At 38.2% G+C, this 60,948-nt stretch overlaps 5 protein-coding genes across 9 annotated transcripts; 1 reads left to right on the forward strand and 4 right to left on the reverse strand.

Annotated features, from left to right (window-relative positions):
- Nucleotides 1–8,178: 8,178 nt before the first annotated feature.
- LOC126620259 (lysine-specific demethylase JMJ27) lies at nt 8,179–18,424 on the reverse strand. Of its 2 annotated transcripts, none has more exons than XR_007622312.1 (13): nt 18,091–18,424; nt 17,473–17,987; nt 16,923–17,019; nt 16,684–16,816; nt 16,515–16,578; nt 15,198–15,978; nt 14,760–15,098; nt 13,102–13,845; nt 12,941–13,013; nt 12,765–12,850; nt 12,536–12,655; nt 9,098–11,597; nt 8,179–8,422 (listed from the first exon to the last, which is right to left on the reverse strand). XR_007622312.1 is itself a non-coding variant. In XM_050288777.1 (13 exons), exons 1-13 carry the CDS (start codon nt 18,286–18,288, stop codon nt 8,392–8,394), a joined length of 3,252 nt encoding a protein of 1,083 aa, XP_050144734.1. In that variant the 5' UTR covers nt 18,289–18,424; the 3' UTR covers nt 8,179–8,391. The 2 variants fall into 2 exon arrangements, 1 of the variants encoding a protein (XP_050144734.1); XM_050288777.1 differs by having other exon boundaries at nt 11,527–11,597.
- An 831-nt stretch (nt 18,425–19,255) lies between these two features.
- Nucleotides 19,256–21,213, reverse strand: LOC126614013 (cytochrome P450 703A2). The gene is made up of 2 exons (XM_050281645.1): nt 20,293–21,213; nt 19,256–20,087 (listed from the first exon to the last, which is right to left on the reverse strand). Exons 1-2 carry the CDS (start codon nt 21,211–21,213, stop codon nt 19,449–19,451), a joined length of 1,560 nt encoding a protein of 519 aa, XP_050137602.1. The 3' UTR covers nt 19,256–19,448.
- Nucleotides 21,214–22,570: 1,357 nt separating this feature from the next.
- LOC126629740 (uncharacterized) lies at nt 22,571–25,562 on the forward strand. Its single transcript, XM_050299849.1, has 4 exons — nt 22,571–23,027; nt 23,552–23,657; nt 24,010–24,100; nt 24,263–25,562. Exons 1-4 carry the CDS (start codon nt 22,728–22,730, stop codon nt 25,203–25,205), a joined length of 1,440 nt encoding a protein of 479 aa, XP_050155806.1. The 5' UTR covers nt 22,571–22,727; the 3' UTR covers nt 25,206–25,562.
- A 194-nt stretch (nt 25,563–25,756) lies between these two features.
- LOC126629749 (protein DEFECTIVE IN MERISTEM SILENCING 3-like) lies at nt 25,757–29,393 on the reverse strand. Of its 4 annotated transcripts, XM_050299868.1 has the most exons (8): nt 29,181–29,393; nt 29,000–29,103; nt 27,814–27,904; nt 27,347–27,590; nt 26,836–27,027; nt 26,443–26,763; nt 26,151–26,355; nt 25,757–26,004 (listed from the first exon to the last, which is right to left on the reverse strand). In XM_050299868.1, exons 2-7 carry the CDS (start codon nt 29,018–29,020, stop codon nt 26,199–26,201), a joined length of 1,026 nt encoding a protein of 341 aa, XP_050155825.1. In that variant the 5' UTR covers nt 29,021–29,103; nt 29,181–29,393; the 3' UTR covers nt 25,757–26,004; nt 26,151–26,198. The 4 variants fall into 4 exon arrangements, with proteins under 4 accessions (XP_050155825.1, XP_050155831.1, XP_050155815.1 ...); XM_050299874.1 differs by lacking the exon at nt 29,181–29,393 and having other exon boundaries at nt 26,151–26,352; nt 29,000–29,172; XM_050299858.1 differs by lacking the exon at nt 29,181–29,393 and having other exon boundaries at nt 29,000–29,172.
- A 3,909-nt stretch (nt 29,394–33,302) lies between these two features.
- LOC126623298 (transcription factor MTB1-like) lies at nt 33,303–36,053 on the reverse strand. Its single transcript, XM_050292149.1, has 2 exons — nt 35,743–36,053; nt 33,303–35,551 (listed from the first exon to the last, which is right to left on the reverse strand). The coding sequence occupies exon 2, from the start codon at nt 35,463–35,465 to the stop codon at nt 33,624–33,626; it is 1,842 nt and encodes a 613-aa protein (XP_050148106.1). The 5' UTR covers nt 35,466–35,551; nt 35,743–36,053; the 3' UTR covers nt 33,303–33,623.
- Nucleotides 36,054–60,948: the final 24,895 nt, after the last annotated feature.

The raw sequence follows: 60,948 nt of genomic DNA on the forward strand, positions 1-60,948 counted from the left end.
CCACCCTCCCCGGCCACCCATCAATGACGGAGCCACTTTTCGTTTTCATCATCCTCATCTCACTCTCTCTATAAACACTCCAATCCCACTTCTCTGTTTGATTAACAGAAAACCAAATCTCCCTCCAAGAACATTCCAATTCCAATTCCCATTCCCATTCCTCCATTTGATTCCAAATCCCCCTTCCTAATTAAAGAGAGAATCAAACCCCATGGCATCGACTCTAATTTTGAATCTTATAGCCACCTCCGATCAAGCTCGAGATTCTTCTAGAATGAAAAAGATGAAGAAAATCCAACCCAAGCAGGACTAACTCCACCACCAAGAACCACCCACAGCCACGCCAAGTGGAAGTCCGAGGCCCAGCATCACCTTACTCCTCCAAGCCCTCGCCCAAGCCTCCATTAACTCGGCACTCGACTCTTCCACCACCGCCACCAACTCCTCTGCTTCTTCTTCCACTCCATGATGTTGTCGAGCAGTTCGCAAGGCCGCCGATAGAGTTCTCGTCGTCGCAGCTTAAGTTAAGTGTTAGGGTCCCAGTTACAGGTCAAGAAGGAAATGAGAAAGGATAAGGGAAAAGAAGAAATTAAAGACTATTTTCATTCATTGCTTCTCAACTTTATTACAAAAGGGGGATTTATATCCATTCAACACAATAGACAAAATATCTCATAAGCTGAGTCATCACCTAACACCCATTTACTACTGTACTAAGGATAATAACGTTATATCGAGGGCCTACATAGTAAGGACCTAACATGGCACCCTTCCCTAAAACAGCATGTCCTCAGGCTGTAAAGGATGGAAAACGGGTGAGGATGGAATCAACATCCTTCCAAGTGGCGTCATGCTCTGGAATTCCTTTCCACTGGATTAACCAACGAGTGACTCCACGGTTCCCTCGCTTGAATAGCCCGCGTTGAAGAATTTTCTCAGGGGTCCACAAGAAGGTACCTATAGTAGAGAGTGGTGGCAAAGTTGGAAAAGCTACCATATGGCTCCCAAGCTGTGGTTTCAACAAGGAAACATGAAAGGTAGGGTGAATGCAAGACTGAGGTGGAAGGTCTAGTGTGTAGGCAACCTGACCAACCCGTGCAATCACTTTGAAGGGGCCATAGTAACGGGGAGCCAATTTGGGGCAATGAGTCTTGGACACTGAAGTTTAGCGATAAGGTTGAAGTTTCAGGAAAACCCAATCACCCATAGCGAAGGTGCGCTCATAGCGTTGTTTGTCGGCGTATTGGCGCATGCGATGTTGTGCAAGTTGCAAATGCTCCCGCAACTGTTTGAGCAGTGCATCGCGATCACCGAGTGCTATGTCGACGTTGTGCACTAGAGAGGAACCAGGGAGGTAAGAGGACACGGTAGGTGGAGGATATCCATACACAACCTGGAATGGAGTCATGTTGATAGCAGATTGGAAGGTGGTATTATACCACCACTCTGCCCATTGAAGCCACTGAATCCAATCCCTTGGTTTATCGCTCACAAAGCTGTGCAAGAAGTGTTCAAGGGTGTGATTGAGCACCTCCGTTTGCCCGTCGGATTTAGGGTGATAGGCAGAGCTTTTGCAAAGGTTGGTATGCTGCTACTTAAAGAAGGCAGTCCAAAATTCGCTGATAAAGATCGGATCTCGATCGTTGATTATAGAAGCCGGCATTCCATGGAGACGGAAGATTTCCTTAATGAACACCTCTGTAATTTTAGGAGCGGAATAGGGATGTTTGATGGGGATAAAATGGCCGTATTTTGACAACCTATCCACTACCACCAAGATTGCATTCCTGCCATGGACCGAAGGAATGCCTTCGACAAAATCCATCGCAATGTCCGTCCAAATCTGTTTGGGAATAGCTAAAGGTTGCAGCAGCCCCGGAGGCTTGATGGTCTCATAATCGATACGCTGGTAAGTGTCACATGAAGCAACAAACTTTTTCACGTCCTTTTTAAGCCCTGGATAGTGGAAGTTGCGTGTCAGTCTTTTATATGTGCGGAGGAAGCCTGAATGACCCGCTAAAGGAGAAGAGTGAAATTCCGCCAGAAGGCGAAAACGCCAAGGGGATGAGGCTGCCACAAACACACCTTGTTTATAATAAAGAAGATCCCCTTGTAGTTTAAACAAGGCATGGCTTGTGGGATTGACTTGCAAATCCTTCAGAATGGAGGAAGCCTGCGGGTTCGAAGCATAGTCAACTTGTATGTCCGTGATACAGTCAAACAGGGGCCGAGACAGACCCATTAAGGCCAGGACCTCCGGCCGACGAGAAAGGGCATCCGCGGCTGCGTTCAAGGATCCAGGCCTATACTCCAGGGTATAATTGTAGCCAAGTAATTTCAACAACCATTTTTGCTAAGCGGGAGTTATAATGCGTTGATCCAGAAAATACTTCAGAGTTTGGTGGTCTGTAAGTATTTTGAAGTGCTGGCTAAGCAAATAAGGCCTCCATTTTTGTACTGCAAAGACCATTGCCAACATTTCTTTGTCATATACCGAAAGAGAATGATGTTTCGGAGCCAAGGGCTTACTAAGAAACTCAATATAGTGGTTCTCCTGCGATAAGACCGCTCCAATTCCGCTATCCGAAGCATCACACTCAATGGTAAAGGATTTGGTGAAATCTGGAAGGGCGAGAACCGGCGTCGACGTCATGGCTACTTTGAGAGCCCTAAAGGCCTGATCCGCCGCAAGAGACCACTGGAAACTATCTTTACGGAGCAAGTCAGTGAGTGGCTTTGCTAGCAACCCAAAGTTCTGAACGAATTTACGATAGTAACCGGCGAAACCCAAAAACCCTCGAAGGTTTCTAATGTTGGCAGGAGACGGCCACTCCATAATGGCAGAAATTTTGGAGGAATCCACTAATACACCCTCTGAAGAAATAACATGCCCTAAATAAGCAATAGAACGTTGCCCAAAAAGACATTTTGAAGGCTTCAATTTCAGTTGGTGGGTGCGGAGAAGCTCAAAGACAGTAGCCAAGTGAGCAACATGGTGTGCCAGCGTGTCACTGAAGACCAATATATCGTCAAAAAAGACGATGACCGATTTTCGCAACAAGGGCTTCAAAATTGAATTCATTAATGCCTGAAATGTGGCTGGGGCGTTGGTAAGGCCAAAAGGCATGATCGTGAACTCGTAGTGACCTTCATGGGTACGGAAAGCTATTTTAGGTATATCAGCCCGGTGCATCCGTATTTGGTGATATCCCGAACGCAAGTCCAGTTTGGAAAAGATGGCAGCGCCGTGAAGTTCGGCTAATAATTCATCAATAACCGGAACAGGGAAGCGATCTTTGATGGTGGCCGAATTCAAGACTCTGTAGTCGACACAAAAACGGCAATCGCCCTCAGCCTTAGCTACCAACAGTGCAGGTGAAGAGAAATGGCTAAAACTTGGTTGAATGATACCGGTGGATAACATGTCAGCCACCTGCCGTTCAAGTTCCGCTTTCTGGGCATAACTATAGCGGTAATGGCGCACATTCACAGGTCCGGTGCCTGGAAGGAAAGGGATCTGATGGTCAAATGCCCTATGAGGTGGCAAAGTGGTGGGTGGCTCAAATAGGTCTGAGTATCGCAAAAGCAGTGCTTGGAGTATTGCCGGTAGTAGAGAGGAAGGCAGGGAACCCGGAGGAACACTGGATAGTTGAGCCACAATCTGAGGGGGAATGCCAAAAGGGGCGTTTAATGCTGCCAAAGTGGCGCATGAACTTGGAGGAGGTGTGGAAGATCCCACGAGACGATAGTTTGTTCCATTTATCATGAATTCCATGACCTTGAGGAGGAAGTTCCAACCAATAAGGCCCAAGGTTTCTAACCAATCAATCCCCAAAAGCATGTTGCAGCCGGCGACGGTGAGGAGGTGAAAGTCCCCTCAGAATGCATACCCTTGAATCAGTACTGAGACTTGGGGAGCGACACCCTTCGTACGAAAGTAACGACCGGTTGCTACCATGACCAGCTCATAACGAGAAGAATCTGTGTGAAGGCCCAATCTGGCAGCTACTTGAGGGTTAAGAAAACTTTGATCCGTCCCGGAATCAATAAACACCTGAACTGGGATGTTGAGAATAGACCCTTGCAAACGCATCGCCCGCCCGTGAGAGCGCTTCGTGGCCGAAATGGCATGGAGTGCAATAGGGTAGTCAGGCTGCTTCACCAAAATCGGCTCTAGCGGTGGGATTGGTGCCACCTCTTGGAATGGGTCAGTAAAATCATCCTCCGCAAGGAGGAGTAGAATATGGGACTGTCAACAACGATGGCCTGGCCGAAACTGGTCATCACAATTAAAACAGAGCCCTTGTTCCTTGCGTGTCCGCATCTCCGCTTGGGTGAGTCGGAGAACTGGTTTAGAAGGTGGTTGGGTAGGGGCAGGTGGAGTGGGGCGTGGAGGATGAGGGAAAACTGTTGAAGGTGCTGGTGTCAGTAGGTGAGGTTTAGAGAGATTGGGAGATGGACAGGAAAACCCACTGCGAGTCGACGAACGGCGCCCATTTTTATGTTCATAAATACAAGCGAGTTCAATAGCCCGGGCAAGGGACGTAGGTCGTTGGGCTACCACGTCATCCTGCAAGTCCTCTTTGAGTCCGCCCAAAAATGCCCCTAAGAGCTGCTCATCAGACTAATCTGGAGTACAACATGAAAGCCGGATAAACTGGCCGACATAGGTCTCGACCGACTCCGTTTGAGTGATGTGGGAGAGAGCCATGTGGAAATTCAATCTTTAACTGTTTTGGTCCCGCCATTGAGGGGGAAGGGTTGGGTAAGGGTGGGGTGAAATGGGGGCCCTGGTGTGGTGTGGGATGGGGGTAGTGAAGGGGGGAAAGTGGGCAGAGTCCAACGGATGCAAGATTGAATCGCCGGAGTGTGGGGGTATGAGACGAGAGTTGGGGGAATGACTAAGGAGAGTTGAAGAAGTGTAAGGTAAGGAGGAAGGACCCGCGGCCAAGTGGGACCACGCGAGGTGGTTTGTAGGGAGGGTTTGGGAGTGTGGAGAACTCCAGGTTGGTTGGGGAAGAGGGGTGGGGATGGTCGCAAAAGGAGGGGAGCCCAGGGAAATGGGAATGGACCCGATGGGAATCTGAGACCTGTTTTGGGAAGGGGGTGGGGTTCTGAGAGTACGAAGTTCCTCAAGGATTGTCTATTGAAATTTCTCTTGCTGGGCTCGGTCGACCGTCATCTCGGCAAGCGTGTGCTGCAGATCAATAAGATGGTGCTGCAGATCATCTTGGCGGACATTCATCAGTGTGACTGTCTCATGGAACTCATGGAGTTGCGAGATGATTTGTTGTTGCTGAAACTCTCTGTCGAGTTCCGAGTCGGAAACGTCAGCCACCGTGACCGACGCCTTGCTCTTGCCCATGGAAGCCGCCTGGGCTCTGATACCAAATGTTAGGGTCCCAGTTACAGGTCAGGAAGGAAATGAGAAAGGATAAGGGAAAAGAAGAAATTAAAGACTATTTTCATTCATTGCTTCTCAACTTCATTACAAAAGAGGGATTTATATCCATTCAACACAATAGACAAAATATCTCATAAGCTGAGTCATCACCTAACACCCATTTACTACTGTACTAAGGATAATAACGTTATATCGAGGGCCTACATAGTAAGGACCTAACATTAAGACCCGCTGGAGTCGCGCCATTCTCACTAGCCGCCTTAAAATCAAGTTTCGTCTGCATAAATGGCAGAGATCTGCAGCGGCATCGAGTACCTGGTCGACCCGGCCCAAGAAACCGAAGTTCAGTGTCCACCGGCTGAAAAGGAAGGGCTTGCCGGAGTGAGATGAGGATGATGAAAACGAGAAGCGGGGGTGGGATCTGGGTTTGGGGTGTTTGGGTTTGGGGAAAACGGGAGTGGGATAAGGGGTGGGTCCCTTATGCAAAATAATAATAATAATAATAATAATTTTATTTTTAATTTTTTTAATATTTAATTAATTTTTAATAGAAAGTGGGCCCCGTCTCAAGCCACATCACTATTTAACAGAAGAATTGACAAACAAACCTACAGCAGGTATGAAATTGTAAAAAATTCGTAGATAAGGTATGACATTGAAATTTTTTTAAGATGGGGTATGCAACTGCGACCCAATAGTTGAGGTAGTTTTATATAATCTATAATCTACCCTTTATTTATTTATAAAAATCAATAATTAATAAAAAAAATTAATAATTTGGTTGTTAAATGATGATGTGGGAAGGAGTGGGCCCCGTTCCTGCCACATCATCATTTAACAACCAAATTGACAGAAAACTTAAAGAAGGCATGACATTGCAATGAATTCATAAGTTGAGATATGACATTGCAATGTTTAAAACATGAGGTATGAAATTGTGGTTCAACCCATAATTGAGGTAGTTTTATATAATTTACCCTAAAGTTTTTCTTTTACATTCTCTTACATCATTAATACAAGACACTATCATAACAGTGTAGGCGTATCATAAAGTTCCTCTCGTGAATATGGGAGCATTACCTTATTATTGAAGCCAACTTACTAAAACCGTGTGGGGGCCGGCAAAGCAAGCACTACAGCTAAAAAGAGCAGGAGAAAAAAAGAGGAATCATCACCTGGAAACTGGATAAAGAACTAAAGCGTGGCAAAAACTCGACAAAAGCATTCTAACACTTCAAATTTAGGTAACAAAAGACAGGTCTGCATACCCAACAAGAACTCTACTTCTTTCAGCTTTCTAAAACACCCAAGTTATTAGTTAGAATGTGTCGGACTATAATTTGTAGACGTGTCTTTTGTTGACTAAAGCCACATACTAGTTAGTATGCCGCATCATAGTCCAACACATATTAACACTTTGAGTTTAGGCAACAAAAGACACGTCTGAAAATTATAGTCTAATGCATACTAACTATTAACTACTAAGCTTTTTGATACACCCAAGTTCAATTTGATAAGAACACTTCTTTAAGCTGCAAATCATAATTTGACACAAATAATAGTCTAATTGTATTAATAGTTTATGTAATTTACTCGGATTTTCACTTTGTAGTTTATTGGATTACTCATTTTTCGTCTTTGTAGTTTCGTTTTGTTTTCACACTTTAGCTCAATCCTTCAACTAGGTTGATTATTCACTCAATTTGGTAGACATCTTCTCATATGAAAAGCCCAAGTTGGAAGGAATATTGTCTCATTTGACGGATGGACTTGCGGTGGTAACTGAATGAAACTAGAACGACGAAAGTGCAACAACAAAAAAGTTACACGAACGTACGTGAAAATCCGAGTAAACTAGATGGATTATTAATGCAATTCAGCAAAATAAAAATATCTCGTTAAAAACACCAGGCATAAAGTTTATGCACACACATCAAACTCTAACGCCTGGACCAGTCCCCACTCTTCCCACCGGTTTTACTCTCGAGTCGAATATCCGTGGTCCGTATAGATTTAACCGTTTTCAGGCTGAGACTGAGAGGAAGAACGCGGTCTTCGATGGCCTTTGCCAAATGGGCATCACGAAATGGCCCAAGAGAAGACAACTACTTATTCTTTCAGGCCGAAGTACAATTATTTTTATTTTTTACAATGTTATTGGCGTTTTAAAGATTTTATTGTACACTTCTCATGCAGTTAATGTATAAAGATGTTAAGATCTTTTACTTACAAATGGAGAAGAATACTATTAAACCATAGTATTAAGTAACAATCGAATGAAGCTTTTACAAAGGCAAAGTTGCGCCTCAAATTCATGTAATTTGTTTTGTTGCTTTGTCGTGCAACCTTCTCATTTGAAAAATTGAAATTGAAATGAATCTTACCTTATTTTATAAATTTAGACTACGAACAAAAAAAACCAAATCCTCAAAATTATAAGAAAACTTTAATTCAGCTGCAATGTGAGAAGAAACTAAGGAATGCAGACTTACATCCATGTCCAAAGCCCAAATGCACAGATTAATTTATAATATAATCTCCATGCAGATTTAGGAAATGAAAAACTAATGAAAATGACTTAAAAATTTTGAATTTTGACGATAAGAACAAAATAAAAGATAAAATGAATATTACCAAGATTAACTTTTTATTGTAAAAATATGATTTTTCGTTAAAGTGAACAATACTGAAAGCTTTTCGTTAAGGTGAACAGTACCGAAAGCTTTTCGTTAAAGTTCCTTTTAGGAAATGGAACACTGAACAGTACCGGAAGCTTTTCCTTAAAGTTTTCCTTTAGGAAATGGAACACTTACAAATCCAACAAGTTCTTTTCACGTATGAATCAGCAAACGTCTCATAAGACAGCATACATTAACTTCGGTGTTAGTTTTCATGAGATCATACAAAAACAGAGGACAAAAGGCCTTTGAATTTGCTGTAGTCTGCAGACTAAGAAGCTTTTGTGGTGCTAGCACAACCGGTTGCTCCTACTCTTCATTTTTCGAAGGGGCCGATGCACTACAAGAAGGCCATACCGTTCGTTAGTCGATTATAACAAAACTTAAAAGAATAGAACATAAATCTTTAAGGAAGAACTAGTTAATCAATTTAGAACAGGCAAATCAAATAGAGCACAATTCAAAGTCAGAGGTATGTTCATCACTAGAAAATTTTGATAAACTCTGGAACTTCCAAGGAGAAAAATGTGTCATAACATGGTAGAGAAACAGTCTAGTTAAAAGAGGAGACGTACAAGAAGTTCGCTAAAGATGAGGCGTATAAAAAGTTCGCTAAAGATGAGATGTATAAAAGCAGTCATGAAGTTTGAACACATGCGATCTTTTAACTAAACTGTTTATCAACTCAACATTGTCCATGGCGACCAAACACAAGTTTTTCTGCCAACACCTTAACATCATACGGTTGAAAGGCTATTACAAATCACAGCATCTGAATTTGAGACCAAAAAATAAAATTGGCTCTGAAACTGGGAGCTGATTTCTACACACCCTTTTTTTATTTCTGGCCATCGAATTGATTAAAACAAACAGAAAAATGGGACAAGAAGATTAAACAAAGCTGTGTAAGAGGAGAAAAAGGGTGTGTGTTCATCATTTCCCTTGAAAGTATGAGCATTGAAAACAATGGGACTGAAATTTAGGTGCAAAATATCATTAAAGTGAGTATACTTACAATGGCAAAGTTTCGGCGCATATGCAGCTCAATGTGTAAATTTCATGATGTGTTTGTGTTTGATTGCCACCATATGCTCCCATTCGTTGTCTAGTGTAGATACTTTCCATTTTGGCTTCTTAAATAATAACGTAGTTTGGTTTTGAGGATTGTATTGAATAACCCGCTAGATTCCAATTTATGTTAAAAATGAATGGATGCAACTCCCAAACTTCGTCCAATTTGAAGGTAGAAGATGGATTAGTTATGAAGGAAACTTATTCCTCTGAGTGCTACCACATCCATTACTTCCTTCAACATCCAGTGAATCTAGTGAGTTATCCAATCCAATCCAACCTTAGACAACGAGGCCAATCTTTCTTGCCTTCGGTGTAATTGTCAATATATTGTTGTGGGCTTCAAAACAAAGGTTGTTCGCGAAGCAACTCCAACATTGTCAATGAAGCCTCCACACCACAACTGCAACCCTTCGAACGTGCACTTCAATAGACACATGGCACAACCAAACAATCGTTTGGCTGCTAGGCCTGTTCTTAAATAGTTTGTTGTAAAACCGCTAAAAGCCAAAAGCTTAGACAATTAGGAATGAGTCAACAATGTATGTCAAGCCAACACCCACCTTCACGTGGTTCTTTGTGTGCAGCTCCACCCTACAACACATGCACATGCAAACAAGCGCAAACATAGAAAAGCATATAGTTGAAGAAGAGCACCTTGCAAATTGGCAAACAAGTGAGGAACATCGTTTAGAGATTTCGAACCCAAAACCTCTTGCAATCGAAGCTCTAGATGAAGAAACTCGAGTTGATACGATGAGTTTGGATGGAGAAAACAAATATGGAATTGGAACAAAAGTTTCCTTTTATTGAGGGATCCTTTGAAGGACTCCTTGAGGGAACCACTATGGATGATCAAAACTGTCTATTTTTTAGGTATTCCCTCAAAGATCATCTTGCAAAAAATCAGACAAATTAGAAACATGATACAACTCCAACCGCGCAAAAGTGCTTTTGGAACACACAAAAGGTTGCACCGAAGGAGCACTTGGGGCTCGTGTAGGACTACTACATGAAGCACTTTTGCCCATAAGCAGTTTCGTTAGAAGTGTTTTAGTATGAAGATATCAAAAATTTAGTAAAAACCCAAGAGCACATAACCCAAAACTGCTTTTAATATTTTCTCGAAATGTGGTTCAAAAGCATTTTTGGTTGTCAGAAAGAACTTTCAGCCCTTCTCGAAGCAATCCCACAGACACCTTAAATTTGGCAAATATGTGAAATACAAGCAACGATATATTTACATTACGAAGTGGGGATCTGAGCTATAAGCCACACAATAGGCAGCCATAATAATTCGGCATCGAAATTTCGTTTACGAAAGTCGAACCTAAGACCTCCCACTTAAAATTTGAAAGAAACACTAGTAGTGTCACCTACAACTACTAACTTGTACGTGCCCATCTAATAAAAAGTTTTCTACATTACCTATGATATGCTTGTACTCACCAGCTTCTTCCATCTTAATAGGACTAAATTCATGTGCTGTTTTAATTTCTATTTTACTCGAAATATTAACAATTCCTTACAGAAAAGTCTTTGAGAAAGATAATAAAATGATCACATATTCTCCTCTAGGAGATGCAAAAAATTCTTAATGCAAGAGAATTTCTTCACCAATTTACGCCCTTACTCAGTAGGATGGTGTTATGATCCCTTAATTTTGTTCTTTCATTTGTTGTAGATGGGCCGTTATCCAGCAGAATGTTATATCTCATGCACTCAAACACAAGCATGTGTCTTTAATTCTTAAGAGTGACCACTTCATACCAACCATTTGGTGGAGAGCATGAACACAATCTCTCACCAGAAAGATTAGGGGAGATGTTTCACGTTCCAACCTTAATTAAGCAAATCATGATATAATATTCCTTTGGCATACACCAAATAATATATATATACCATGAATAATGCAGCAAACTACTCACCAAGGACCAGCCAAGATCTAATTCAAAACTTAGAACAACTATTAGACTCGAGAAGTAATCAAGCCAAGGGTCTTATCTGAGGTGTTTGTAGAGGAGCGTAAAGGATAAGACATAGGTAGGTCTCTGGTCTAAATTTTCCTATTGGGGAAAAAGGGAACTTAAAGTTAAGAAGCTAGGTCAAATATTCATGTTTTCCAAAAAAGTTCATTAATAATTTTTTCCTCATCTCCACAGTGAGCGTAGGATAACTATTTATGTGTGTTTTCCTTCATGAGCCTAGCAAACATGTTAGAAAAGCAAGAATATTTGTGTGCGCCCACTCGCACAACACACAATGTGAAACCAACATGTCACACCTTAATAAAGGGAGGTAAGATGCTAACCACGACTGAAATCTCAGCAACACATATAAAGAGAAAACAAAAGAAAAGAAAAATAATCTTACTTGAGCCATGACATCAGTTTTTTGGTTTCTCTTACAGCTGAACTTACAGCATAGAGTGTCATCTTTTTCACCTGTTAAAACAAGGAAAGAAAAACCAACAGATCTTATGAGACAATTGCAGAGGTGTGAGCTGAAGCAAATCTTCAGAGAGAAGAATTGTGCGGCTGATCAGTTGGCAAATTGGAGCTATGACATGGATCTAGGTCTTCACGTTTGATGAGCCTCCTGCCTGGATTGGAATGACTCTTATGCATGATATTTTTAGGATTGTTAAGACTCGTCGTGTCTTTTACTGATTTGAGCTTATGTATTTGGGTTGGTACCCCGTTATTTATAAATTAAAAAGAAAATAAGACAAACCAATAGAACCTAAGAGGTAAAATGAGGTAGTCACGCAATCTGGCCTATGTGATAGACGCCCACCAACCTAAATTAAATACTTGACACGCTATATCTGATGGTGTAGTTCAGGTGAATTTGAGTAGTAAATATTGAATGCCTAATATCTCCTAATAATTTGAGTCTAATACGAGTTTTCTTTTAGAAGGAATTTTATATGAGTTAACCGGTGGATAATTTACAGTGTCAACTAAGTGGACTAAAACTAGATAGCTCTTCCACATGTGCCGAGTGTTTTCTTCTACTGTGCAAATGATGTGACAGTTAGCAGAAAAAATGTATTTATGTATTTAATTTCTTTTAGTATTTTACCCTTCTTAAGTCAGATTACTTTTAACAATTTTATTCTAGCAGGGCATATTTGAAATTTCAAAATTTACACAGAAACTGAAACTTCTCCCTTTATAGTAGTATAGGTAAAACAAATGCACGAAATTTGAAACTCTGGATTATGTCCCGCAATCCTCATGAAACCTCAGTAAGAAAAGACCAGCACAGTCTTGCATTTGGCAGCCTCCTTAACAGTATTCTACAGTTACTACTAAATAAACAATACTTAAAATTACAAAATCTATAATGCAATGAAAGACATGACAGTAAATTGAGATACCTCCAATTTGTCTTCCTTGGCTCTATGGTTTTTTGGGAGCAAACGAAACTCTTCAGTCAGTCGAAGACATTCTTCAAGACTTTCAGGAGATACAAAGTCAAGTGCTACCTTTATACAAGACTGACAGGAACATTGAAGGTTAGGACAAACCCATAACTTTTTCTGTACGTAGAACAGAAATGTGTAACTTCCTAAAATGAATAATTCATTCAGATGTATTAGTAATTACTTGTGTATTTCTAACTTGATGAGGACATCCTGTGGGAATAAAAACTGCCTCACCAAGGTATTGTTTAAATGTCCAAGGCTCCACATCTGCATATAAAATCACACGTTAACTATATTGTAGAAGAACACTGCAACTTATCAAGACCAATTGAAGGAAAAACAAGATAAGATTCTTACTGAATTCCTCCTTTAGTTGTTTCTTATGTCTCTCATTCAAGTAAAGGGTCTGATCATGAATAGGATGAACCACCTGAGACGACGTGCACAACACATGTAAAGGAACCCTAATGTAATTTGTTCGTATGGCATAGTGAACAAATACTCGCATCGAAACTTACTGAATCTACAGGATGATTATTAATGTGGCGAAATTCTTTCTTTTGTTTTTCCAAGTATTCCCTTAACTTGGGGACATCCTGGCGGCGAAAGATGTCCCAAACAGCACCACCTTGGGCAACATCCAAACTGTCATTACTTTCAAGAGAATCCTTTGTTTTTGTCAGGTTTGACTCTTTCACGTTCATATCATGAACCGCATCATTTCCTGGAAACAAAGCCACAGAAGTATCTTTCCCACCAGATCTCTCAATCATCATGTCCGTGGAACATTGAGCATGTTCTTGCTCTGCTTCAACTCCATTTGCATGAGGCAAGGTGGTTTGTATCAATTCATTCCTCTGATGGTCAAGAGTTGGAAACTTTAATTTATGTATTTCAGAAGTATCAGGAGGTTCTGGAACATGCTCAGTTTTATCATATTCAACAGTATCATCTAAATACTTGGAATCTGACAACTGAGAAATCCTAAATGATTGTTCGTCAACCATTTTTCTTTTCTTCCCATCTTTCTGCATTAGATGATCATTATCCACAATGTTCTCATTTTCAGTACATTCAGCACCCATGATCTGGATTTCGGAAGATTTGTTTGATGATTTTCCTCCAACTGTCCCCTTATCCTCATCTCTTTCATTGTACAGTTCACGCAAGTCTTCAGCTTCATGCTTCCTCTGCAAAGCCTTTATCTTTTTGTGCTGCCAAGGAGCGATCTTCACTCTTGTTGTGTGAGTCAGAACATTTACCTATGCAAATCAAATAACTGTTGTCAACCCTTTGTAACTAAAATATATAATTCAATAAAACTTAATAGATGGAGAAAGACTGTAGACCATAGTCAATGAAAATTGAGGTACAATTACAACTTCAACTAATTAATCCCACCCCCAAGTTTCAATTCAGGTAGCATGTATAATGTAGTGTGGCATAAGAGTACTGTTAAGGCATGATGGGACGAATATTACATACTGAAACTGAATAGTTTTCGGGTCCACAAGGACCACAACTTCTCCAAGACATTACTAAGGCAACATAAGAAAGTCCAATGCCATGGAAATAGCCATGATATCACATAGTTTCGTGGAATGATGCTAACATCAGAATTAAGGCTTAAGCCAATGCCACAAAAGCACATATACATTGAAACATTAACTTCCAAGAGTATCTTTCTTCTTTTACCAAAACTATTCTTCCCTTGTAAAAGAACCATGCCTTTTGAGATAATTACAGAAATGATAACCACGCATAATTTTCTTGACAAAAGGCTCAACTGATATTTGTGCACCTTTACCACGCAAATGAGAGTACATTATTTTAAAACATACAAGGCACTATACAACATGGGTGGACATAAAATTGTGTCCTTAAGATCCCAAAACAGAAAAATATTAAGCAAGAGATGACCTACAAATCATAGTAAAAAATGAATCACCAAGATGATTAGAAGGATGATTTATAAAGAATGAGTAAGTGTCAATTTTTAAATAAATTCTAAATGATAACAGTGGAAAATTTACAAAATTTTGGATAACGAGGTCAATTATGTTGGACACATCAAGCAGAGGACAACAAAGTTATAGAATGAGCAAATCAAACTCTCTAAAACTTAAGCAAAGCTTTCGCACAGATAATAACAGACATACTAGTAGGAAAACATTACCGCATCAGACATATCACAGTGTAGCTTTGTCACTGAATCACCTCTGCCAAGTTCTTCAGAGAATCCATAGGCAATGTATGTTTTGGGTCCCATATCAGGTTTCAATGAATCTTCAGGAAGTTTTGTAGCAAGATTTAGACAACCCACTTCTGGATATTTTGGATCAGTATAGTCACTGAAAGGGAGTGCTGCAATAAATTCAGCGCAATGCCTTGGCAAACGCTCTTCAAATAAAGTTGATGAAGGCCAATCCTTCAATTTCAACATCTCAGGCCACCCACTTCTATGTAGACGACCCTCCAAGTAGCCCATGAAAAACTGGTGAATATTGATTTCCACCTGCACAAAAGTGAGGGTCAGGAGTTTTAATTCTCATAGAGATGTTTTAAGATTATTCTCATTATCTACAAGTAATTCAATTAGTTTTCTATAACTGACCTCACACCAATCAAAGCAGTCAAGGGCCTTCACACTTCGTGTCTCCTCTTTAAACTTTACATTGGCCCCCGTTTCTCTAAAAGCCCTCCACATGACCATAGGTTCCCAACTAAGACCAGATGTCTTGTCAAGAACATTTCTGACTATTACAGGTTCCCCATTTATCCAGTGCCTCTGAAAATGTTCAATTTCATCATCTGCAATGTCAATAGCATTCGGACAGTATAAGAAGTTATCATCACTGTTTTCCCTGAAAGCCGCCTGCCTCACTTCAGACTGTATATTATTATGTTCCTTGGAATCATTTGGCTGGCACAAGGAGCATCCTTGAGAAACATCGGTGTCTTGCATCTTGAAGTCAATAGTAAAATCCTCTGCATTTTTTAACAGTTGCATTACCCAATTAGCTTTACATTTGCGCCTCAGTTCCAGATTTACCTGGCCACAACCTCCACACTCTTTTGGAGGACAAGGAATGCTGTCATCAGGATTCGCTTTCCAATTAGGAAGAGAAAAAGGCACATCAGCTTTAGGATTATCAGAAGCAGAGGTAATCTGGCCCTCCCACACATGTCTTTTCCTTTTCATGTTAGTATTGCCTCTATTTTTCACTTGTTTATGAGCTCTTTCTACAGATTGTTGGTGAGATGTTTCTGCTTCACAACCTCCAGGTTGACAACCTTCCCTTAGCTCTTTGCAACAAGTGAGACAGAGATCATAGGAACAATCGGGGTTGGTGCAGCTTCTGTGGAAATCAACAATAGATGTAGAGCAATTGTCGCTGTCATATAAGACAACACACATGGTCATGAAAAGTTGAATTTTTTTTAATAGTAATGATGGTTGTACAAATAAAAACACAATGAACATTTTCTGCCTAAATAATGTGCATGATCTATGGGCTGCATATAGAAAAGAAAATGAAAGATGACACTAATCAAGAAAAAGGAAATTACTATATGTATGTATTATATGGGAACCCAGTCATGACATCACAACTTAGCTTTCTGCTTACTGAGAACAGGCAGGGATTCCAGATACACCATATCAACAATATTATATAGCTGAGACCACTTTTTCCATTAATTTAAAATTGCTTATGGATCCTCAGAACCCATATATTGACACCCAAGCCCTCTCAATTCCTTAAAATCCTTTACTGTAGTATCATTGAAATGAAAGGAATTTAAACCAGGCAGTACAAATTCTTGTATCTAGAAGTTGCAAATTTACTATAGACAGACCGACAATAGGTATTCAACGCAGATGCTAAAAGAAATGTACTTCTCAGTTCAGTTGAAGGGAGCCTGGACATACCAGTAAATACGTTCTTTTGGGTCTATTTTAGTTCTTTGTATCCCCCCTTCAGTCAGTTGAACACCTACCAACGAAAAAGCCATATAATGAGATTACAAACAGTCCCCTTGCGGCCTTGCCAAGGAAGGAAAAAATAAACTGCATTTATTAGAATATCGTAATAGTTCACCTCGTATTTTGGACTCAATCTCTAGTTCAGAGCTCTGCTCCTTATGAATATACCTCAGAACAGGCAAAGTTTTATAGAGCAAGTACTTGAGCCGCTGTAATTTGACACTGGGTTCAACTTTTCTAGTGTGAGGCTGCCAAAACAATTATACCATATGGAGAAAAAGGAGAGAGACGTTAGACTAGAAACTTGCTAGTTTCAGATTAAAGTACAAAGAGACAAAGGAAAAAAGAACCAACTTTCACAATAAACGCACGCAAGCAAGCTTTGCAGTTGCAGTTGTGACAACAAAACGGGCATTTCTTCCCAATTTCCTCTCTCGTCTTCCCCGGGTACCTATCTCAACATTGTACAATGAAAAAACCAATGAACATCCTTATCATTTGAAACCAATACACCAAGATATAAAAACATTTTGCAATTACACAAAACGTGGAGAGAAATTTGAAAACTTGGTAAAGATGCAAAATTTAGAACTGGGTACTAACGAAAATCCAAACATTTGAAACCAATACATCAACAAATACAAAACTTACAATTATACAACACATGCAGAATTCAGTTTTAGAACTGGGTACAAATGCAAAATTTCGGAACCGGGTACTAATGAAAATCCTTATCATTTGAAAATTTGAAGCTAATACATCAACAAATCACAACAATCGCAATTATTCAACACATGCAGAGCTAAATTTTAGAAATGGGTACGAATCGAAATTAGACAAAATTACCAAAAAACAATGAACTCACTGAAATTAAAGTTTTCAACCATTCTAAATTTTTACTTACCATCTTTCAATGCACTCAAAGCAAAATCGCTTTGTACAATTAGAACAGAAGACAACGCCACTCTTGTCGTTCCGCTGACACTGGTGGCACATCAAGGACACGCGCTGCTCCGAATTTTTGCCAGGCTTTTCCTGCAACTTCAAGCTCTCCCGCTCCTCAGATTTTTTGCTAGACTTTTCCGGCACCTTCAAGCCCACGTGCTCCTCAGATTGTTTGCCAGGATTTTTTTGCAACTTCAAGCCCACGCGCCGATCCGATTTTCTGCTGGATTTTTCCTGCAACTTCAAGCATACGCGCTGCTCCGATTTCTTGCTAGACTGATCCTGCATCTTCGAGCTTGAACGCTCCTCCGATAGTTTGCTAGGTTTTTCCTGCAGCTTCAAGCTCGCACGCTGCTCCGATTTCTTGCATGACTTATCCTGCAGCTTCGAGCTCGCACGCTCCTCAGATTGTGTACTAGGTTTTTCCTGCAACTTCGAGCAAGCACGCTGCTCCGATTTTTTGCCAGATTTGTCCTGCAAAACGCAGAATCGAGAAGCCTCAATGCCGTTGATTCCAAGCAATTGAATTTTGAATATTTCAGAAGAAAAAAAAAAGTTTAAATTTTGGATGTTTCACCTCTTTGGATCGACGATTCTTCGTTAGATTATCGGAACCACTGTTTCCATCTGACTTTCCCGTCTTGGTTTTCTTATTCATAGCATTGTTTCTCTTCTGATCGTAGTGCTTTTGACAATACGACTTCCCCTCCGCCGCCGTCTCGCTGCACCGCCACTTCTGGCCGTCGTTGCGCTTGCAGCGGCTCGGCGGTTCCATGGACGAAGGAATGATCTCGATGGGAAATCGACGGCTGTGATTGGTCTGGGAGGTACGGAACGCAACTGTGCTGAGCGTCAGATTTTTCCCAGTTGGGTAGGAAATGCCCGAAATGTGAAGGGTTGGAGGATTTTTGCGATGCTTTGCCGCTACATATATCACCAAGTCATGTGCAAGCTGTAACACGTGTTCTAATCGCACAGCATGCCACGTGTTCCAAAACGGCCATAAAAGTTACCCTTTCATTTTGCATTTTTTTCCGTTTTCTTTGTAAGGAAAATGGATTTTTATCTTTTCATATCCTATTGAACAAAAGAAGACAAACAACCACCACGGATGGTCTAGTTGATGATGAATAACAGGTTAGTATTTCAGATGATACATTTCGGTTTTGATTATTGATGCTAGTAGATCGTACGATAGTGGTTATAAAAAAGCTAAACTATCTCTGTGAATCTTTCTCGTCACCAGAAAGGTGGCGACCTCTCGAAAAAGTAGACTGCATTAGCGAAGCCACTAGCTGGTCCCCATTTCAACTCATTCTCAATTCAATTCCTCTCATTCTAACTAGCATATGGGCACACACAAAGTGTGTGACAAAATTTTTTATTTTTGTTTTTGAAATAGAAGGATAGAGGAAGAGAGGGATAGAGAATGAAGGAGTGGGAAATCTTTTTTTTTTTTAATTAGAGATATGTTAAGATTATATGTATGTAAGACTTTGAAAAAAAAACAGTAAAATTTGGTTGTGTGAAATTACATTTCTGACCCATATTTTTTTATTCATGTTCTATTTTAAGTTAAACTAGTAATTTTATATGATTTTAGTTGACAATGAGTGTTTTATTAATTAGTAGAGATTACGAATTAGTAAACGAGTCACTAGTGAATTAGTAAACACTTATATAGAATCAGTACTTTTTTTACTCCGATTCCAAAAAATTTAAGTAAACAGCTTCAACAGGAATTCAGTTCGAACTCATTCCCATTCCAACTATTTCTCAATTCAATTTCTCTCATTTTGATCACAAATTAGTAAACAAGCGATTGGGTTCCTAAGTCCTTAACCATTCCCTTAATTATTATTTGTTTGGGCAACAAAGCCTTCCCTTAATTAAACTTATACTACACAAGTGAGACATGAAATATTGCATTACTATTTAATGGTACATACGGCTAGGCAAGCGAGGCGTAGCAATGGCCATCAAAGGGCAGGCCTTGGGCATCGTCATACCATAAACCTCCTGGGTATCAATATCTCCAGGCCTCAACCCTTCCGGCGGTGACCAATCAAAACAATGGAAAAGCCGAGCCAAAGCCATCAAAACCAGAGTCACTCCGAGCGGCGCGCCGGGGCACTTCCTCTTCCCGGCACTAAAAGGCAAGATCTTAAAATCGGCTCCGTGGCTAATCTCGACTCGGCTCCCGTCAACCAGACAATGCCTCTCGGGCCTAAACTCGTCCACGTTGTCCCATATCTTGGTGTTCCGGCCCAGCCCATGAGTGTTGATGAAGACACGTGTCTTGGCGGGTATGTAGTAACCGTTGATCCATGTGGCGCGAAGGGATTCGTGCGGGATGAGGAAGGGGCCCGCTGGGTGCATGCGAAAGGTTTCGCGTACAACGCAACGTAGGTAGTTAAGGTGGGGGAGGTCCGATTCGTTGACCATTCGATTTTGACCAACAACGGAATCGAGCTCTTCTTGAATCTTACGAAGTACACGTGGATGCTTGATCACCTCCGCCATTGCCCATTCGTTGGTCACGGCTGACGTGTCAGTGGCAGCGGCTATCATATCCTAACAAACCCAACAATACATTTTCATTTAAAAGTAAGGCAATAAAAAATATAAAAAAAATATCAATACGAAGTGTGCTATGATCAGTCACTCACTTGCACGAACAATTGCTAACTATGTGGGACCCATATTTGATCAGTAGGCATAAATTGCTCTGACACGATTGATATTAACAAAATTCTTTCGACAATTTGTGAAGTATTACCTGAATTAGAGCTTTGATTTCCACATCATCCATGTGTTGTTTCCCATCCTCACCAGGCAAAGACAATAAGACATCAACAAAGTCCAATTCTCCTCCATCTTGCTCTCCACTTCCCCTCCCATTCTCCTCATTTGCCCTCCTCCTATGTTCTTCAATAATCTTGGTGTGAAAATCGTCCACTCTTTTCTCCACCTCCCTCATTTTCTTCTCACACCCATATGGGTCCACCCACCTCCAAATTGGCAAATAATCACCCAAATATATCACCCCCAAAAGCCAAAACAACTCATGGGTTATGTGCATGAACTCCAAGGCCTCTTGTGGGCCTGCTGACCCAGCACCAAAATATTGCTTCCCAAGCAACATCCTAGTCACATTGTTCATAGAAAACCCACCCAACACCTCCCTTAAGTTCACAGCCTTACTTGTCCGGGATGCGACCAAGACATCCCGAACGAGATGTTGGGCCTCCTCCGCCCGGTGCTTCGCGAACGACTCGAGCCGCTTCGTCGTCAACAAGTGCTCCATGCATATCCGCCTCATTCGCTTCCATTGCGGGCCCAAAGGGGCGAGTGCCACATCACCGCATCCATAGGCTAGATGAACAGCAGCTAGGGTTCTTGGCCTTGATGCAAAGACCTCATCTTGTTTGAGAAGTATTTCTCGGATTATATCTGGATCGTTGGTTGTGATTGCATCAATGCTCCCAAGTTTAAGGTATACCAAAGGCCCATACTTGTTGCACAGAGACGCCAGGTCCCTGTGGGGCAGTGCGCCCAATTGAAGAAGATTGCCTAAGATGGGCCATCTTGGTGGGCCCGGAGGAAGAAGGTTTTTGGTCTTGGGTGCAAATCTGCATTTTAGCCATTGGTATATGATGCTGGTAAAAATAGATGCAAAAATAAAGGTTTTGAAATCCATCTAGGAAATTGAAATATGAACAAAACTTGAGATTATAGTTTGTATATATATAAGGTAGGAATCAATGGGAAGGGAAAATGTTGGAGAACAAAATTTTTAGGTCAAAGCATGCTCTTTACATGCATATATGTTGGTAGTAGATTAGAGGTAGAAAATAAGAGTGCCAAGAATATGAGCCTTTAAATTAGGTGAAAAATTAGGAGTTTAAGACTAATTAGGGAGTGTATCGGTAGCTTAAACTTTCTTGATGTGGAACACCTTTTTATATCTTTACAGGCATCATCACGCGTAATGAAATTTGAAGCGTAATATGTGAAAATTTTTAATTGGGCAATTTGGAGAATGTGTGGTCATTGATCTTCACACGTGAGGTAATATGTTCCGATACGATAAAACATAACTCATAAACCTTTGCATGTTTCTTAACTTTCCGATACCTGATTATTCTTTCATTTAGGTACGAGGTCGGCAAACTTATGTCTTAAGGTCGTCAAGCACGAGTATATTTTCATGTTTTGTTTTTGGTTTAACTCTGCAAGTGAGTTGGTTATCAAACAAAAGCACTCATCCTACCCTACCAATTGTTTGTGTATTGACGGTAATATAATGTGATATGCCGATGTGTTACGAATTCACTTACGAACTTACTACTTATACTCTAAAATTATAACCATAATGAATATACACCACATGACATGTTGAGTGAAGTATATTTAAACTAATTTGTGCATGTACAAGTTTTAAGTCAAGTGATCTTGTACATTTTGTAACTACGTGAACTTGTTTGGAAATACTTTAAAAATGATTAAAAGCGATTTTATATATTAAAAAATGTTATTGGGTTCGAAAAGAACTTGAAATAGTTTTTGCAAGAAACACAGGTGCCTCTTGCAAGAATCACTTCAAGTGCTTTTATAGGATTCATGTGCAGTTTTCTAAGGATTAGTTTCAAAAATATTTTCACTTAAAACGCTTATCAAAACACAGTTTATGTGAGATTGATTATGAATATATTAGGTGTTTATAATCACATAAAATTGTTTATCAAAACACAATTTATAGAGATTGCTTATGAAGATATTAGTGTAATATCATTATACCATGATCTAAAGTGACTTCAATGTGTAATAAAAAAAACATTTGTAACAAAATCGCTTATGACGAAAGCTTTCTATCCCAACCGAGCCCAAAAATTATACCAAAAAGAATAAAAATATTGATATTCACACATCTATTTTTATTTTTCATACATTTTTATTAATTTTTTTTTCTTAATATTTTTTAATTAATTATATCCGACGATCAAAAACTTAAAAAGGTTGTCAGAAGAAATGAGGGAGGAATAATACCCTACCCTTCTCATATTTTAAGGCCCAACGGAGTCGTTTGACGTCGCCTGGCCCGTCTATCGGAGTGAACTCTCCACCTCCACTCCCCAACTTAACCTCAAAAATAAAAACTCCTTCCCCTCATTTTCTCAGCAAAAATTTTCCCGAGAAAATTAGCAAGCAAAAATGGATTCCGACACTCTACGGAAAATCGAAGAAACGGTTTTGTGTATACTGAAGAAAACGAATTTGGAGGAGATGACTGAGTTCAAAGTCCGAGAGATGACCTCGGAGCAACTCGGAATTGAGCTATCGGATACTGAGCACAAGAGCTTCGTGAGAAGCGTGATCGAAAGTTTTCTGCTGTCGGGCACGGAGCCCGAGGGGAACGCTGGGCAGGAGCCCATGGAGACGAATGTGCGAGAAGAGCAGGGCGCGAGGTTGAAGAAGGAGGCGAGTGAGGACGGAGGCCGTCTAATTTGTAAGGTAAAACCCCAATTTTTGTGTTTGGTTACTGAGAAAGTGTGGGAAAAGTTTGAATCTTTATTAATCAGTTTTAGCATTTAGGTGAGTTTTTAGTAAAGTGAGGTGAATGTAACTATTTGGCTTAGTTGGTTTGAGGATTTACAGATTTTTACTCTCAAATGTGAATAAAGGATTGAAATTTAGTGTTTTCTTGCTAAGTATTTGATTCATTTCTCTTTTTACGAGGCGATATTCTAAACTACTCTAATTGGATAGGGTTTAGGGTTTCATACGCTACTGTGATCTACTGGCCTAACCGCCATCTACATTTGATTCATCTTTGAAAACATTTGTTTAGGTTTAGAACACTAGATTCTGGTAAGGTTTATGGAAATATGCAGGCCAACAGGCAAGAGAAATTGAGTTTTTGAAGTGGATACATTCATCGGATTAAGAAAATTCTGAGCTGCGTGTTTTCTTGTATTTTCATCATATCGTGTGTCTGTCTGTTTCGATTTCTGATCTGAAGTTTTTTGTTTGATTAGCTGTCCAGCAGGAGAAGTGTGGTGATTAACGATTTCAAAGAGAAAACTTACGTGTCAATTAGAGATTTTTATCAAAAAGATGGAAAGCAAATTTGTACTCCCAGAGGTGACCACCTTTCAGCCAAATGTTGCATCTAATTTATCTACGGTGAAACTGCTTTACATTTCTTCCCTGGTCTCATTGAAACAATTCATCATTTGCATCGGTCTCCTTGTTATTGATAAGAGATAAGTTTTTTAAATATTGAGTTGATTATTGTCCTAACAACATCCGCTGCTTTGCTAGATCGCACACACGTATGTTCTGTGTTGAAATCCATTCTCCATACTTCTCTCTGCACGTCACAAATGTGCACACATTGCAAAAGCTATTAGATTTGGGTTGGAATTAATGCCTTGTATTTTTTCTATTTCCAATGCTTTTGTTTCGGTAGTGAGTATTGATAATATCTTTTCAGGAATTAGTTTGCCGGTCGAACAATGGGCAACGTTCAAAAAGAGCGTCCCTGCAATAGAGGAAGCCATTAAAAAGTTGGAGTCAAAGTTAAGGTGAGAGTAAACTGTTGATAAATTGAATAAATGTTCAATCCATTTTAATAAACCTCTTCTCATATTCTGCTTTATCTTGAGCAAGTGGATTTGTAGGCTTCTCCTCGATAACTATTTTGTCGCTGTAAAATGGTTGACTGACTTCTAATAATACAAATGCAGATCTGAACTTGAGAGTAAACAAACTGAACATGGTAAGCAAGCTGAAGACACGTCTAATTCATTGAATGATATTGCTCCTCAAGAACTTGCTACCGTTGAGACTAGCCGTTATGATGGGAAAAACTACCCATTCTGGGCGCAACAGATGGAGCTTCTGTTGAAGCAATTAAAGGTTAAATATGTGCTGTTTCAGCAACGCCCAAGCAGTCTGCTTGGCCTGGAAGCAACTAGTGAAGAAATTGCTCATTCAAAGGCTGCTGAACAGAAATGGGTGAATGATGATTTAGTTTGTCGTCGCAGAATATTAAATGCTCTATCTGATGATCTGTTTTATCTTTACTCAAAGAAAACTATGACTGCTAGAGAACTGTGGGAAGATCTAAAACATATGTATCTATATGAGCAGTTTGGAACAGATAGAACTCTAGTTAAAAAGTACATCGAATTTGAGATGCTCGAAGGAAGACCAATTTTGGAGCAAGTTATGGAATTTAATAGAATTGCCGATTCCATTGTAAATTCTGGGATGACAATTGAGGAAAAATTTCATGTCAGTGTCATCATCTCCAAACTCCCCCCATCTTGGAAGGATGTGTACATTAAGTTGTTGCGCGAGGAGCATCTACAGTTTTCAATGCTAATGGATCGTTTGAAGGTTGAAGAGGAGTCCCGTATTGGGGATAACCATAGAGTACCGTTTAACCTGACGAGCGATCTGCCAGGGAAATCTGCACCAAGGCGAAGAGATATGAAGCCACGAAGCATGCAATGGAAGAGGCAAGAAGTGGAGACAAATGGCAGAGTTATTTGCCATGCTTGTGGCAAGAAAGGGCACATCGCTCTGCATTGTCGTTATCGTAGCAGGAAGGATGACTGGGAAGCTAATGATAAGAAGCACGAGGGAAATGGATCTTTGCCTGCAAGTGGAGGTCAACATGTCTGAGAAGGCAGATGACAGGAAGCTAATGAGAAGCAGCACGATGGAAAAGGATCTATGCCTACAAGCGGAGTTCAACGTGTCTGAGAGGGCAGCGGAATAGCTAGTTTCCGTAGAGCTCCCCTCCCATCTCATTTTTACTAACAGTATTATTACCCTTTATAGAGTTGGCAAGTACAAAGTGTGTTATAGTTCCAAAGACGGTCCTTGAGGGTCATGTTCTGTTGAATTTGATACAAGGTCCAAGTCTGCTTTAGAGTACATGTTCTTCTTGTGAGCAAGGCTTTGAAATCGATCATAATTTTGTACCGCACGTTCTTTCTGTTTCAAATTATTGTAAATTCATACCATTCTTTCCGAAAAGATTGTCGATTCAGGTGCTTGAGATTCATCTAGGTTTGACGTTGTAAATTCTTATATACGCATTGTTTACACAGTGCTTCTCTAACAAGAACTCGTCTTCTGTCATGCGAGTGATTTTTACGACACTGAAGGGAAAAGAAAGTAAAAGTTGGAGCTTCAACGATAAAAACGGAGTTACGAAAATGTACAGAGGGTTTGAGATGCATCCAATCAGGCGAAAAATACCGACCTTCCTGAATGTATTTATTCTTCATGCGAAAATTTCTAAGATTACAACACAAACAAAACATGGCTTGAGGATGAAAACAGCACAGGCTCAAGCCAACTGATATGCGACAGACGGAGAAAATCAACACAGAAAACAATCCAGCTGATCTGCTGACGCCGCCATCATGGCCTAAAAACCGACCAATCTGCCGATGCCTGCCATCTTGGCCAGCATCTGTTATAACCAATACAAGAAAAAGTAACATTCAGTCTATAATGGCAAGTTCAGGACACCAATCATGGTGGTATAAATGGATAAATTTGCAACGACAGAAGCCCATGGATTATTTTACGGTTCTCAAGAGATCCTTCGGGTGGTACCTGCGAAAAGGAAAATTCTCGGATCACACTTTTCGTGCCAAGTTTGACTTAAGCGAAGGCCAACAATTCTTGTTCTCTTTGCATATCCTCGGTAACATGCGTTCGCTTCAATTTCAGCTTCTTGATCATATCCTCAGTTTTGTCGTAGTTTACAGTCATACTAGGTTCTCCAGATTTTGCAAGAAACTTGATCTCTATATCTCTACTGAGAGTAGATAACGTTTTAATAAGAAAAATCAGTATTTACCATTAGACTAAATTTTCGAGAGCTCTATTTTAATTCCAAACTAACCTGCTTCCCAGGATGAACACGCCACTCTTTTTGATAATCCCGCCATCTAAAGACAGTGCTCCATGATTTATGCATGGGAGAGCGAGAAGCATCTCCGCTCTGGTTCTGTATATTTGGAGGCGAGAAAGGAGACTATAGAATAGTGTCTCTCTGAGACCATGCCCGCTGCTGGTGACATTAACTAAGTTATTGCTATCCAGATTGATCGCGTTCACTGCATAATCAAGAAAGCCATGCGGACACTCCCCATTTGGTAGCTGTGGTTTGGGAATATCAAGCTTCCTTTGTGGATCATCAGCTACAAACCCCCCAACATATAGACTAAAAACAAACAACCGTTACAATGTAATAAGTAATAGCAACTTGAAAGAAAACATTGAACAGGTTTCTTGCCTCAATTCATCTAGACATATGACCAGAAAGCGCCCTTTTATGCTCTTCCCAATAGAAGCTCCTAGACCATGTATGCCGGCGCTGGTGAGTATTGTCCCATCCCCATCATACTTCTCTAGAACCATAACAGCTTCATTTGTCCTGCATACAATCGCTAGCATAGTTTGCTGTCCCAAGTATTCCGAGAGAAGCCTAATTCAAAGTTACAGGGAAGTACATGTCAGACAACATTGTAAATAATGGCCTTTATGGGTCAAAGATTAATCATAAAAGCAGGCCATTGGTCTTCAAGAGGCCTCATATGCACCCCACATACTAGCTTGGCATATAATTTGTCTGTTCTAAACAAGACCAGTGGTTTTTTTAAATCAGGAATTATATGCAGGAATGAACTCAACAACACAACCTTCTAACCAAGAAATGTGATCTGAAGAAATTTTGACTTCATCCAGTGAAAACATTCTGTTTAATAATATTACTGAGAAAGGAATGGATAATAAGAAAATGTGACCTGCTAAGGTTGTCATCGTCAACTCTGCCAAGTGTGGCAACAATGCCAACAATACCCAGCACATCCTTTGTCAGAGCCAAATTCAAAGCCTGAGTTGCATGCTGTGATTCAAACAGTTTCAGCCTGCACAATAAACCAGCCGCAGATTTTTCGTGCCGCAATATTTGGTCATCCTCCTCAGCAGTAGGACCATTTTCATTTGTTATTACAATACCATTGGCAGATTGATGCTTAGCAAGACTACCTGGAAAGACATGCGAGGTTTGGTAGTGTCATATCTAGAACATACTAGACATAAAAGAACAGAAGAATTTTGTACAACACAGTAATGTCCTGCTAGTTTAACATACTCAACATGACAAAACTTTAACCTTTTGATAAAATAAGAAAGAGTAGCCCTACCCGAAAGCATCATACTTCAAAATGCGATTTGGTTGGATAAGTAGAAGGGGAGGGAGGGGGTTTACCTTGCAATTCCAGTATAGATTCACCTAAGCGGTTTATCTCATTCTGAAGGAACTTAATATTATCCTCGTGCCGCTTGATTTCTAGATTATTCTGAAGAATTTGTTAAAATGAACTAATGAGAAATTGGTTGTTATCGATTCAGCATATAGCAGAAGTTTGCAGCAATCATTTGTGCTTTTCCAACAACGACTCAAACTCGAGGATCAGTAAATAAGTACACAACTTTGCATATCACAAATTGACATTACAATGCCACATTCTTACACCATGCTACCTTCCAAACTTGGCATTTGTTTTATACATTTACCATCTAACGGTCATACATGCAACCAAAACGAGAGAATATCATATCTGACCATATTTGACCGTTAGATGGTGAATGTATATATTTACCTTCCATTTGCTGACCATATAGCAGACGATTGCAGCAATCACTTGTGCATATCCAACGACGACTCAAACTCAAGGATCAGTAACACATATATATATACACACAACTTTACATATCACAAATTCACATTACATTCCCACATTCTTACACCATGCTACCTTTCGGATTTGGCATTTATTTAATACATTTACCATTTAACGGTCATATATGCAACCAAAAGGAGAGAATATCATATCTGGCCATATCTGACCGTTAGACGGTGAATGTATATATTCACCTTCCATTTGCTCACCAATATTCCATTTTTTTTTTATATATTTAAACCAAAACCCATGCAATGAGGCTTACATTCCAAATTTTATCGGGGCTTACATACCATGTAAATAAATCACCTTACATTGTCCAAAAGATAACAAAATCAGTCAAATAAACGAATCCCAAACAAAAATGCTACTTTTACTATCTAGTGTAACAGGTCTCTGATAAAGATGGGACCCACATATGCGTTGTCGGACCCTCTCTCTATCAGAATTAAGCATGACTCAATCCCAAATTTTGGAACTCTATGCACATTTATGTTTCAAACTGGCAAATACCCAGAAATTTTTTCTACCACGAGACCAATTTACAGCTTAAAATTATAGTGAAACATTCTGGGCAGTTAAAAATCCAAAAACTACAGCTTTTACTCCAGTTCACAGTAAAAATTGAGAGTTTGTGCTGCAGCAAGCTTCAGGAGTGAAAGCAGTGGAGAAATGGGAAATAAGAGAAACAAAATGTGGCAGAGATATAACCTGGTGGTTCGGTTTATACATGCCGGCGGCGATGAAGCTGACTGAGAGCGGCTCTCTGATTTTTGCTCTCTGGAGGTCTCGGGCAGATCAAAGCAGAATGGCAGCTTTGTGGGTTTTCCGAAACTTGGTTGGCATTTTTCTTAAAACACCCTGCCATATAAGTACGTTGTGAATTTTGTACTTCCTCCCACAATTTATACATTTTCAAATTTCCTTCAACATTTGGCTTTTTTTATTTTTTTATTTTATGTTTTTTTAGGAGAACAGTTTAGGGTTTGGAGCTTTCAAAAAATAGTTTAGGGTTTAGTATTCATGAAAAGCTACGGATACAATATTCGTACAGACGAAGAGCATTATTTTAAAGAAAAAATACTTGCAGACAAAGGTCTGTAAGCAATGCTAACAGGGACAGACTGATCCAGAAAAATCAATGCATCCATTGCTGCAAGATCATGTCAGAGATTAAAACGCTCAAATCAATGAAATTAGTGACACAGGATCGTCGCACGATGTACGATGAATGAATAATATTGGAGGATCTTAGGATCCTCACAAAAAGGATCCTCCTGAGAATTTAGTGATCATTAGAGCTTATTAATGTGAGAATAAGTATGGTTAGGAGGGTTTGCTTCGAACAAGTATCATTTATTAACTTTCGAGTTTTGATGGAGTTTAAATAATATCGTTTGTTAAAAAATAAAAAATAAAAAAAATCTCCAAATATAAGTTTATTTTCTCCTTTAATCATTTCATAACTAATTGCAACATATGTCTCCGAATGTCTAGGGGCCCTACCCTATGATTGGGCTAGGCTTTTATTCAATCATTTTTAAAATGGGTATGGCCTGGACTCTGCATATTGAGCCATGGGTCGTTCGAACATTCTCTTCATGGTTCTAAACTTTTGTCGCTTTCTACTTGACCAACTCTTTGAAATTTGAAAGCTCGGCCTAGTCTAATCCTAATAAGGTCGTAACTCTTACCAAAGAGAGTAATTTCTATGGTTCGTGTTTACTATCATCGTGATGTTTGTTATAATGATGTTTCGACCTATCAATAATACAATATTATAGTATCGCACGAGATTATAGCATCGCACGAGATGCTAATGTGTCCTCCTTATGAGAGAACTCAAAATGCGTATTTTTTTGGGGTCAATTTTATCCTTGTTTAGTTTGAAAGAAAATTGGTATTTTCATGTTGTATTTAAGTGTTTAGTATTTTAAGTGTAATTAGCATCAAGATAATGATATTTTTTTTTTCAGACTGTGGAAACAGTTCAAACACGCTAACGGGGCAGATAAGTTAAAGAATGAAACTTGATTGTCAAGTATCAACTTGGTTGCCAAGTAAAAGTCTGGATGAAATCAGTCAAAATCTTCAATATCTCTGAAATACTTGGTAGCCCTTTCTTTATTCCTCTCAACCAATTGCCTTGTGGACCAGTGGTAGGCATGCATGCATTTGACTATTGAATTCAAGCTACAAGTTCTCATGTGAATATAATCTACGACTATCCAGGACACATATGATGGAATTGAGAAGGTTCCATTTGTTTTTATCAAGTGGAACCACATAATTAGGAGGAAAACTTGCCATTTACGGGTTTCTAAAACTCCTAATCGTTCTTTCTACTCACGTGATGATAGCGATAGAGAGTGATAGTGAGAAGATCAGTGCAACTTCGACATTATGAGATCGATAGACAGATGAGTTGTATGAATCGTTTCACGTAAGTTTTCACAAGTTCATGCAACTCCCCTCCCTTGGTCCTCATCGCGTGATGTGAGTGATGCATAAGGGAGTTGCATACATAAGCATGTCCCTACACAAACTACTTCAAACAAATGTACTTAACGGACAAGGATCCTCTCCTGAGCAATTCCCTAGGGATCCTATGGATCCCGCAATCTTGTCTGTTCATCGTATATTGTGTGGTCAGAAATCATTTAAAATTTAAATTTTAAAATTCAAATATGAATAGTACCTAACGAAAACTGACCGCACGATATAAAATAAACGGACAAGATTGCGGGATTCCTAAGATCCCTAGGGAATTGCTCAGGAGAGGATCCTGGTCCGTACTTAACCAGCATTCATGCACCACGATCTTCACATGACATGCACTGCCTTTTAAATGCTCTAAAAATGCTACAAGCACACCACAAACGACATGCTTTTGTTATTTTGGAACTTTCAATATATTTGAGGAAGCCAGAGAAGCAAGTTCCAAAATTGGGGCAAACACTGCAAAGGCCGAAGAGAAGTGGGCACAGAAGGAAATGCCTAAACAACACATGTGCAGTTGGACTTCTTGTCAATCCTCCACTTTTGGCCACATGTTTTTAGTATTTTTGCATTTTGCAACCATACATATTACATATCTATATACTATTATATATAAAGCAGAAGAAGTTAGGCACATAAAAGCACAAAAGTGGGCAGGGGTGTGTGTGTTTTAGGGTTCATATTTATCCAAATTCCTAACCCTAACCATGGAAGATGGCATTTGATATTATAGTGAAAAGGAAACACACTTTAATATCTATTTTGAAAAAAAATTCTCGTGAACTTTGCTATTATCATTGCACCTACCTGTTAGATTATTGTTTGAGTGTTTCTCATTAAAATTATTTATTCTCGACGTGATTAGTCACAATGTTTGAAAATTCTATTGTGCTCCTGCGTATGACATTGCACCAAAGCAATGCATGATTGAATGTGCAATTTAGAAGCGAAACAACAAGAATGCAACGACTAAACATTCAAAATAGATATTACAAACCAGTAGCACCCTAAAAATTCCCCTTGATGTCATTGTCATTGCTTTTTCTCTAAGTTTTCTTTTAACTCTTCATAGTCCTTGGCCTTTTTTTCAGCACACATGGAGCACCTGCCTTCGGTCAAAATCTGCTTCACTGGTCACCGGTCAAGCCAATTGTAGAACTCAGGTACCATTTGGACCACATTCATCTATTACTCTTGAGACCCAAGTGACTTTTATTCTTTTACTCTTATAAGTTTTTTTGCTAATTATGTATGCTGATTTATTGGATCCTTGGCCTCAATTTTCTTGCTTTTTTTCTCCTCAAATTCTTTTATGGTAAAGGTTTAGACACCTCAATTTCTTTATAGAAAGTAGAAGTGTGAAAAGGGATGGCCTAAATTTGGAGGACAGGATCTATTCCTTTGCTCCTTTTCATGTGCATTTATGCAAATCTCACTTCGACTTGCCGATATCAGAATTCTATTATGTTTCGATGTATTTAGCAGTTAAAATCTTTGATATTGGATTCTAAATCAAAGATTTAACAATAAAAAATCTTAGTGTATAATAAACTCGGAAGCATACTAAAAAATCTCCACCGAGGAAAGTGAGAAAAAGATTGAGAAACTAAATCTAAGAATGTTCCTACATTTGGTTAATGCAGCTGCATCCAGTAGTTTCAATGCTGAAAATATGTACAAAAACAGTTGTGAGTAGCTGCCCCTTGTGAAAAGCATGTTGAGGTCACCTACCCGTGACAGCAGTTACAATTGCAGGAACAAACAAGGAAAATGTGGACAAGGGGATGTGAAGGCACCACACCAATGCATGTTACCTCAATTATGCGACAAGCACGAAACATCTGCATACCAAAAGTCGACCTCTGCTCCTGTCCCTGAACCACAAGACTTCACACGTATTGTCACATCCCCACCAATTGACATTTATAATTTTACGACTTTTTTCTCCATATTGAAAAATTGGCAATTACATGGCACAAGGGAACACGCGTCTATTTTTTTCCTGTTGAAAAATCTCCAAAAATCAACTCCGCCCTCGAGGAAATGGCAAAAATCTGAGGTGTAACCGGATGTTATCTCCCTTTCTGTATCTCTCAAATCAGGTCATTTGTCAACTCATCACGGGATGTGAGAGATACTGGGAGGGGTAGATAATGGGTTACAATCCCCACAGAGATAACAAGGGAACCCAAAATTTGGAAGAAGAGCAAGAAGAAAATAAACTAGTTCTCTAAGTTTCAGATGCATTCAACCAAGAGTTTTATGGAGAAGCCCTCAAAACTTTCTATCACAGTTATTCATCGTATCGATTCACAATTCAAAAAGGAAAGGAAAATGAAGGAGAGGGCCAAAAGCCTTAACAAGATAACTGAATTCAAATGTCGAATCTGGGTAAGAATTCATCTAATCCTCCTCCGACAGCAGAAGAATATACTACATATACATATATATATATATATCGACGATATCATCCAGTAAAAAAAACAGTAGTGATGATGGATGGTAAGAATGCAAATGGAGAGAAAACAATGAAACTAAGATTTAAGAAACAAAATAAATCTATCAGTTTCTTCATAACCAACAATTTGAGGGTCGGTTATACTTACAAATGTAATCGACCTTGCAAGAATACTTATCACAAACTATGTATGCTATAAAATAATCAGAGAGATTTTGCCCCCCTACTTGGTCATTAAGTAGTTATTTGTCTCTAATTCTAGCTAGCAATGCTATTCCTTTTTGGATTCCCTGCTGTATATCAAAAACATCTGAAGAAACTTTTAAATGGGTTCTTTCAGTACTATACCTATGGACTATGTTAACTGCATTGCTCGCACTACCCGACTGATGACAATGAATGTAACGAGTTGGATTCCCGGGACAATGCTGCAATCAACTTCTCCTTCGTCAACCGCTCCGATCCTTGAGACTTGACAACAAATGTATGGAGCACAGTGTCGTCTGCTGATGCAAGTTTTGACTCAACCACCGTGATCTGTGCCTCTTTGAATGCTTCGATGACTCTTGATGCAGGGTGTGAATCCAAAGGGCAGCTCACCCTTACAATAACCTCGTCATTAACAGCTTGAATATCCACATCAGGTGCCTGGTTCTGAATTTCCATACCTGAGCTAGCCCCCAAGGCCGAAGCATCTCTTGAAGTGCCCCCGAGATTCTCCCTCTCTGCTTCCATGACTTTAAGCTTCGCCTGGAGCTCGTTGATGTAAGCAATGGCATCTCCCAACAAGGATGCTTTGTCCATCTTGGATATATTGGGCACAACAGCTCTTAAAGCATAAAACCGCTGGTTTAGCTTCTCCCGCCGCTGCCTCTCTGCCTCCACATGATTGAGCGGTTCTTCTCTTCCATTTGCAGGCTTCCTACCCCTTTTCCGTGGCCTCCTTTCATCAGCTGTGCCTGGCTGGTCTTCCTTGCATGGAGCTTCAGCATCTGAATTTTCAGAATCCACACCAATGGGCCGGGGAGCCACAGAAGGCCTTGAAGTGGCCCCTGAAAAGTCGATTTGAATCGGCACCTGCTTCTGTGGTTGATATTGGTTATGACGAAAATCATCCCTGACCCCATTGACAAGTTCCTGTAAATTATTCACCGGACTTTGAGAAGCATACATCTCAGTTGGGCTCCCCTGTTTCACATCGTGAATGTGCGGCCAACTTGAACCATGAATACCATTTGGAGGACTTGAAAATGCAATCCTATTCCCATTTGAGTACACATCCCAGGGCCTCTCCTCCAACTTTCTAACAGCAAGTTTTTCTCTATAACGAGGCCGAACTAAGTTTCCTGAGTTCAAATCTTGCCCGAAAATCTTGGGAACTACTTCCCCTCTCTCCACAGGGCTCAGATTCGTTAGTTGGACATTTTCATCTCTCCTCCTTCCAATCATCGGCACACCTGCCACTGGCTTAGCCCTCATGTGCGAGGACTGTGTAGAGAACAGTGACCTTATGGACTGCAACAACTCTAAACGCTCCCCTATGCATCTCACTGAACCCAATTCAACTACACCAACATCTGTTGGGACTAAAACAATGGTCTGAATTCCAGCAGACTTAGCAAGAAACGATCGAACGCAATACTCCGACCCTGATTTCAACAAGTCCAAGAGCCAGACATGCTCCCCAGATGCAAAGCACTTGCCAGGACCCTCCTCTCCTCTTGGAAACGAAAAATACATGGAGGCAAGCAAGAACATCTCCATATCGGTGACCCGGTCTAATCCAAGAGCACCATTATACTCATCTGAGCTCCCAAACAAATTGTGTAACTTTTGCAGCACTATCTTCCTCATCCTCTGCTGGGTCCCATCCTCAAGGCTAAGACCGAGAATCCTCCTGGTTTCGGACTCTTCACCTTCCTTAGGCTCTCTACAAGAACCATCACCCCAACACAAAACCCAATCCCCAGACTTGGACCTAGAAATCTGCCAGAAAATGGCATAATTCCAGCTAAAATTCGATGCATTCGGACGCTCCACGAGATCCGAGAGCTTGTTGTGCAAATTCTCATCAGTCCCGATACCCATACATGAATTCTCATTCGAGGAAACCGCGCTCGAAATCAAGTAATCGAAAGCTCTGGTTCCTAAAACTGCAGCAACCATGGCTTTATCTTCATCATCCCAAACCCCTCCTCCTAAACCCATCTCATTCTTCATCTCCAAAATCCAGAAAAATCAACCACCGTACAAAAATGGAGCTAAAAATTTCAAACACCAGATCAAATCTCAGCCCCAAATACAACCTAAAAATGAAAAATCCCAACTTTTTTTACTAAAACAAAATCTTTATACATTCAACAAAATCAAACACTCCCACCAGGACTACAATTTCAGATCTCAAAAGCCGATAATTCTAAGTAAAAACCAAAACCCAGCAAAAATACAACAAAATAAATCCAGAAAACACAAAGGGTTAGGAAAAAACTACACACACCAGCTTCGGCAAAACAAATGAGATCATGAGGAGATGATTGCGCAAGGCAGCGAAGAAAGAAGAGTGTTGGGCACAGCAACCATTCCCGGAAAGTGAGAAAAAACAAAAAATTTCTCGGAAACCAAACAGGCAGCGATGTCACGAACAATAACGACAGCCCAGAAAAAATACCAAAAAAAAAGGTGCGGCCTTTGGTTCGTGAACTTCGTGTAAAAGCAAAAGTGTGGTGGGTGGAGAGAGAGAGAGAGAATTAGAAACTGGGTTTTGTAACGTTTGTCTTCTGTCTTCTTTGTTGTTGGACTCTCTTCCTCCTAAATCCTGACAGCACGAGTGAACCGTGGTTAAAAGCTCCGATTTGGGGTTAATTTTGAACCGTGGTTGAAGCTTTCGGTTTCGGGGTTTGAGAAGTAGTCGGCAGAGATTCTTGTGTGTGTACGTTTGACAAATGAGAAGCACATGTCAAAGAATGGGAAATTTGAAAATAATTAAAAATTAAGGGTTTGTTTGGTATCTTATTTGAAGATTTTATCATTTCTCAAAACATTTTTTAAGAATATTTCTTGAAAACAATTTTCTTTAAGATTCAAAAAGGTGATTGGTTTGAGATTTAAAAATGTTAAATCTTACGACTTAAACTAGACAAAGAGATCTAAAAAGAGAGGGTCACAAGAGAGGGAGAAAGAGGAGAGAGGAAGAAAGAAAGTAAGAGATGATTGAAGGAAAGAGAAAGAAGGGAAAGGATCAGACGAGATAAAGAGGAAGAGGAGTGAGAGAAAGAACCAAGAGAATGAAGATAACTGATTGGATGAAAGACGAAAAAGGTAAAAAAAAAGAGGAAAGAGAAAGAAGAAAAGAGAGAGATAGATTTGGAGTGGGAGGGGAGAAGGGAGATAAAAGAAATGAGTGAGTTTAAGTTTAAAAACTCTAAAAACTCACTTTTTATGTTTTTAGAGAATATACCATATTTTTTAGTTAGTTTTGAATTCAGTTTTCAAAAATAGTCCTACCAAACAAGTTTTTAAGGCCTAAAACTTGAAAATTGTTTTTGAGTTTAAAAAGTTGGATTCAAGTAGAGTACCAAACAAGCTCTAAGATTCCATGTAGAATTAAAGTCACACTTTTAAGTTGTATTAATTATAAGGCTAAATTGGATTAATGGTCTCTATCGGAAGATAGCCCCGTGATGAAAAAATTCGGATTTAGACTCTCATGATGAACTCTGTTAGGATTTAAGTCCAAAATTAACATTTATGTGAACTCTCTATTAACCCAAAATTAACAATCCCACCCTTCCCCCAAAGATTTCGGAGGGTGTATTCAATTAGGATTTTGAAAGAGTTTCAGGGAATTTAAATCTATGGAATTTGAGAGAGTTTGAGAGAAAAAAAAAATGAATTCCCAAAGATTTTGAGTGAATTAATTATAATTTTCAGAGAATTCACATGATTTGTAAGATAATTCTTTACATAGGGTTAGAGAATTTCAAAGAATTTGATCAACAATTTCCTTCGTTTTACAAGCCAAAATCAATTTTATTCTATTAATCTCAACAATTGGCCTTAGGACCCAAATCATAGTGTTTTCAAGTAGCTATCAAAGTGAAATTAACATTGGCATCCAAAATCTTGAAAGTTAAGGCTTACAAAATAAACTAGCTATCAAAGTTTTTTCAAACACAAATTGCATACTCCAATTCGTAAAAATAATTAATTATCTATTTCTCATCTTTGAATGCTATCACTCACAGTATCTATCCACATATTTGTAGCTACGTCAGCTCTCCATGCATTAGCAATTTGTCATTGTTGCTCTTGAGTTTGATTACCTAGTTCATCATCATTTTCTTCATCTTCAGATTCATCGTCTTCTAGTTCGATTGGAAATTCATCAGAACGGCACTCATTGCAAAGAAAGTTGTGCAACCCTGCACAAGCTAACATTGATTGGCCTACTTTCTTCAACTCTATATGTTGTGGCATCAGTATCATCGCCCAATCCAATTGAGTTATTTCCTTTAGCTGTTCCATCACAAAAAACAATCATCAAATCTTCATAGTCTGCAAATGTCTCTTTGCGAACACCTTGACTCTTTGGGTGAGACTAGCCAAAAAAAAAACCATAATAAAATTGTTAAATACAAAATGTATAAACATGAAAGATCATCATTGGCTTTTAAATTTTCTGGTCCAAAGCAGTGTCACTTTTTGTGTTCTCTGGGTTAATTCAATTAGAGCGAGTTTTTAAATTTCAGCTCGTTCTCTGAGTAAGATACCCAGAAGAAAAAAAGGAGTTTTCTTTACGGTAAAACTAGAAAAAGGAGCTTGCTTTCACTCTTAGGTGGCATATGCGGTTGAGATTTGATTTGGATTGTGAAGTTTCAAGCTTTTGGCTCCAATCCCTTGTAATTTATTAACCTTTAGATTTTGTACAGTTTGAGTAAGTTTATATTTACCCCCCAAATTGTGGTTCTTTCTTATTTTTATAAATCATGAAGCTTCTTTTACTGCAGAGAGGCTTCAACCACACCATCCTTAATCTGTAAGTCAGTTTTCACAACCCAATATTTCGTTTTTCAATATTTGAATGGAATCGAAGCATGGATCAACGAATTCATAGCCTTGGATGAATGAGTTTTTTCTTTTGGTTATGAAGGTTGAATGGGTTAATAGACAGATGAGGAGAATGTTAATTTTGGGCTTAAATCCTAACGGAGTTCACCACAAGGGTTTAAATCCGAATTTTTTCACCACGAGGCTATCTTCCGATTACCCTCTCATCACGGGGACCATTAATCCAATTTAGCCTAATTATAATTAAAAATTGATATGAAATTACTGATTTAATTTTAAAAGTACTAATACACGAAATTGTCACTTGCAATTATTAAGTATGATAGCAATAAGGAAGAATTATGAATTCAAAGTGGATAGATCGACTAAGGATCGTTTGGAAATTAGAGGTGTAAATGATAATTGCAAGTGGACTTCATATCAACTTTCGATTTATCCATTTTGAACTTTGAGGGTATATTAAAACTTTTTTTTTTAAGGAAAACTAATGAAAAATCCAAAAAAACTTCAATTTTAATGAAAAACCCTTTTTAAAGGTATAGTGAATAGTACAAGGGAAATGTATAAATGTGATTTTTCGTTAAAAGTGAACAGTATCGGGACTGTTTTGTTAAAACTCCCCTTTTTTTAATCAACTTTTAGTTATTAATATCAAAAACTTAAAAAGTGTGGTTGTATTTTTATATGATGTTCAAATTTTGATTATATTCCCAATTTACAAAAACAAGCTTATTATACTTATTTGCGTTTTGGTCTAATAATATATCGCTTTTAACAAAAAATTATTCATTTTGTTTATAATTAAAGGACTTAAAGCTAATCTATTTATATTTACAATTATCTCATGTAATTAATTAAGGTAAGTTTAGTTAGTAACAGCTTTTAATTTCTTGGTCCAAAGGTAAAACCACGATAGAAATGATTGAGCTTTCGAAAGGAAAATGTTTGAGCTTTCTAAATAATCTACATATATTGTTTTACTATTATTATATGAGATAAGACGTGAGGGGAAAACGTTTGAACTTACTGGTTATTTTATATTTGTTGTTTTACCATTGATATTTATATCTCATGATTTATTTTCGTGATAGTGTTTGCACATGTGATTACTGACAATATATACATACGAGACAGATTCGAGCGCAAAAGAAAGACGTTTGAACTTACTACTTATATTATATTAGTTATTGGGGTGTGATATCCACACACCTCATTTTACTTCTCACATACCCTTTTAATTTTCGACCGTCTAATCTGATGAATTGAAAAAGATCAACGGACAGAAATTATCAAGGAGTGTGTGGATAGCACACCCCTTAGTTATTTACTAGTGATATTCTTATTTCATTATATATGAAATAAATTCATGTAGAAAACAAAGAGGTTTGAGCTTACTACTTATCCTATATTTGTTGTTTTACGATTTATATTCTTGCCTCGTAATCCACTGCAATAGGACTAACAAAAAACAAGTAATCAACGACATATTGGGCAAACCAATATGTATGTTGAATTAAGACGTTTGAGCTTATAATTTATTATATATTTGTTGATTTATTACTTGATATTCTTACCTTGTAGTGCACCGTTATGAAATTTTATAGACGTGACTTCGTGATCCAACGGTTAAGATAAACCTGAATCGAAACTTATTTTCCATATTAATTTGGTTGTTTTACCATTGTCAATCTTGTAATTCAGGATATACTGACTTCTAGGTACTTACCAATATGCCAATAGGTGTAATTTATATCATATATTAAACATTAGTTTTCAAGAATTATTATTATTATTATTATTATTATTATTATTTGAAAGAAGAAAGTGTAGCAATGATCAATCAATTTTAATCAAATTGGAGTAATGGTCCCTCGATTAAAAATTTATTACTATTGGTTCCTCAACTCATCAAAATGTGTAACTATGGTCATTTTCGTCAACTTTGTCAAAATTTTGTCAAAATAAGTTATGTTGGAAGGATCATTGCTACAATTGGAATCTCTCAACAGTCAACTCATCAAAACATGTAACTATGGTCTTTTTTGTCAACTTTGTCAAAATGAGTTATGTTGGAATAACCATTGCTACAAGTTGAGGGACCATTTCTCCAGTTGGATTAAAGTTGAAGGACCAATGGTAACATATTTTTAGTTAAGGAACCATAGCTGCATATTTTGATGAGTTGAGGGATCAATGGTAATGGATTTTTAGTTGAGTGATCATTGCTCCAATTGAGTTAAAGTTAAGAGACCACTACTACAATTTACTTTATTTGAAAAAAAAGAAAAAAGAAAAAAAAAAGACAATTGGTGAACCACGATTATCTATCTCTTTTAAGTTTGAATGAGACTAGTTGAGAATTGCACCGTACATGTGATTACAATCAAGCAGATTCACGGCTTACAAAATATCAAACCCACACCTCATGTTTTTTCCTTTTAAAAAGCTGTTGTTCACACTTTTCTACTGAGTCAATTGTTAAACCAATGATCGAAAAAACATTTTTGGAGGTTGGGAAAGGTGATTGTGGTATAAAAATTTGTTCACCTTCCATTATTAATTTAAAATTGGGAACTAAAAAATTTATGGTTTAAAAGATTTCTGCAGATATGAAACGAATAGGGTGGAAAGTTTCAATCGCATTAGGAGTCTTTGTCTAAAAGTAACATCATGCTTTTCTTTTCTTTTTTCATAAAACATAAATGAATAAATTCATCATGTTGAAAGTCCTTACGTCCTTAGCTTAACATAGACGTGTCTACATTATCAAAACAAATAAATTATTGGAGCCACTCATTAAAATTTGTAGACATATAAGTTACAAAACTAAATTTAACCTAGATAATAGTTAAAGATTTCGGACTTGAGATCGAATAGACAGTTTAATTATCGTGTAATATTTTAAGATGTAATGAAGAGCGACAAAATAGAACGAAAAGGTATTATCATTTTTTACTTTGAAATTAATTGATGTAAGTACATGTTGAGAATATAAATGGCACAAATTGAAAAGAGAGTGATATTGTATGTGCTTATAAGTAATTGAGTTATTCTTCATAGTATCAGAGCAGGTTATCTCGTATATGAAGCTCAATGACCACACATGCTCCAAAACACTTAATTTGTGTTGTCTACATACTAGGCTTGAAAGTTCGCACACATAAGAGATTTGTTAAGAAAATCAATTCCATATCGAAGAAATAAAAAACATTATATGAGTTTATAAGTAGTTAGGCATGAAACCGCAACTTTCTTTAATATCATAGGTACACTATTTTTAAGGAAAAAAGTGTGGTGTGTGAAGACTATGTTGTCTCCTCCAATGCGATTAAATTATCTTCACTTATGTGCTTAACAGTTCTTAGTGGGGTCCATCAAGAAGGGAAAACGCGGTTGACGCGTGTAGGTCCCCCAAGACACGAACAACACAAGAAAATTACCGACGAAGGAGATTTTTTAAAGTAAAACTCTTAATGGATTCTCTGCCACTTTATTATTTATGTCAATTCTTGTGTGACATTATATAATATTGTGTAAAAAACATGAAGTGACAGAGATGTTATGAAGAGTCCCACTATTAAGAGAGTCTCATTAGCATTTCTCATTACCAAAAGAAAACACAATCCAACAGTGGAAAAACCATTAGCTTTTTAACCAAAATGATCTCTGAGATTGAAAAAAAAAATATTTACTTTAGTGAAGTGGTTATTGAGTTTGTCCATTATCAATCATTTTGTTTATAAAAATCTTCATTAAATGGAAATGCAAGTGGAGGATTTGATTAGACAGAGATACAATCAATTAACGAAGATTTTAAACATAGGGACCAAAATAGTTCTCGATGAACACTCAATAACGATTTGTATCGACTTTCAATCTCAAAAATCAAAGTGAGAAGTTATGTCAAGATCAAAGACTATTTTTACTAAAAACAAAATCATTGGATTGTGTTTCATGATTGGGCATCAGATATTCATAATGAATTTTTGTATATGTTTGAGGTGAATGAGGATCATCTCCGAATCCTCTTTGTGGGGATTCCGCAGATACTCCAATCACATCCGTTTATTGTACATCGTGCGATCAGTTTTCGTCAGGTACTGTTTTTGTTTAATTTTAAATAAAAAAAATTTACAATGATTTCTAAGCACATGATATACAATGAACGAATATGATTGAAAAATCCTTGAAATCCTCACAAAAAGAATCCAAAGAGGATCCTCATTCGTTTGAGGTTAGAAGATTTATTACGATTAGGAGGCACAATAATCACGATGGTGGGCCTTAATTGAGTAGAATCAAAGGAAGATGAAAATTGATAGCGATTCTTAGCTAAATATCCTTAATGGTGGGTTTATTGTCACTGTTTCTCATTTTCTTTTTACACACTGTATCAATTATAATAATTTGATATCAAACATGTAATTTATAAAAGTCGATTCTACGGTTCTTACTCCAAAGTCGCACTTAAAATCAATTCCACATTCTTTATGGTTCTAATACAAATGCATCTTAATGTAGAGTAGAGGAATTTATTTGGGTGTACCAAACAATTAAAGCAGAGAGCATGAGTATTACTGTACTATGAATTTTTGGCTACCGAACCATGGTGGCTAGGGTTTGCCTTGTAGGCTTAGAGCCAAAACTCAACCATACAACCAATCACTTAGTTACAATCTTTACTTGATTCGGCATAATATCATGTGTTTAATATACTTATCATCTTGACGGTCAAATAATTAACTAAATATATATATTCACAAAAATTATATACGATCATCAGATAATAATTGTATCTAATATATGCAAATGTTGTAGGTAATTAAATACTGAGTATTTTAGCTGTTAAGTTTTGAGTTTCATAATTGCTTAAATCTTTTTTTTTTTTGTCAAAAGATAAATTTTGTTATATTAAGTCTTGAGTATCATAATTGTTTAAAAATCTTTTGTTTTTGTTTTTTTTTTTTCTATCAAAAAATAGATTTTGTTATATTAGATGTTAGATTAGTCATCGACGGAATTTGAACATACACCATCATGTAAGGACTTGCTTTAAATCTTTTGTTTTAAATCCTACTTATTCATTTCCGCATTATTCTCAAGTAGTATCGAATAAACTTTTGGATAAAACATAATTAAATAAAAAAGAAACTAAATGTTATAAACTTTTTATTGAAGTGTGAATGTGTAAATTCTATATTATATTTGATTTTAGTTATTCAACCTTATTAAGACATGTATTCCTTGGAGGAGAATGATTTCTCTTTTATTACTATGAATAAAGGCACTGGGTACAGGGAATAACACATTCTCTACACAACCCTACAAAGACATCTCTCTCTATATTTTCTCTATGTCACCGACCCCCTCTCCCCTGTCAATTAAATATAGGCCACAATATGTTATCAGCACGTTCATACCGCTGCGCTTAGGATCTGACGTGGAAGTTTTCTGCCGCAAACCAGTTCACCAATATCATCATGCAATTAGGTTCTTTCAAAACAACGGTTTTTATCTCGATATTTCTGTAGCCCTGATAGCATGAACATTCACCATAATGCATGACCCAACTTTACGTTTTTCAAATTTTAGATTCTACATAAACTGTGTATGCATTTTATCCATAATTCTTGAATTATATTGCCATGAATTGCATCCTATATATGTTCATTCATTAAATTATTTAATTAAATATGCATTGAATTAATTGAAAAAAAAATCAAAATTTTTTTTTAGGGTTATTCGAACCCATGACCGGAGCTAAAAGCTTCACGCCTTTAGAACCCAAATCCACAATGTCGTTTCGACGTCGTCCACCTGCCAACTCTTACGCCCTTCATGGCATCCTACGTATGGCCTGCAGCCATGCCCTGCCATCCCCGACGACCTGTAATCGTCGCCGACTTTGATTTTGGTTGAGATTCGTATAAATCTCCATGGATTTGAAAACCCCAAATTTGAATATGAGGGTTTTTTGGTTTATGGACGTCGAGATTTCCCTTTTCTCTTTGTCACACCATCGAATTCCATGTCAAACCCTTAACTCGCATCGAGTTCTTTTGACCAAAACATGGCCGCTTAAAACGGCGACGACGGCCTTCGTCCTTGGTGACCACACCCAGTGAAGTTAGGGTGTTCTTTTGGCTGAAACCCAAGCCCAATTGGGTTGGCCTTCTCAACCTGCAATGGAAATTTGTTCAAACTAGACTCACCTGATACGGCCTAAGTCCACGACTCGACCCAAAGCGCGACACCAGCCATAGGGCTATGGTGACTCTGCGCCCGCAATGCACCTCCGTATACACATAATCCTAGCTTGCAGTTGGTGTATCGGGGCACTTACACCGCGCTGCATCTGATCAGAGCCCATTTGGGCCTCTGTTTTTTGGACCCGGTTCTTACAACCCGTTTACTGCTACTGGGCTCGCAACCCAAATTCTGTTTGGGGCCTGATCAGCCAGCGTCTATCTAAACCCAGTTTTGGCCATAGACCATAGTACAAATTTGATTAGCCCACTCATGGGCTTTGACCCCTTATTTTGGGCCCCGAATTTAATTGCCTAATTATTATTTAGGCCCTATGGGTTTTAGAAATTTTCCCCCACACCTTAAATTTGGCTCGAAGTCCAAATAATTATTCAATTATAATTCTAGACCTGAAGTTTTATTTGCATATTTTCTTGTTGCATTTTTCTGTATATATATTTGTGTTTGTCTGCAGGAACATATGAACCTGAAGTTCATAATTATTTTGAAACCTGAAGTTTCTAGAAACATGCCTTGTTTGAAAACCTGAAGTTTTCCTTAAAAGCATCACCCATGAAAACCTGAAGCTTTTTCATGTAAATTTAAACCAATACATGTCTATTTGAACCTAAATGTTCTACTCATATGTGAATGGACTGATTTTTTCTTCTTCATCACACTAACCACATCTTGTCCATTTATTTTGTGATAGGAACATGTTGAATTTGAACAAACTCTACTTCACCGCTTTAGAGGTCTCTATAAGAAACTAACTCATGTGGGTCCCAGATGTGAAGCTCCACCTCACTGCAAAGAATTTATGTCCTGCCATTGAAGATGAGACGAACAACCCAGTTGGTGAAGCTGAGAAAGCCACTGCTATGATCTTCATCCAAAGACACATTCATGATGCACTGCAAACCGAGTACCTTGCTGAGGAGGATCCACAAGCATTATGGGTCGCTTTGGCTGATCATTTTGATCACTAAAAGGACATCTTCTTGCATGAAGCAAGACATGACTGACAACATTTATGCTTCCAAGACTTTAAAATTCTATGAATGAATATAATTATGAAGTTTGTCAAATCCGATCACTTCTCAAGTTCTGTAACGAGACCTTGATCGAAGATGATCTCTTGGAGAATACCTATTCAACCTTTATGCTACTAATATTGTCCTGCAACAACATTATAGGGCTCAGAAGTTCACTAAGTTTTCGGATTTGATCTCTGTTTTACTTTTCATTGGAAAACAGAATCAGTTGTTGATGAAAAATCATCAAGCTCGACTTACTAGGGCGACTGATGTGCTTGAAGCACATTATAGCACAAATCAGCGCCCAAAATGCCAACATAGGCGTGGTAGGGGCGGCCAGAAGCCACCCCGTCAAGATCAACAGAGCCAATGCCCATCTTAGGGAGGAAATCGAGCCTATAAGCGGCCTAAGTTTGCTCTCAAAACCCCAAACTTCAAGAATAAAGGCAAAGTACCTGAAACCATGGATGCAGACATGTGTTACTGATGTGGTTCAAAGGACCATTGGTCCCGTGTTTGCCATGCTCCCCAGAAGGTTGTCGCTGAATATCATTATCGTCGTAAGAAGTTTGAATCAAACATTGTGCAAGTGGATGAACCGAAAAGTACTAAGATGGAGGTTTCTGACTTTTAGGAAGATACCACCCCTATGGAATATTAGAATATTAGACATGAACTATTTCTAGTTAAATTTTAGATAATGGGGCCGAATTCCATATAGTGGCTGAACCCCCCTTGTTTTCAATTTTGAACAATTTTCCTTTATGTTTGGATTATTTGTTGGTGATTTGTTTTTTGGATAATAAGTTTTTTTTTTTAATTACCATCCTTGAATATATAAACTATTTTAAATGGATATTTGTTTTAAGATTTCTTTTCATGTGACCGATTCAAATTAATTTTTATTTCTAGGTATGACTAGTGGGAAAGTTAGTTGTCCGGCAGATAGTGCAACCACACATACCGTTTTATGTGAACGCATCTATTTCACTAACTTCATACATAAGAATGCACCTCTGACAACCTTCTCAGGACCATCCAACCTAATTGAATGATGTGGTAAGACACGTATAATGTTGTCCAATGGTATAATCTTGACCATTGATGAGGCATCTATTCTCGGCGTTCCAAAAGAATGTTGTTGAGTTTCAAGGATATTAGAGATAATAATTATCACACTGAAACCTATGTAGAAAATAGAGTTGAACTTCTATGCATCACTTTCTATGAATATAGCCAGAAGCGTATTCTATAGAAGATAGAGTGTATCCTAAATGGTTTGTATAATACAACCATACATCGTACAGAAAGCCACTATGTGGCTGGCCTTACCTCTGGGACCGCGCACAAAATTACACTTTGGCATGTTTGTTTGAGACACCTTGGACGAACATCAATGCAACGTATCCTCAAATCATCACACATACATCCACTAACCCGAAATTTAGGTTCGATTCAAGGAATCGCATGTCAACCTGCTCTATGGGAAAACTTATTATTAAGCCTTCTTATGACAAGATTCGTTCGAATCCTCTTATTTTTCTACAAAGGATTCAGGGGAACATTTGTGGACCGATTCACCCTCCATGCAAACCATTTAGATATTCTATGGTTTTGGTTGACGTTTCCACACGTTGGTCACACATGTGCTTGTTGTCCACAATGAACTCTGCACTCCTAACATTTGTCTCAGGTTATCAAGCTTAGGGATCACCACCCTAATTATTCAATCAAATCTATTCGATTAGATAATGTTGTAGAATTCACATCTAAAACTTTTTGTGACTATTGCATGTCGGTTGGGTTTTGAAGTTTAACATCCAGTACCCCATGTTCACACCCAGAACGACTTGGCAAATGCATTCATTAACTGCTTACAAATGATTGCTTGATCGTTGGTCATACGTATCAATATCTCGATCGCTGCTTAGAGCAATGCAATATTGCACGCAGCTATGTTGGTTCGCCTGAGGCCCGTTGCTACTCAACCATATAATGCCAATCAGTTGGTTACCGGATACGAACTCGACATATCACATTTGCACATTTTTTGTTGTGCTATATATGTGCGGATTTCGCCATCCTTATGTACAAAAATGAAGCCTCAACAAATGATGAGAATTTATGTCAGATATAATTCTCCTTTGATCATTTGTTACTTAGAACCCTTGATAAGAAATCTGTTTACCGCTCGTTTCGCGGATTGTCACTTCTATAAGACAGTCTTTCCATCATTAGGAAGAGATAAGAACGTTAACGTTCCTGAAGAACAACGCGAATTATCGTGGACAACTCAGTCTAAAACTGAAGTGCAACACAAATTAGATATTTAGAGCGTAGCTCAGAGTATGCTAGATGCTTTCACCAATCTAGCGCAAGTGATAAGATCACATATTCCAGCTACGAATGTGCTTACAAAGATAGATGTACCAAATGTACGACGAACATCCCTCATGGATGCCCAAGACGTCACTTTGGCCGATCCACATACATTAGTGGCTAGCCAATCATCTGCCCCTACACATAAGCATAGAAGACCACTTGGTTCAAAGGATTCACACCCCTGAAAGAAGAAACCCATGACACAGGCCCCTGAAGAACCTACCGTGAATCTGACTGTCGCCTACTTATTCTATCCAACTCAAGAGGAAATTCTAGATTATAGAAGCGTCCTTGAAGAGACAAATCCACCTCTATAAAATTGTGAGATTTCGGTCCATTATGCTAGCTTGGATAATGTTTGGTGTAGAAATGAAATGATTGTCAATGATGCATTAACATATGCAGTAGCTACTGAGATCATGTTGAGCGATGACATTGAACCCCGTTCTATTAATGAATGTCGATGTATAACTGATTGGTCAAACTGGAAACAAGCAATCCAAGTCGAACTCGATTCGTTTGCAAAACGTAAGCTGTTTGGACCTGTAGCTCATACTTCTCCACATGTGAAGCCCGTTGGCTACAAGTGAGTTTTCATTCAGAAACGTAATAAAAAGAACGAAATTGTGCGTTACAAAACTCGTCTTGTTATGCAAGGTTTCTCATAACTCCCTAAAATTAACTATGACGAAACTTATTCACCCGTTATGGATACGATTACTTTTCGCTATCTTATCAATTTGGTAGTTTCTAAAAAATTGAGTATGCAGCTGATGGATGTAGTAACTGTATATCTCTTTGGGGATCTTGATATGAATATTTATATGAAAGTTTCGGAATGACCTACATTGACTGGATCAAATATTTCCAAACACCAGAATACGCTCTCAATTCGGCTGGGCGTTCACTTTACGGTTTGAAGTGGTCCGGAAGAATGTAGTATAACTGTCTGAGTGAGTATTTGACTAGTCAGGGATATGTGAACAATGAACTATGCCCTTGTGTGTTCATTAAGAAGTCACATTCTAGTTTTGCAATTGTTGCAGTATATGTCGATGACATGAATCTCATCGGAACTCCTGAAGAGCTCGTGAGAACTGCCGGTCACGTGAAGTCATAATTTGATATAAAAGATCTAGGAAATACTAGATAGTGTCTCAGTCTTAAGATAGAGCACCATTCAGATATAATCTTAATACATCAATTGAACTACACCCAGAAAGTGTTGCGCCGCTTTAACGAGGATAAAACAAAGCCTTCGAGCACTCATATGGTCTTTCGATTGCTAGATGCAAAACAATATCCCTTATGTCCGAACGAGGATGATGAAGAGATTTTGGAGCTGAAGTTCCTTATCTAAGTCAGATAGGCACTTTACTATACTTAGCTCAATGCACTAGACTTGACATCTCTTTTGATGTTAATCTTTTGGCAAGATACAGTAATGCACCAACAAACAGATATTGGACTGGTGTTAAAGACATATTTCGTTACCTTAAGGGTACTACATACGGATCCTTATCTAAGTGCGATAACCGTTTGTTCTATCCATACGGATCCTCGAGCGATGTCGCACCCCCTTATCTCGAGTCAATTATCACCTTGTTGGTTATGCCGACGCATAATACTTATCTGATCCGTACAAATGCGCATTGTCAAATGGGTTATGTCTTTACCGTTGAATGCACCATAATCTCTTGAATGTCAACTAAACAGACCTTAATTGTCACTTCGTCTAACCATGCTGAAATTCTCCCCTTACACAAAGGAACTCGGGAATGCTTTTGGTTGAGAGCAGTTGTGGACCATATTCGAAGCTCTTGCAATCTTTACTCCGTCATTAACGTCTCGACGATGATCTATAAAGACAACGTGGCATGCATTGAACAACTCAAGAAGGGTTACATCAAAGTAGACAACACCAAGCACATTGCGCCGAAATTCTTCTTCTCACATCAGCAAGAAGAGTATCAGAAGATTGAAATCACGCAAATCTGTTCACAAGACAATCTGGCCGATCTCTTCACCAAATCACTCCCAAAGGTGATGTTTCAGAAGCTTGTTCATGGAATTAGTATGCGCAAATTTTCTGAGTTGTAACATTGCTAGTTCTCTTTGGAATTATGTCAAACTCAAGAGGAGTATCCTGAATAGGGGTGGTTCGGTATGGGATCCCAAATCGAAAATGGGATTTGAATCCCAAACCAAAAATTTTCGAGACAAGAATTTGAATACCAATCCTGAACTGAAATTTCAATATTTCAGGATGGATCAAATCGGAACCGGTGTAGATCGAATCGTACGGCTCTAGTAATAAATTTAAGCGGAACCGCACCGAACCAAATCGTTGTTATTTAAGGTTCTGGTTTAGAGGTGGAACCGCACCATGCCCACCCCTACTTATTACTATAAATAAGGGTATAAAATAACACATTCTCTACATAATCTTACAAAAGCATCTCTTTCTATATTTTTTCTGTGCCATCGATCCGTTTTCCCCTATCTGTTAAATATAGGCCAGAACACTAAATGAGTTTTCTACCAAACATAAAATAAATAAATTGAGATGGTCCTGCTATTTGGCACAAGAGAAAAAACGGAGGTAGGTTGTATGCCCTCCTGTTTGGATGCCCTTCCAATCCCCTCTTATTTTGTGCGGTCACTGTTAAGCCAACTCAACATTTTATATTAATTTTTTTTAGAGATAATAAGACAAAAAATGATAAAAATATAAAAATTTAACGTAGCTTAACCGTGACTGTATAAATAAGAGGGAATGGGAATGACATCTAAACAGGATTGCAGACAATCTGTCTCTAGAATAAACAACGGGACCAAGAGAAAACAAAACACTCAGTGCCGCATCCGAAGGGCATGGTGCACACGCAGCCACATCATTCCCGGACTCACACCTTTCACGCACTCTCACACGCGTGAGTTATTATCTCTCATGGGAATCTCAATTCACTCATTAAACACGCAGACCGCCAGCCAGTTCGTCCTTTCACGCGTTTTGCCTGCAACGGCAACCAACGCATACCTGGCACGTGTCAACATATATGTCGGCACAACACGTGGCCTGATCCGATCGATCATCGGTCTTATCGAACAACAAATAAAAAGCCTTGGTGATTAAGTAGGCGGGAGAACAGCGACGGAGCTTGTGAAGGGCACGTGACATTATCTTGAACCGAGGAGAGGAAAAGGTAGTGGTGGTGGTGGCGGTGTCCGTGTCATGCATGTAAGACGCACGTGACCGCGTTTATTATAATTTTGGTTTTTATGAAACTGTTTGGTATAACGTGTTTGGCGTGCTTGTTATAACGTGTTTGGCGTGTGGCGTGTGGCGTGTTTGGCGTATTTAATTATTAATACAATTCTATCCTTTGATAAAAAAAAAATAAATAGTAATAACTCTTGTGACAAAAAAAGTCAAGAATTTTTTTTTGGGTTTTAGTGACTTTAAGTAAAGTTAGTTGGAATATTGTCTCTGTCGTTCTATTTAAGTTTAAAAGTCTGGTAATTTAAATTTTTTTTTGTCAAACGATAAATTTTGTTATATTAAATGTTAGATTAATCATTAAAAGGATTCGAATCTACGTCATCATGTAAGAACTTAACACATTTCTACCACTATAGTAAATGATCACTTGCATGATACAAAAAATTACTATTGATCATATATTATATATATTACAATCTAAAGAAACATTTCTATCTAGTTTGAATTCTTATTTAGCGAGAATCAAACTTAAGACTACAATGAATGTTTTTTTTTTTTTTGAACAAATGATATTATCTACATTAAGGGGTGAACTTAGTTAGAAGGACAAAATTTACAAACTAACTAATGTTCATAATATAAATGAATACGTTTGTCAACGTTTAAATAATAATATAAGAATTAGTGTATTAAGTTACTTATCTAATCAATAGTAATTTTTTTTTCATCAATAGTAATTGAAGAAGAAATTATTTCTTCTCAAATCATTGTGACCTAAATCGAACCAATCCGAATAAAGAAACTCTCTCAAAAATAAAACTTTTCATGAACTCTTTGTAACCTCATATTTTAAGCGTAATTTGTTATAATATTGATACGAAAATATAGATTAAACTATCAGAGAATTCATAGAAAGTCTCACTTTAAAAACTTCTACGAACCATCTACTAAGTACCTAGTGGCTTGCATGTGCAAGGAAATGGTCAAACTCCTTGCTTGGTCAATGGGACTCATGCACACCAAATAGAATGCAGTGGAAGGTGGACGGTGGGCACAATGTAATTGAAAAGTCTGCATGTTTACAACATGCATCGTGTGAATCGGAAAAGGATTCTCTCCTGAGCATATGGTCAGGATCCTGCTGAGCAGGACACAAGGATCGTTGGATGAAAATCCAACGGCTATAAAAAGGTGGATCCCTTTAAAGTTATAATAATTGTAATCGTTGGATTTTCATCCAACGGTCCTCGTGTTCTGCTCAGCAAGATCCTGAGCATATGCTCAGGAGAGAATCCTTTTCCGTGCGAATCCCCCACATTCTGCTTCTCTCTCTCTCTCTCTCTGCCCTAACTATATTTAGATTTTATTCATAAAAAAAAAAAAATTAGTCAATAGATTTACACTTCTAATTAGAGATCTAGTATATGAATTAAAAATTCGTCAGTATTCATCTATCAATTCGTCACAATATTGAACAACGATCATATCGGGCAATTTATTAGGTCTTTTATTCTTTATTTGCTCTTCAAACCCTTTATTTTAGTGAGAGTTAAACACAATTGTCAAATAAAAAAATGTTGCTATGAATTGCGGCAAGTTCAAGAAACATACTCATGGATTCTTTTCGGGGTATAATCCGTTATAAGATTTTGCCATTTTTGTAAATTCAATTCTCATAGATTGGTTTTATTTATCTATATATATTAGGTAACATTGATACCCTTCATTTGCTCAATTTTTTTATTAGTCCACGAGACTAGTTAATTGCTAACTAAACATGTGACATCCAGATCCAGCTACCTGAACTTCAAAAATATTAAAATTAAATAAATTGTAGACATGTTGTCGTCTAATAGTTTGCGTTAGGGCATATTTATGTTTCCAATTGTGTTAATTAAGGACAAAACACAAGATCTAATAACAAATTGACCTAAAAAATTTTGACACCTGACATCTTGTAAGCTGTACAAACTTGTCATTTAGGCTGGAGTTTTGATATGAACCTACTATGACAATCCTGCTTGTCATTTCGCGAGAACTACAACGATAATGTCAGTGCATACAACAATGAGAAAAGAGTAGTGGCGGTGGTAGTGACAATACGAACAAAGTATATACATTAGCAGTTTCGTATTTAAATTTCGTATGGACTCTGAATCCGACCACAAACTTTTTAATTTGAAATAATGTATCGCGTATAAGATGAAACATACTCACTTGTTAATGCGATTCTCTCAATGGCAATTTGACTAAAATTTAGATTTTTTTTTGGATTGAATTGGCATTAAGACAACAAAATGATGGTATATTATCTTGAACCATATCAACGTGATCTGACCCACATATTTTATGCCGATGATGATTTAGGCCCAATACTCAGAGATGAATGTCAACAAAATCACATTTGGAGGGTCCTGATAGGGTTTTGAATGGGCTTGGATCGGTACTTTGATGAAGTGAAATAAGATTATGTTTTACTTCTAACACATTCTTTCTTAATTTTTATCCTTTAATCTTCTTTGATTCAGTTGTTTTGACAGCTGCAAATTAAGGTGTGTATGAAGTAAAAAAAGGTATGTGGATAGCACACGCCATGAAATAATTGCATAAAAAGACCGTAACTACCAAGGCCATACACCAACTCCAAAATTATATTACATACGAACTTTAGCCTTTTTACGTATTAAAACTCTTTTTTTTATAATGATATCATTTACAGTAAGGGAATAAATTGGTTACAACATCGTTATTCTCGAAATTTCAATTTAAGACATCTCACTTATAAGTAAAACAGAATACTATTAAGCTATAATATTAAGTGCATGTGTACTAAGACCATTTGAATCTCAATAATAATATCTAATTTTCAATGCATTGAACACCCATGCATGAAACAACTTGATTTACTCTTTTGCAATTACCTTTTGATGTATTTGCTATGTTCGATTTTAATGGTAGAGTCGCGTGCATAATAAATAAAAATAATGATAAAAACATATTATAGTTCGACATCTTAATATGCAGGGTCGGTCCTGACGTGTTGTTAAGAAACCAAACTCTTCTCTTTCAACAACTGGACCATTTCATAGTTAGGAGCGTCACATTTTCTTATAAGTCACGCAGTTATCAAGTAACCAAATTTGTGGATGGCCGCAAGCAGTGGTGGATTTAGGATTTGAATCTTGGATGATCTTAGTGTTAAAGGTCAAGTTTTTTTTTAATAGAAACATAGCGCGATGCTCGCAAAAACAATTTTTAGTTTATTTGCTAATGAATTTTGTCGAACACTTGATAAGTGATATCGATAGAATTTGTAGAGTGTTATCCACTTAATGTACACCTGCCTCTAGCCACAAAGCTATTGGCTATTGTTTTTCTAGCAATCTTCTGTTTAATAATTGATTAGTTCATGTATTAATTAATTGTGACATTTATGAATGTTTTTCTAGTTCTATCTTGATGGTGTGGTTTAGAAACTAGTTGGTAGCTGCACCATAAATTATACCTAAAGGGATCGACAAAGCAGGTATACCAATACGATTGATACACATAGCCTCTTTGATAATAACACTTAACTTCAAATGTGTATATACATGTGTGTAAGGAGTTCACCTCAAGCGTTAAGAAATTTACTTCGGAACTCGAGGTTCTTGGTTTGAATTCATTCATTTCCATAATAATAAGAAGCTAGTAACTAATCTAGGAGAAATAATATAGTGGTATTTTGCTTCTCAGTGTTGAAAAACGGAGCTGATTTTCACTCTTTTTAGCTCACAGACATCTCTCCTTATTTATGGTCATTGATGTGAATAAACTAAATGAAAACAAGAAATAGAAGTAAACAAGAGTGTGTAAGAAGGAGAAAAAAAAAGGTGTATGTTTATCATTTCTTTTGAAAATATATCAAGTTTGAAAACTCCTCACTTAGGGGAAAAAAAATCTCACATCTCATGCCTTAGATTTTTCAATTTCTGCTCACTCATTACTTCAGATTGTTGTTGGTGCTCATCCCTACTCTTACCACACTTGTGGACATTGAGTCTATGGTGGTCGGTTAGGTGGATTGGAGGTCAACTTTGACCCTTGCTCGGATCGATTGAAAATGACGCAGGTTGAGTCGAGTACGAAGCGCCAACCTCAAACCTCTACAGATCTCTTGTCAATGCTTGCTCTTTACGTATTCCTCGATTGTTGATGGTAGGGGAGGTGGTTCTTGCGGCAAAAGAGTAGTTAGGTTTCCTAGGATTTATTCTATTTTGGGCCTAAATCCTTGTTTTAAGCCATTTATTTTGTTGTTTGGCTGGTCTATATCTTTTACTCGTGCTTAACTTTGTATTTGGACTATTTTATCTACCTTAATTATGATAATGAATTATCATTTCCATATAAAAAAATTAAAAAAAAAAAAAAAAAATCCTTTCGAAAGCACCGATAAGATTTTAGTGGCAGGAATTTTCCAACATGGATGTACAATTATACGTAGATATGTGAACCCTTTCACCTTAAAGATTCTTCTTAATTTGTCCAGTCCATATTATTTGTTCCTTTCTTTGTTGGTTTGCACTTTGCATATGAATCTCGTGAGATTCGCACTTCCTTCCGATTCATGTTTCGTTTTCTTACTTTGTTTTCTAATGGATATGTTGAACGAGTTGGAAATTTGAGTGGTCTCCAAGCTACTACTCTCTTACCTTCCTACCCTAGAAAATGAAGTGAAAGTTACTTGGTTAATCAACCACACCTTTTCCATTCTCGTTAGGCATGATTGTTACAAAGAGAAGCCGCGACAACAACCTAGTTCTAAGCGGTTAAGGTTGAAAGCCGGAACAATTTGTTCTCGGGAGAAACTTAAAAACAAGGAAACATTTTCTCTACCGTAATAGGCGAAAAATTGAATTCAAGGTTTCTTGCATAACTAGTAATCACATATGTTAACAAATGCATACGTTGAATAAAGTAAAAGGTCTCACATCGGCCATCACACAAAACAAATCACAACATATATTACATGGTTCTACTTCTAATTACAGTGAGACTTTGGCATTAAAACCTACACTTATTAATTGCACGGATGATTAAGTGAGAACAATATCAATGCATTGGTGGTTCGCGACCTCTCTTTGAAACTTTAACAAGCTACATAATTAGCTTTCTTTTTCACATGGTGAAGCTAAACTAGTTGAAACAAAGAAGCCAAATGCATGATGTTCTCTTAGATTATGTTTGAATGAGGAAAATAAATTTGGATTTGGACAGAAATGACTATTTATAAATTGACATGCACTAATTCTCATGTTTAGATTCATAAACATAAAAATTTAGAATTCTTGTACGAAAAGAAAAACTTGGAATTTGGGATCTCCAAATTTAAATTCCATGTAATAGTTGTACTACCCAAATATTCACGAGTGAGAGTAAAAATAAAAAATACAAACAAACTCAACTATAAGCGACCACCACCCACCATCACGGATGCCGACATTGTTAGAACTCAAAAATGGTGAGGCTAACATAAGTTGAATGGATCAAGTGTTGATCCTTGATGGACTTGGGCTTCTCAAGTGAATAGGATTAACACATTTAGGTGATTCACCCCTCAAATCAGGGTTACGTCGACTGAAATTTTTTATATTAATGGAGGATCGAGTTACAAATAGCGCTATGCTGTAACAGTATGATTTTCTCTCTTAATTTGTCTAACCCCCTCTAAAGGGTTCTCCTCATCCTCGTATAGGCCTATCTCTAAGTCTATAGTCCTTTTTGTTTGAACCTATCACTTCCTTTGCATTTAATGCGCCAAATGTGTCGATATGACTTGCTAGCTGTCATTCCCTTCTTTGGTCGACACATGGTGATGAGGTAACCTTTGCGCAGATTCACTTGTGTCTTTTCTTAGGACGAAACGGCTGGGCACCTTGCTCAACCCGAGAATTGGTGAGAGTTTGTACCTGAGTGCCCTACATGTTAGTTATTATGCCCATTCATAAGTCTTTTGTTTCCTTTTTTAGTTACCATGTGGCACAAAGTTGACATCTAAGCAGGCTTGCCTCCTCTGCTCCTAGGCCCCCATGCCTAAAAGTTGTTAAAGGCTACCTTACCATCTAGTGCTTAGAAAAAGCTTTTACGGAAAGTGCTCGGCATGCCTGCCAACTAGACACTCGAAGGCCTTGGGCTCTTTGTAGCGTTCGGCCTCACCTTTCCATGCTTATCGGGTTTTGACTTTCCTTTGGGCCTGTCAGGGTCGAAAATGACCCTGCATTAACAGCCACCACCATATATTGTTGTCTCCCCTTCTGATACTACCCGATTGAACTGGCATTCGTGTCGTGTTTTTCGTGTTCGTGTCGTTTTCGTGTCATACCCGATATCTTAACGAGTATATTGTTGTCTCCCCCTCTGATACTACCCGATAGAACTGGCATTTGTGTCGTGTTTTCCGTGTTCGTGTCATTTTCGTGTCATACCCGATATCTTAACGAGTCGTGTCGTGTAACACTTGTTAAAATAAACGGGTAAAATGACCCAACCTGAAATCGACCTGATAATACTAACAGGTAATATGACCCGACCCGTTACCCGTTAAAGAAAATATATTTTAAACCAATAAATAATCAAATAAAAAAGATAATCCTAAATAAGTATATACATACCATATTGTCATATCCAAAACATAAAAACACATTTTTCTTTTAGGTATATTTTCACTTACCTAAAGTCTTTAATAGTTTTTTAATTAATGTAGAAGTGTAAAAAAATATAGAAAAATATATATAAACGCTCATAATGACAAGCTTTACAACTTTCATGAAGAGCTTAACTTCAAAATTCGCCATTATAATCATATAAATCATAGATCAAAATTTAACCGTTGATTGTTGTTTACATTTATGCTTCATTGTTCTCATCAAATTTTGTTTTTTCAGATTTTCTTTTTTGAAAACTTGATCTATTAGAGGATGCAGGAAGATCAACAGTTTGGATCGTTGATATTATATTCAGAGTTTTACGGTTAGTGAAAATATTACTTAATGTTTATAAAGTTTCTGTCACAGCCCGTCCCGGAGGTACTTTTGACGGGAATGTGAAATGACGGAATTACCCTTGACGGGTATTAAGGTATGTGTGTGTGGCTTGTTATTTGGACTAAGTAAATACTTCCAAAACTATTGGATTAAAAGTTACATGTATTTTTTGTGGTTAAGGAGTTAAATAAAATGGATGGTGATGACTTAGGATGAACCACACATGTCAAACCTCTTTCTCTCTCTTTCCCGTACCCTCTCTCTCTCCTCCCTCACGACTCTCACTCTCTCTCTCTCACCCTTGAACGTACGGACGAAGCCCAAAACCCTCGAACTTCCTCGGATCGACGCCAAAAAAGTATGAATCTTCATCCTTTCAAGCTTCTGAGTCGATTGGTGTTGGTTTTAGGAAGTGAAACCTTCGAGATCACGTGAAACCCGAACCTCCATTTTATGTCACTATTCATGCAATCGTAATATGTCGATTTTCAGGGAATTCTAAGCTTGTAGTGAGCTTAGTGAGGTCCCAAGGAAGCTCGGAGTGCTTCGTTTGAAGGTTTTGGACGTCGGGATCACTGGGTTCAACTTTGGCCGGTTTTCTTGGAATTTTTCCGGTGAGATTTCGTGATTTTTAGACCTTGAAACTAGTCTATCGTGAAACTACATGTTTAGGGCTTCAAATTGATGCAAAGTTCGAAGAAAATGGTTGAGAAACGAGGGAGAACAAGGCAATTGAAAATTGCCCAGTTTTCCGGCCACCGGAAAGTTCAGTCCGGCGAGCTCGCTAGGAAGAAGACGCGCGTGGGCGCGCATGTACCCGTGCCTGTCCTTGGCGCGTGGGGTCGCATGACAAGCCCAAAATTAATCCTAAAAATTTGTCGACGTTCGTGACGTCGAGTAGGTCACTGTGGTATATTCATATACCCAAATTGAGCACCGTATGAGAAGTTATTGAGAATTGTTGGTTATATGCTTTAAATAACGTTTATATAGTATTCACTGCGGCGGCCCGTGCTGCAGCGCGTGGCCAATGGCCCGCCAATGTCATTCTTAGCATGTGTTTAAGGTTCTAGGTTCAGTTTTGATAATTGATGGACGTAAATTGAGTAATTGAACCTAAGTTGGTTACGATTCGTGGTTAGGAGAAAATATGAATTTACGATCCCACCGTCGGATCGTCACCAAACTTTGATACGTTGTGATACGTAATATTTGAGGATTATAGGAACTTACGAATTGGGAATCCGAGTTACGGATCTTCCGGAATTAGAGTTGTAAGTTCATAAAATAGAACGTTAACCGTCACTTAGTTTTGGAAATTGACGGAGATCCGACCGTTGGATGGTAATGAAATTTTAGGAAGTTGTCCTAGAGGTATATTGTGGACCTCTGGAAGTTATGGATTTGATATCTGAATTGCAGATCTTCTGGATCGAACTGCGTAGTGACCTGTTTTATATAAGTTATATATTCTATCGATATGATTTCTGAGATTGGATTTGATTATTGTTTTAGGCGCCGATCGTCATGACGCCTTGACGTATTGCGCTAGGGAGTTGTAGGGCGAACTCCAGGTGAGTGGGCAGTTTTGTTTTCGTATTACCTATATACTACTGTTTTTCCCAGAAAATGCAATTATATGAAATTATATTTCTAAAATGCCATGCATGCATATTATGAGTTATGAATTGATAATTGATGCATATATATGTGTGAATTGGTGCCGTGGATGCACATGTGAGTATCAGGTGAGTTTATATGGTTTATATGAATGAATGATGATGTGATTGCGTTGTGAGCTCATAAACTGCACCTTTGGTATTAGTGCTTATAGTATTCACCACACCGCACGCTCGCCTTGGATCCAAGTAGGTGGATGTCGTACAGACCACTAGAGGTGGTTCCGACATACCAGTCGTACAGACCATTAGAGGGGTTCCGACTGGTGGGTGACTTTAGATTATGTGCACAGATGATTGATGAGAGAAGCACTAGAGCGTATTATTTCACCATCTTAGTCGTACAGACTACTATAGGTAGTTCCGACTTATGTGCAGTGTAGTGCCTTACAGGTCACAGTTGGTGACTCCGGGAAGGCCGTACAGGTCACAGTTGGTGACTCTAGCTGGATGGGATATTGAGCTATAGAATCAGCCGTACAGGACCACGGTAGGGTCTCCGGTTGATTTATTATTTCACCTGATTTATATTGATGCATTCATATTATATTTTGGCATGGCATGACATATTCTTTCTGAAATGTTATGTTGATAGATGGAGAGCGGAGTTTTGATGATTTATATATTTGTGTTTTTATAATAAATTTCTGGGAAAGTATATAGGTTTTACGGCGAGGGGTTAGAAATGTTTTAAATGAAAGGTTTTCGAAAAACTTGTTTTACTGACCCACTCAATTTTGTTTTGCACCCCTCTAGGTTCTAGATAGCAGAGCTTTGGTGGCCATGAGGAATCCAACGGTGTTCTGACAGAATTCACAAATGTAGGACTCACCCTCGGGTGTTTCATCTTAGTAATTGTACTTTTTTAAAGCTTCCGAACTGTGTAAATGGTTATGTCATTCTCACGTGACGGCCAGCATACCCTCATTCGGGACGGGGCGTGTCAGTTGGTATCAGAGCCTATGTTGCAATTCTGGACATCTTGAGAATTTCCTAGTGTCTTCTGTCAGAACTATATCGCCTCGTAGCGAGCCACGTAGTTCGGAT

The sequence above is a fragment of the Malus sylvestris genome, chromosome 1, assembly GCF_916048215.2.
Source record: "Malus sylvestris chromosome 1, drMalSylv7.2, whole genome shotgun sequence".
NCBI lineage: Eukaryota > Viridiplantae > Streptophyta > Magnoliopsida > Rosales > Rosaceae > Malus > Malus sylvestris.

Coding starts and splice junctions, on each gene's coding strand:
- LOC126620259 (XM_050288777.1), bottom strand. CDS start 18,288: ATGGAACCGCCGAGCCGCTGCAAGCGCAACGACGGCCAGAAGTGGCGG. Junction 13,014..13,101: donor ATAATCATCCTGTAGATTCA/GTAAGTTTCGAT, acceptor ACGTCGTCTCAG/GTGGTTCATCCTATTCATGA. Junction 11,598..12,535: donor CCAAGGAAGACAAATTGGAG/GTATCTCAATTT, acceptor TTGTTTTAACAG/GTGAAAAAGATGACACTCTA.
- LOC126614013 (XM_050281645.1), bottom strand. CDS start 21,213: ATGGATTTCAAAACCTTTATTTTTGCATCTATTTTTACCAGCATCATA. Junction 20,088..20,292: donor AAATCAAAGCTCTAATTCAG/GTAATACTTCAC, acceptor TGGGTTTGTTAG/GATATGATAGCCGCTGCCAC.
- LOC126629740 (XM_050299849.1), top strand. CDS start 22,728: ATGGATTCCGACACTCTACGGAAAATCGAAGAAACGGTTTTGTGTATA. Junction 23,028..23,551: donor GAGGCCGTCTAATTTGTAAG/GTAAAACCCCAA, acceptor TTGTTTGATTAG/CTGTCCAGCAGGAGAAGTGT. Junction 23,658..24,009: donor GCAAATTTGTACTCCCAGAG/GTGACCACCTTT, acceptor ATATCTTTTCAG/GAATTAGTTTGCCGGTCGAA.
- LOC126629749 (XM_050299868.1), bottom strand. CDS start 29,020: ATGTATAAACCGAACCACCAG. Junction 27,591..27,813: donor ATCTATACTGGAATTGCAAG/GTAAACCCCCTC, acceptor ATGTCTTTCCAG/GTAGTCTTGCTAAGCATCAA. Junction 27,028..27,346: donor GACGATGACAACCTTAGCAG/GTCACATTTTCT, acceptor ACTTTGAATTAG/GCTTCTCTCGGAATACTTGG.
- LOC126623298 (XM_050292149.1), bottom strand. CDS start 35,465: ATGAAGAATGAGATGGGTTTAGGAGGAGGGGTTTGGGATGATGAAGAT.